The sequence below is a fragment of the Carassius auratus genome, chromosome 50 (assembly GCF_003368295.1).
Source record: "Carassius auratus strain Wakin chromosome 50, ASM336829v1, whole genome shotgun sequence".
In the NCBI taxonomy this organism is placed as follows: domain Eukaryota; kingdom Metazoa; phylum Chordata; class Actinopteri; order Cypriniformes; family Cyprinidae; genus Carassius; species Carassius auratus.
In genome coordinates, this window is record NC_039292.1 from 13496347 (window position 1) to 13568435 (window position 72089).

The following is a 72089-nucleotide window of genomic DNA, read 5'->3' on the forward strand; positions in this document are numbered from 1 at the left end:
TAGCCATGAAGAAGAAGCTCGAAGCAGCAGGGGAGGTAGATGGAGGAATATACCCTTGGGCCAGCGCCATGGCCTCCATGGCCTTCTCCTCGGGAACGGATAGGGGGTATATCCTTCCCTTTGGCACTGGTTCACCCGGCCAGTGTGGAGGCAGCTTGGAGGCCCACTTAGGGCAGAAGACTTCGCTGAAGGGGCGTAGCAATGAGGAATGGTGATGGATTGATTCTCGACAGTGGTCTCAATAGATGTGGAGTAGACTGGAAGTGGTTCAGGGGATCGTTTGACTGGAATTGGACAACCGGAGATGCATGATTGAAAACAGGCTTCGCCCCACTTCAGGATTTCGCCCGTTTTCCAGGAAATCACGGGGTTGTGCTGCTCCAGCCACGGGCACCCTAGGATAACATCAGCGGTGGATTCCTCCAGAACCAGCTGATGGATCTCCTCATGATATAGAAGTCCTGTTTGGAGGGAGATGGGACCCACACAATGACGTATATATTTCCTGCTTAGCAGCCTGCCGGTGATTGTGTGGATGGCGTGGCTGTAGTAGGGAGTTTGAGCTGACGGCAGAGGGTGCCAGAGATGAAGTTGCCGGCTGACCCAGAATCGAGGGGGGCGGAAACTGGAAGAGACATATCAGCGGCAGTAAGTGTCACAACAGTGGTGAGTGCTTTCATTTGGTATCTTGAAGGGAGAATGGCACTCACCATGGGACGAGGAGGACGGATGGGGCACACTGCTATAGTATGCCCCGGAGCTGCACAGTAGAGGCACAGATTCTGGGCCAGCCGTCTTTGACGCTCCGCCATAGTGAGGCGGTAGGAATCAACAATCATAGGTTCGCTGGCTGGTTCTGGGGAGCTGACGTTATCTGGTCGGCAGAGTGGAGTGGAGGAATGTGCCTGGTCCTGGTGCTCGTCTAAGCACGACTGCATACGAGTGGCGAAGCGGATGGACAGCTGGATGAATCACTCGAGGCCGATGGTATCCTCTTATGCAGCGAGATGCAACCGCACTCGGGGTTCCAGTCCTTGATGATAGGTCATCAGCAAAGCCTGTTCGTTCCATCCACTGGAGGCAGCCAGAGTCCAGAACTGCAAGGCATATTCATTGACAGACATTTTTCTGTGTTTCAAATTGTACAGCTTCTCACCAATAGAAGAATTCCAAGCAGGTCTGCCGAAAACTTCACGGAAAAGGTCGAAGAAGCTAGAATAAGACTGGATAACTGGGTTATTTTGACAAAGACTGGGTATGTGTGTGTGGCTTTTGTAGTGCAGCGTTGGCGAGTGGGTGATGAGGAACAGGTGGATGTCATCTAGTACTCCGGTGAGGGTGTGCGCTGTGATTGTGTGGAGGCAGAACCTGGCGTGTTTGTAACAGTTTTAAATTGCTATGCATTAAATTTAAAAAAATTAAATTTTTTTTTTTGATAGATAATTTTTATAAATAAACTGAAAGGAAATAATAGTAAGTTTTAACTAATAAGGAAGTTTGTTTCTTGAATATTCATATTCAATTTTAATTGATATATCATGTGTATGATAATCAAATGACAGATTGTTTGTATTGATACAATCTGCTAAGTATTTGTGTGTGTGTGTGTCTGTGTGTGCATATATATAACTATATATGCAAATCTTGGATGATAATACGAAATACTATAATCTTTAATTGATTTTTAATTGAATACAGCAGCTGATCTCTGGTATCAATGACCGTTGGACTTGAAAAGTCAGGTGTCAAATAAACTGTCCATGGGGACGTCATAAGTCTTAATTTAGACTCAGGTTTCCCCTTTATTTTAAGAACTATGTAAAAGTACTTGTCCTGAATTTGCTGATTAGCTCAGATGCCTTGTTACTGATATTTAATGGTTAATTTCCATCCAATCCAGGGTGAGAACACACTAAACCGCCGACATGTCAGAATAAGTATTCTGATTCTGATTGTGGGTTTTTATTGGTTTAGAAAAATGTTCAACATACTGTAATACCCTATAGACTTTATGCTGAGTTGTGTTTGTTTTGATGAGAATAGTTTGAGTTATCCAGCATTTAGCACAGTGTCACATGATGAACTTGTTTTCAGAAACAGAAAAAAGATGACCTCCAGCTGTATCCATCATCTGAAGGTAACACATAGTGTGACTGTAAATTCATAAATTACAGATTTTAAGCTGTAATACCTGAATAATATGAGTATATTTAAAAATGCTTTGAAAAGTATATTGTTTATCCATCTGTGTCGTCAGAGCCTGGTGCTCTCCATTGCCTTCAATCTACTGGATGCTGAAGTAAAGCAGCTTGCTGTTGATATGGAGGCTCACGTGAATGAACTTGAGGCTTAAGATGTGTTGTGGTTATTCTCCCATCTTAAAATTTCTCTGCCAAACATCTTTCTGTCCTGGGGACCTCCCGTTCCAATAAAAACATTTTTCCTGGACTGTTTTGTACATTGTCCTTGTGTTGAATGGCATGGCATTAAATATTAGTGTATACATATGTATTTGCATTTTTGAGAGTTAAAGCACTCCTGAACAGCTAATAATATTACCACATACACCAGTGATCCTCAGGTCTGGCTCACTAAATCCACTTTCCTGCAGAGTTTAGCTCCAACCCTACTCAAACAAACCTACCTGTGATTTTCTAATGATCCTTAAGACATTGCTTTGCAATTTTTTGGAGTGTTTGAGTAGGGTTAGAGCTAAACTCTGCAGGAAAGTGGATCTTTTAAGCCAGAATTGAGGATCACTGTCATACACTAACACTTGGGGCCCCTATATTAATGATCTAAATATAGGTGCACTCAGGGTGTGTCCAAATTCACTTTTGCTATTTTAGCGATGGAAAAATGGTTGGCGCGCCCGGGCGCATGGTCTAAACGGGTTGTCCCTATTCTCTTAATGAGTAATGGTTTTTTTTGGGCCTCACTTGCCCCTTCATAAGATGGGACCACAGGATGACCCTGAAGCATTCCTGGAGTTGTTTTGAAAAATTAGCTGAAGCGTGTGGCTGGCCCCGTGACCAATGTCCAGTTCGTCTGATCCCCCTGCTCTCGGGCGCAACAACTGCCGGTAGCGAACCTCCTGGTCTTCGACGACCTGAAGAGGTCCATCATTCTGCGGGTCGGCAGGACCCCAGAACAACATCGTCATCGGTTCCATTCCCTGAGCCTGGGGGAATCCGGTCGGCCCTTCGCGATGGCCCAGCAGCTCCGGGATTCCTGCCGCAAATGGCTACTGGCCGAGGTAAGTGACGTGGAACACATCATCAACCTTGTGGTGCTGGAACAGTTCATCGCTCTTCTTTGAAGAAGACCACCGAGTGGGTCCAGTGCCACCATCCCATGTCGCTGGACTCGGCCATCCATCTCGCAGAGGACCACATGGTGGCATGCCCAGGGGTCGGCAAACCCCTACCATCAGTCTCTCTCTCTCCCTCTCTCCCCTCTCCTTCTCTCTCTCGACCTGTCCCTCTCCCTAGGTCCCGTCCACCCGGTTCTCCTGGTGTCCCGCCAGGGGGACGGAGCTGATGGCTGCCGGAGGGGACAACGCTTCTCTTTCTCCGCTCTCTCCATGCCAATTTTCTAATTCTCGCCACTGGGGCAGCGGGGAGGTCTGGGGAGGTGGGGACGATGATCTGGGTCCCGGGAGGTCCCACAGGCCACCCCCGGTCAGGCAGGCGAATACCAAATACCCGTGAGTATCAAGGGGGGTACATATCCGGCCTTGGTGGATTCAGGATGTAACCAAACCTCAATTCATTAAAGCCTGATTCAACCGGGGGCATTGGATACAAGCCGGGTTGTACGGTTAAGGTGCGGTGCGGCATCCGATAATTCTGGAAACGTATTGGCCCACGTTTACTGTTTTCGAATGAGCCGCTTTTCCATGCGGCTCATTCTAATCCTATGGCAGGTTATTTGGGACAGGCAGCCACACTGAATTGCCTCATGACCCGTTTCTTTTGGCCGGGCATTTACGACAATGTGCGCAGTCGGTGCGCTTCTTGTCCTGAATGCCAGTTGGTAAATCCCCCGGCCGCCCCAAAAGCGCCATTGTGCCCCATTCCCTTAATGCAGGTCTCCTTCGAGAGAATTGGTATGGACCTCATCGGGCCATTAGAGCGATCTGCACGGGGACATCACTTCAGCAACATGATATCCTGAAGCAGTGGCCCTCCGCAACATTTCCACTAAGATTGTTGCGGATGCCCTGTTTCGTCTAATCTCCCGGGTGGGGGTTCCGAAAGAAATCATCACCAATCAGGGCACGGCGTTTATGTCACGTATGACACGCGAACTGTATGAATTATTGGCTGCAAACTAGCGTCTATCACCCACAGACCGACGGCCTGGTTGAACAATTTAATCGCACACTTAAATCAATGATCCGTAAGTTCATTCAAGAAGATGCCAAGAATTGGGATAAGTGGTTAGAGCCCTTGTTATTCGATGTGCGGGGGTTTTCCCCCTTTGAGCTTCTCGACATTGGACTTAACGAAGGGATATTGGCAGACCCCCTGTCTCCATTATCCAAAGAAAAGACAGCTTTCATAACGCCGTTTGGATTACACCAGTTTGTTACCCTTCCATTTGGGTTGTTCGGGCCACCGGCTACCTTTCAGTGCCTCATGGATAAGATTCTGCGGCCCCATGCTGCATACGCGGCTGCCTACTTAGATGATATCATTATATTTAGTAGTGATTGGCAGCAGCATATGCAGCATCTGAGGGCTGTCCTGAGATAGCTGAGGGGGGCTGGACTCACGGCCAACCCAAAGAAGTGTGCGATTGGGAGTGTGGAAGTAAGGTATCTGGGCTTCCACTTGGGGCATGGACAGGTGTGTCCCCAAATTGACAAGATAGTCACTGTTGCGACCTGCCCACGTCCCAAGACCAAAAGGAGGTAAGACAGTGCTTGGGGCTGGTGGGATATTATAGACGATTTGTTCCTAATTATTCGGACCTCACCAGCCCCTTGACTGACCTTACTAAAAAGGAGGCACCAGATACGGTCCAGTGGACAGAGTCATGTCAGCAGGCCTTTGCCCAGGTAAAGGCTGCTCTGTGTGGCGGGCTCACACTCCTGGTTTTTCTCTCCCTTTTCTGTTGCAGACAGATGCGTCGGACAGGGGGTTGGGTGCAGTCCTGTCGCAGGAGATAGCCGGGTTACAATTAGCCGGAAGCTCTCAAAGAGAGAGGCTAAGTACAGCACCATCGAGAAAGAGTGTCTTGCCATCAGATGGGCCATCCTCACCATCCGCTTTTATCTCCTGGGACGGGACCGCATGAAGGATACCAATGCACGGATCACTCATTAGTACCTGGCTATACAGACTTTTAAGTTCAAGGTGATCCACAGTCCGGGTGTTCAAATGGCTGTGGCCCGGCCTGAGTCAGACGGTGGGGGTATGTGGCGCAGGGGGGGGGGGGGGGTGTAGTTGGTGGCTTAGCGAAGTCTGCAGCGGGAGAGAGAATCAGGAGACGAACAGTGAGTGAGTGGTTTGGACGCAAAGAGAGAGAAGGACTGCTGACATGCACCTGAAACGGAAGGAGTTACCCAGAAGTATTTTGCAATAGTGTGTATCGATGTAAAAGTCACCATTTCTAACAAGTCTCTTATTCTCACAAAGGCTGTATTTATTTTATTCAATAAACAGAAAAAAATAATAATTTTGTGAAATATTATTTGAATTTGAAATAACGGTTTTCTGATGTAATGTAATATGTAATATGTATAAATGTAATTCGTTATTATTTGTATTTGAAATAAGTTTTATTTTGTAATTTAATGTATAATATATAAATGTAATTTATTCCTGTGATGCAAAGCTGAATTTTCAGCATCATTACTCCAGTCTTTAGTGTCACATGATCCTTCAGAAATCCTTATGATATGCTGATTTGCTGCTCAAGAAACATTTCTGATTATTAGCAGAGTTGGAAATAGTTGTGCTGCTTCATATTTTAGTGGAATCTGTGATACGTTTTTTTCAGGATTCTTTGATGAATATTTATTTAAAATAGGAAGCTTTGAAATGTGTTAATATAGCAATTTTATCTGCAAAAAGTTTACATTTAATGAAAGAACCTCAAACGCAAAAAGAAAAGGAAGATTTAAATTACTGTATTACATTATTATAACAACTTACATTGAAGTAGTCCCCTGATACAGTAATAGTGTCATGTGGAAATACCATGGTACTTTTTTATGAAATGTTAATAAGTGATTCCAGTACCATAGTCATGTACCATTTCATTTACATAGTCCCATTGGAAAATACCATGGTAACACCATAGTACCATGCCCCCCAAAATAAAACATGGTAATTGCATGGCATATTATGATTTTTTTTTTCTCAGTTAATTTCACTTTGCTAAACATTAGTGAAAATACTCTAATTAAGGATGTAAAAACCTGATGGCTGAAACAGCTGGTTATTAATATGCAAATCACATTCTTACTAAACATACTTTGCTACCATGTTACTGATAGTATCGAATGGCAAAACCATGGAATTTACATACTATTACCTTGAGATGAAATTGAACTACCATGGTACAGTTAAAAATGTCCAAGAACATTATGAACATGTTATTATGCTTGATTCTATAACTGATTAAAAACATATGAAATCTATGCTGTATGTATACAATAATCTGTCTTGTTTTAGTATTATTAATGGGTTCATTATTGCGAATGTCAGTTTTTTGGGTTCCTTTGTAAAACATGAGACTTTTCAATGAGAACTTCTGGCAAATATTTAGATAAAAAAAAAAATAATAATAAACTATCCATCTCAGTCATCCCAGCTGTTCCTACTACTTACAAATAACTGACCATTTCATTTTTTCACAAAGTTAACACAGGAACCCCCAGCACCCTTTTCACCTCAGGACCCTAAACCAGTTCAGGCTTGCACTTTCACACCCATCCCACCCATCAGCTCCTCTTTCAGAACCCAGGGCTCTCATCGCCTCCATGTACGGTCAAGCTGGTCTGGATTTAATAGCTTGTGTGGTCATGTGCTTAGGGACCCTCTTAGATTCCTCCAAGGAGCTCAAGTGTTGAACTGCGAGGAGCTGGTTTGCTAAGAATATCTCTGACCCCACTGCACCAAATGCAAGAAGATGCCAAACTATGCTGAGGGCACCTCATTTCCTCAGGCACTCAAACAGACACCCTGAAACCTAAAACAAACCTTATAACATTTAGAAGATTGAATTTCAGTTTTTAAAAAAAACTTTTAAGTACATATTGTTTTCATCATTTTTTTCACCCGTCTCTGTATATTACATCGGAATCAATTGCAAATGGTAAAAGTTTTCTATATGGCTAATGGGGTCCTTGCTGTGACAAATTATTATGTCAGTAATTTCATGAACCATATGCGCTCTCTGGCATTTCTCAGTCACATGAACTTATGATAAACTGTTGTTTTTAACTGGCACATGTATCCATATGAGAACAGGTAAGTAATAACTACAGCAACAGTTTTATGATAATGACAGTCTGGTGACCTATTTCCACCAAATGAGAAGTCGAATGCGAAAAGAAAGTCAAAATGTTGTGATAAAGTCATAATTATGACATGGAAAGTTAAAATTGTGACTTTTATCTCATAATTTTCTTTTTGTGCTAATTGCTATATTTACATTTTTGACATATCTCATAATTTCGACTTATCTCATTATTGACTAAGCATGTCATAAATTTGACATTTTACAAGTTTATGACTGGATTGACATTTCAAACTTGTCTTTTCGTCTCATAATTATAATTTTTTTTAATTACAATTACAATTTTATTTTTTTAAGACTTAGTTTTGACAACCTAATTTTAACTTGTATTCCATAATTATAACTATCTCATAATTTAAACTTTTTATGTCATAATTATGATTTATCAAAGCACTTTCAGAAAAAAAAGCTTATGCTTGTGCAAGTGGCAGACGACATACAGCGAGTGCTTTTTATAAACAGAGCGATACTGTTCTGTTACACAGTTATTGCTCTTGGTGTGAACAACATCAACAGGACAGGAATGTGCCTGGGTCTCATCTAGTGTTTGTGTATTTGGCCATTAGAGGGCAGATTAAGTCATAGATTTGTGTGTTTTCTTTATAACATACTATAGGAGACATACAAGATTAGTACAAATGAGGAACAGAAAGGAGACTGGCCACAATAGTAACTTCATTTCTTCTTAATGTGATGATATAATTATAATACTAATTATGTAGTATACAAAATGTTATTTCTTTTGAACATTTTATTTTTAGGTTGTTGGAAAATAGTTAACATGAATGCTGATATCCTCTCTAATAGGTAACAATATTAAGTATTAATTATATACATTAAAAAAAAAACATTAAAATGCATGAACACTATCAAGGTGTTTTTTTTTTTTTTTTTTAGATATGAATTTACAGACAGCTTCAAAACATTTTATATATAGATAAGAAAACAAATACATTTTCTCATTCTCAGAGAAAAGAATTAAGTCACAGGACATTTTTAAATCATTTCATTTTAAGTCCTAAGATGAAAATACAAGTCATTATTCAACATTTCATTGCTTAAAGTGGTTGGGTTCAGTTAGTGTATTTCCGACTGGACAAGCAAACAGGGAAAAATAGGAACCTTTTTAGCAACTTACATTTTTAAAAGCACAAGAGCATAAAAATTCATGTTTGAGGCATAAATATAACTCATGTTTTAGATAAAGAAGTAAATAGGGGAACCTATGCTTGCCACCTTGCTATACCAAGAACTAAAAGATGTATGTTTCTCATCAAACTTCCTGGATTTGACAGTGAATATACCAGCCTCATGACCTAACATGCTCTGATCTCCTCTTATAACAGAGTCCATCGAGCCAAATATGGTTGTTTTTATTCTTTCACCAAAATTCTGGCTTTTTGAAATGCCAATTCTCTTACCCAGGTTTATCCTTGGCCTTGGTCAGCAAGCAAATATACGCTATGTCGTAAACATCCACTGACGTCTACCCCATTTACACCCAATCACCCACTTGTTAGAAAATGAACCACATGGCATGTGTTTACCCTATTAGAAGAAAAGTATCACCTCTGAGCTATTATCTCAGCAGGTCGGTATGTGCTGCATGCTGTTCCTATTCCCAAAACACAGCGGGGTTAACAACCTCTGGAAACTCAATTCCTCATGGTGAGGACAGATTATTGGGGCATTAGTCTGCTGTAGGGCTTTACATTGAGGAAGTACTAGAAACAGAGAAAATGCAATGGACTGTGATTGTTAATTAAAACTGGTACAAGAATCACATCAGAATTGCTGTTTGGCATTGCTGTTGCACTTCTGAGTGTTATAGTGTTATATCCTGAATTTGACTCACTATGGATAACTGAATCATATTAATAACCAATAAAGATTATAATCGACTACGAATTTCATAATTGATTAGTAAAATGTGTTATTTTTGCACAAAAAAGCACTTTACGGTTGTTAAAGAATTATTATTATTATTTTATTTTTTTAAGAGAGCTCTTAAAGAGCACAACACAAGTTTTTCAAACATGCTTTACATAAAACCGTCAAGTAAACTCATAAACATATAATTTAACCTGGTTTAAATTGGTGCTTTAACAGATGCATATGCAGTTAAATGCATTTATGCAGAGATGTTTCCCCAGTGCATAACAGTGTGGATCATGCTCTAAATATATGAAAAATTCACATTAGCATTTACATTTAGCATATTGCTCGTCTGGATTCCTAACAGCAGTCGTTAGAAGTGCCACAATTCAGATTACAGTACACTACTGTTTTTGCTAAAACTATTTCAGTTGAATTTTATATATTTATTATTTTATATATATTAAAAAGAGCTAATTGCAAGTTTATTTATTACAATTTGGCCTTCTCATCTCATAATTTTAAGTTTATATTATCTATAATATATAATATATAGAATAGAATTCTATCTTTCCATGGTTTTCTTTGTTATCCTGTTTATTTTGGTAATTTAAACTTGAACTAAGCTGTAATTGTATTTCTAAAGCAATTTAGAGCAATTGTATTTTGTATGTAACTTGTTTTTATTTAACGAATTTAAAGGTAGTGTATCTATCTTCTAATTTATTCTTCATGGTGAGAATATGGCTTGACAAAAAGTTGCGTTATTCTTGGAGTCTCTAATGAGATTGCAGCTCAACGTGATGGCATGGCCTCTGGTTTTCACTCCATTTTAAAAGGCTATAAAATTGTCCTGCAGCTTTGTCCAAACAAGCTGGAATTTATGGAAAAACAGAGAGCAATTCTATGGAATTTGTCACGATATTGGCCCACAAAATCTGAACATAAAGTCCATGATGTATATTAGAAAGGAGGGATGGTGAAACGGTAGTGTGGTGTGCAGTTTCAGTATATTTTGTAAATATATATCTTCATAAAAACATGCTTGTATGGGTATAGGACATCTCTGGTGTTTGCATTTCATGAATCTATAAAGACTGGCAACAAAAATAGCTGTTTTTATTGTGCTTTAACAAGAGATTATAATAAACAGGTAACTACTCAGACCTGTTTTACAATTCTTTATCATCTATGGTAAAATTATAGGTACTGTGAATCAAAATTATGGTGGTTAAACAGTATTTAGTAACAGTTATTTAGTTTTTCTGTTGCATCACTGCGTAAATCTCCAATCTCGATATTTTGACATTTAGTTCTGTTGATGTCATTTTGTGAGTTGGTGTCTGAATGTTTAAAAGATTTTAACCTTCTCATATATATATATATATATATATATATATATATATATATAGAAAACAATAATTGTAATCATAAAGTAATAAAAGATAATGTAATCATCAGTCCCATATGATTTCAGTAAACTCGAAATTAACCATTGAGTTCCTACCAGAGGCACTCAATATCTCAGAAAACCAAATCCCCAATTTTGTCAATTAATTCATAATTCAAACCTTTTTGAATTATGTATTAATTTCTCTAAAATTCATTGCGTATCATGACAGTGACATTTGTAGACTGAAGCTTTTTTATTGCCAACTTTTATTATTATTTATAAGAGGATCTTTTTGGAATCTTGCCTCTCAGCTATTGCCTCTATACTATAAAGTTTTAAGAATCATTATATTTTGCTTGAATTGCTTACAAGTAATGAAATAAGTGTTTATTATTATTTTTATTTTTGGCCTTATAACTACAAGCTATAACCTTGATCAATGTCATGACTAGTTTCTTTCAAGGTATGTAAATAAAAATATGTTTATTAAAAAATTAGTTATTTCATGTATCAAACATTTTTATGTCAAAATATATTTCTTAAACATGGACAAAACTGCATTAACAAAAAATAAAAACAGTTGTCTCTAGTCAAACAACTTCGACAGGAATGAACACTTCACAGGGCAGTATCTCAAATCTCTCTGACCTTAGAATTTATTGCATGACCAGGACCTGTGAGCAATGGAAAGAGTAATATAGTCTTCTGAGTCATTTTTTACCCTGAAGACCTCAATTCTTGTCCCATCAGGGCAGAGAATGTTTTTCTCTTGCTCTTAGGCTCCTATAAAATCCATTTGTCAAACTCCAGGGGGTTTGTAATTAGCTTCTCTTAAAGTAATGTCCATCCAGACACTCTACCATAAAGAGCTGATTGATAGCGTCCTGCTGAAATGGTTGTTTTTCACAAACGTTCTTCCATCTCAGTACAATCTTTACCCTAATGTTTTTCTTTTTCATCTGTAAGTGAAAGCATAATGGATGAACAGACACAGCCAAGATTAGTGGTAAACAACTGGCCAGTCCATATATTTTAATGGGTGTCCCCCAGGGTTATGTTTTGGACCCTATCGTATTCTGTCCACAAGTCCAAATGTAAAGTACATGGAGCAACATATTGGTACATAGTTGTTTTTAATGTTAAAAGTAAAAATTATAGAATTAAAAAATTCAATATATTGTTTGTTTTCGTTTTTATTGAAGTATTTTTATATCTGCCCATGCAAAACTAACAGTCACAAGGGTGTTTTTGGTGACTATCAAGGTTTTTCTGAAATGTTTGAGATGGTTGCTAGGGTAATGTTAAGGGTATTCTGAGTGGTTGCTAGGTAGTTACTTATTAATCTATGTAAAATACTAGTTTATGTGTGTTTTTCTGTATTTGAGAGGACAGGACTGTGTAAGTGGGAGACAACAGGAATTTGGGTAGTGGCTTGAAACTCTTGCTGTGTGTGTGCGTTTGTATGAGGGAGTGCAGGACTCTGCATTCCCATGGTGAGTCATATGTCAGTGCATAGTCCTGTGAGATGACAGGGTTTGTTTCGTGTGATCATTAGCATTTTCTTTTACTCTGTGAGTTGAGGCGAGCAAAAAGAGAAAGGGCGAGCGATAAATAGCCTGTCAGTATTTTCTCTAACATTAATTTAAACCCACACCAGATTAAAACTCTATGATGCTCCATTACAATTATTCAAAGGTGCTATTTTGTGTGACACCTATTTTTAAATAGGTGTCACATTTGTTGACAAATTGTTGTGCACTGTACGCTCACTCAAGGATGGTTTGTGGTTTAGACTCAAATCCACAATTAAGACATTTTAACTCAAAAGGACAAGTCTGAATTAGGAGAGAAGTTCACAGAGATCAATCAGTTCAAAACAATTCTAAACAAATATGTGGATTTTAATGTAAGAGGACACCAGAGGATAGACTTTTTCACTGGAGGAAGCGTTATAATGGATTATGGTTTATTGGTTGGTGTATTGATTATGGTATATTTTGGACAGTTTAAAGTTAAAAAGCCTTAATAAAAGATGCATTTCCAACAAACATGTAGCTTTTTGTTTCACAAGATGTTAATTGATAATTGTGATGTTTTTAGCAGCTGTTTGGACACTCATTCTGACGGCACCCATTCACTGCAGAGGATCCACTGGTGAGCAAGTGATGGAAAGCTAAATTTCTCCAAATCTGTTCCAGGGAAACAAGTTCATCTACATTAGATGGCCTGAGAGTGAGTACATTTTCAGCAAATATTCATTTTCGGATGAAGTTTTACTATTTTTGAAGTATCCATGTATCACAAATTCAAATTTTTTTTATAGAACATCTCTGTAGACGAGAGATTGATATTAAGAAGCAGTACTGTAGGTTGGGTTCAAAAATAGTTCAAAAATAGGCAAAATCTGAATTGCTGTAACTCACAATAGTGGTGTTTCATTCCTGAATGTACAGTTTTAGAATTTAACAAATTGATTGGATGAATAATTCAATGACTCACTCATACAGTCACACTTACAGATGTCTCACTCATAAGACAGTCACTTGTCGTCACCTGGCATAATGATAACCTGGCACCTGTAAACATGTAGAAAGAATCGCTTCATCACAAACGCACAGACAATGTGAGAACTGGAACTCACTATTGTATAATAAAAAGTAGATGCCGTCTCTATTACAATACCTAATTTCATGCTTGCAAAATAAGTTTGTCATCAAATATCAAACATACTCAAGCCCCTTTCACACTGCACGTCAGACCCGGCATATTGCTGGAACATTGCCGGGTCACCTTCTGTGTGAAAGCAACCACGTCCCGGGATTGATTCCGGCACTGAACACGGGTCGGGGACCTAGTAACATTGCGGGGTTCAACCCTAGATGAGCACTGTGTGAACAAAAGCCAGATCTAATGCCGTGTCGAAGTGATGACACGCGACTCTTTAACCGGCTGTTTTGAAGGAAGAACAACGTTCGCAACTAAAAAATATGTGCAAACTGTAATGAAGCAGAGATCTGTTAGTTCCTCACTTTCCGCGCTGACGGCGAGATCGTTCGCTTGCTTCAGTGAAAGTATAACGTACCTTACGTTTTCGACTCGTACATTACGCACATCACGCGCTGACGTCACGTGTCATTACGGGATCTTTACAGGTTGTTTGTGAAAGCACGCACATATCCCGGGTAATCATTGGCAGTGGGAATGTGCACAATCTAGCGACCCGGGAAAAATTGCCGGAACACTTTACCCCTGTATTTGCCGGAATGGCAGTGTGAAAGGGGCTTTAGTGTAACTTTCCACCTCACTAATTCAACTGAGGGATGCAAATGACATGATTTCGCCCCTACAACTTTACTATTGGCATGTGAGCTTCTTTCATCAAACAGTGATTTCATGTTTCACACGGCATGACTCATATTTGTGAGTCTGTGAGTTGAACTGTCATTAGCACAGCTGTGCAGGTGTGAGACATTATTGACATGTTTAGCAAGATTTTGGCCGATTTCCTGGAACCCGTCATAATTTTTTACGATCATCCTGTCTGTTTGCTTCTGTTGATGTCACTACTTTCAGTATGTATGCAAAAACAGTATTTAATACTCGCATCAAAAACAACAACTTCAGAGTTACAGTAAGTTCTAACGGTCTCAGATGTTTGTCATCTTAAGTATCAATTTGCTCTCCTTTTAATCTCATTACTGTCAAAGAGAAACAATCTAGATGTTATGTGATCCTTTCTTTCCAGTGAAGAGATATCAATCTCACAACGTGAAAAGAAAGGCATTCTTTTGAAAGCATGCCATGATTAGAGCACTAATGGAGATCTGTTAGTGTCGAGTGCAAGTTCTGTCTTATGTGCTGTGACTTTGACTCGCGATCACATCAGTATCAGATGATTCACCCACAGAAACTGTCATGGTCTAGACTGCAGAGTTTCCCAACCGGTTTTTGTCATGTGTACTGACACGACCCCAGTAGTTAACAACTCCTTCATGCGTGCTGCATAAAACCAAACAGGTGTTCCTCAGTCCCAATTCAGTGTTGTTATTGTTAACTAAAACTAGAACTAAATTTAACTAGAACTACAACTAAATGAAAATGAAATGACAAACAAACAATAAATGAACAAGAAAACAGTTTGATTAAAAGCATTGGTTAGTTGAAATATTAAAACTAAAACAGAAATTTAAAAAAGACAAAAGCTAATAATTAAAACTAGTATTTGTTAATCTGAAATAACTATATACAAATAATAATTGACAAGCGAAACAAAAAAACAATAAAAAAGATAAATACTTGAATTTCTAAAACTTAAACCAAACGAAAGATACACATATTGAAATAAGTCATGAAAATGACAAAAGCAAAAAAAAAAAGAAAAGAAAAAATTTAGATAAAATTAGATAAAAAAAACCTTTAACATATTTTTAAAAGAAACAAATATACTAAAATTAATTAAACTAAAATATATCAAAGACTAATATTAAAAAATAATAATACAAATGACAAAAAAACTTAAGAAAAAACAACAACATTTTAACTAAAATTAAAATGAAAACCAAACATAAAAATAAGATAATCCAAAATATTTATAAAAACAAAAAATAAAAATAGTATATAAATAATACTGAAATTACTGGTACCTTTGATTCATATCATATATAATATATTTGCTACCATTAATATTTTTAACTTTCCATTACTATGACTCTGTCACAGTCTTGGACTTTCTGTTCCTTTTGTGTTATCCCTATTTGGTCAAGTTCCGGTCCTCGTTTTGTTAATTAATCTCCACATGTTTCCATTCCCCTCATTACTTTCCTTGTTTAAAAACCCCGTCTGTTCAGTTCCTTTTCGTCTGCTATTAAGGTTTGAGGTTATGTTAATGGTTGACGATTTGTGTTGGATGTGCCCTTTTTCCCTCCCATGATAATTAAAACAACTCTTCAGATAAATATTCTTCCTCATGCGCTTTATTTACACACCAGCTCATATGACAGACTCACTTTTAATACTAAAATGTTACAATGAATCACTGTGAATGTTTAAAACAATTTGCTAGATAGATGGATATTTCCTTTTGGTGGGGGGGGGGTTAAACTATTCATTTTCTATTACCAGCACAATCCTACAAGGCAACTCAATCTGAAACAGAAAGTCAAACCGAGGCTTCAGGACTTGAGTTCTTCCTGATGTCTCTCTCTGTGTGGGCCGCTGGGCCAGTGTTCAAGCCAGGGCTGGACTTGTTAAACAAGGCTCAGTAAAGAGCTGAGGACTGCAGTGCTGAGTGCCAGTATTGTCTGGAGAGAGAGCGAAACGGTCTTCAGGGCTCAGTGCTGTGTAGTTTACCATAGTAACCGGGTTAACAAGACTGTGGCTTCGGTGGATTGAGACAGCCTGTGTTTATGTGTGTGAATGTGCCTGTGTGCAGTGAGAAATGAGATCAGAGGCGGTGGAAACATGTTGATAGGTAAATCTGCTTTGAGAAAATGAGAAACAAGCAGATTAGCTGCAATTGATATTGATTTATGTGCTGTGACTGGTCACCATTTCTCATCATTTGTAGATCATTAACTAATATTACATGTAATCACTCATGAAAAAATTATCCCTGTGTGAAACTCTAAACTGTAATTACATGCTTCCTAAAATGTGGGCATTTTATATATATATATATATATATATATATATATATATATATATATATATATATATATATATATATATATATATATATATATATATATTTGTAATATTTTTGAAAGAAATCTCTTCTGCTCACCAAGGTTGCATTTATTTGATCATAATACAGTAAAAACTGAAATATTGCGAAATATTATTACAATTTTAAATAGCTGTTTTCGATTTGCATACATATTCAAATGTAATTTATTCCTGTGATATAAAGCTGAATTTTGTCACATGGTCCTTCGGAAATCATTCTAAAATGCTGATTTGATGCTCAAGAACCATTTCTTATTATTATCAATGCTGAAAACAAACCGCTTAATATTTTATATAACAGAAACCAGATTTGATTTGATGAAAACAAATTTCTAACGAATGGCAATCATTTGAAACACCATTTATTTGTAACGCCATAAAAGTCTTCCTCACACAATAAACACATTCATTTATATAAAAAAATTAAAATAATTATAATAATAATCTTCCTGACCTCAAACTACAGTAGTGTAATTGTCATAATCAAGAATAATAAATACTGTAAGTATATGAGGGAAAACACAAAAATGTGTTTGTCAGCATGTCTGAGAGCTTTGTTACCAATGTAAACACGGTCAAAGAAAGACTGAGTTCTGGGTTTGGGACGGGGGTCTTGTGGGGGGCTGAATTCATAGCATGGGGTGGGGGGTATCAACTTACATTTTCCCCTGGGACGGCCACATGACCCTGGAAAAGAGGGAAAAGGAGGGGGAAGAGAAGTTCGGTTATGGTCTGAGCTCTCTCAATGAGAACCACATGCAGGAAAGAGAAGGGAGGAGAGAAGGAGGGGACAGAGTGTGACTAAAGCCAGTCTCTGAAACCAGACCGAGTGCCGCGTGGATCTCTCCTCAAAAGCTGAGCGTCCGAGGAAAGAGCGTCAGCGTCTGTGAGGGAGTCTTTGGGAATCAAATTCCACGGAATACAAAACTTCCAAGAATTCCAAATAAACCTGGGAGAAGAAAGAACGATGTCAAGTGCACTCGTGAGACGAAGCTCCAGTAAGCAAGGCTTGCAGAACCTCCTGAGGTGAGGACTTTGCATCAGATAATTTAAGGCTTACAGATGGGATCTCAGGTGTGATGATGGCCATATGTCATTTCTAATCTCAGTTTTATAGCTAATGATACAACATGGATTGGTTCTTGTTTGAAATGAAGGGGATTCATTTAATATGTAATGCACTATATGATGTTACAGCTTGTATTTCAATGCCATATTGGGTGTTTTATAATAGTTTTAAGAACCTTTCTTTCTTTGTTATGGGAAGACAGGATTTGTATTTTATTTTATTTTATGTAACAGCATACCTGTGTACACGCATGTTAACATTTACATTCTTGATAGACATTTTTTAACAAGATAATTTTAAAATGTCCACATTGGTTATTGTTACTGTTTAACAAATACCTAACAAAACGTTGTAAATTTGATCAATTTGAGATCTTAAATATATATACAGTGTTCCTGTACCTCAATTGGTAGAGCATTGCGTTATCAAGCACAAGGTTGTGGGTTCAATTCCCCAGGAATAAATGATAGGTAAAAAATGATAGCCTGAATGCACTGTAAGTCGCTTTGGATAAAAGCATATGCTAAATGCATACATTTATTTTTTATGTATGTATGTATGCATACACACACACACACACACACACACACACACAGAAATTAACTCATAGCACATTTTACTTAATCTTAGCAATTCATGCCGCCTGTTGTCTTTATAGAGAAATGTATGCTGTTTAATGAGATTTGTATAAGCTGGAATGCTGTCAGGCTTCCAGATGAGAGTTAACTGTTTCTTCCAGAGGTGCTGTGGGTTTGTGGATGGATGATGGGACAGAAGAAGGGAGGAAGGGAGTAGGGAAGGGTTGGAATTAAACAAGAACCTGTTGACATTGATTGTGACAGTAATATGAGTGCTCATCTGTGAAGGTGCTGCAAACCAACTCTAATTTAGGTGGAAAACTGTAGGTGTGTTTACTGTGAATAATGAATCTGCCCTTTAGCTATCTACTAATTCAAACACCGAAAACTACCCAACTGCGTTTTCCCACAAAAAGAGCTCAGCTAAAATAATCCAGTTCAACTAAAAATGAAACTACAGTCATTTGTTTATCCCTCATGTCTTTAACAACACCTATGACTGTGTTTTTCCCTTGGAACACAAACGGAGTGGTTTAATGAGTATATGATGACAGAGATTTGATTTTAAGTAGTATAAACCGGCAAATGAACAACTATGCATAAGGCAAAAGAGTTCTGTACGGACAGGATTTGAGCTGGATCAGGTGTGCTTTGTCAAACACAAATGAGTAGCATTAATGGCAGACAGGATTTGTTTTCCCAAGACTTTTTTTTTTTTTTAAGAGCTGCCAAAACCAGCCTTTTCACACACTCCGCAAGCTGCTTTATCTATTAACGGCTTACATTCATCAGAACTGTTGTGCGGTGAGTTGAGACACGTACCGGATACGTCAGTTTCAAAGCTGTGTATGCAATATTTTGTATCCACTTGTCACAGTATTTTGAAAACCATTACAGTGCTCCTATAAATTGTATAGTATACACTGTATGCTAATCTGCCACTTACCGCAAAATCATTCTACCAACTATTTAACACATTAAAGGTTTTTTTTTTCAAAGTTGTAAGTAAAACGAAATTATTGGAGCAAATTTTAAAAGACAATACTATACCAGTCTTTCTAATTCAAAATATCTGTTTGTATTTGATGTACTACTAGTAGCTTCTGTGTAACTGTTTGTGAAATTGAATTGCTTATGGAAACTTGATTCCAACACATGATATAAAAAAAGGTAACTGTGACTTTTTCGCTTATAATTGACACTTGTTTTCCTTACAGTTGTTAGTTTACATTTCAGATAGTCAGAACTGCATGATATAATGGTATAAAGACAGATTTGTGAGTAATACATTTGCATTTGGAAGAAACAAAAAAAGAAAGAAAATGAGCTATTACCTTTATTCCATGGTGGAAACAAACAAAAAAAAATCTAAATTGAAACAAACAAACAAAACAAAACAAAACAAAACAAAACAAAAAAGCAAAACAAAACAAAACAAAACAAAACAAAACAAAACAAAACAAAACAAAACACAGAATTGTGAAATGTAAACTCTGAATTCTGAGGGAAAAAATCAGATCATTGCAAGATAAAATTCAAAATTCTAAGTTTACATCTCACAATTCTGAAAAGAAAAGTTGAGAGATCTAAACTAGAAAAATCAGAAAAGCTATAAAATAAAATCTCGCAATTGCACTTTTATTTCTAAGTATTTTCGAACCATTGTTTTTAACTTGATCAAAACATCTCTTTCTCATTGTGGTCTAAGCTATGACCCCCGATCCATGGACTTTACGCGAGCTGCTATTCTATTTACCATACTCTGATAAGAGCTGCTGGAATGCAGGGGGTTTAGCCGTTGACTGAAAGGGGGAATAAACTTTACCATCCCTCTGGCAGTGTGCTTTTCTGAAGGATTCGAAGGTTTTTGGCAGCAGGGTAGAATAAACACTGAGGGCACTGTGTTGTGTTTAGTTAAGCATTACAAGAGTCTTTAGAGAAGAATAGAGGGGGGTTGGGGTAAGATGCGCCACTGGAGATATTCTATATAGACAATGAGAAACAAGGTAAAATTAGGTTGAGTAATGTATATATCAGGATGTCGATTAGCTGAAATAATAAGAAAGTGTCTATTCCTGGGCCGAAAAAAATGAAAACAATTTACCAATGTTTAATCACATTCAAGTCTTTTTTGCATGTATGAAGCACTTTTTTATACTCTAACAAATTATAATATTCAAAATATTGTTGTGAAACATTTTGCAATTGTATTTGCAATAGAAAAAAAAAATACTGTTTAAAGGTATTATTTACTGCATATGGAGGCAAAGCTTATGATCATGCTATTTTTGGAAATGTAGTTTATGGCTAATATTCAATAATTTAAATAATTTTACATTTTAACATCAACATGAGTGAAACATTTTTAAAACTGGATAACTTTGCTTTGACATCCAAAAAAACATTTGTAAAAAAAGACATGCTCCCAATGACTCTATAATGGACTAATATTGTAATCTTACAAAATCGGTACTTTTTTCCGCTACACTGAAGAGGTGGCACATCTTACCCCACTCTCCCCCATAATCTAAATATATTAACTTTCTGTAGATTTTCAACTTTCTGTAGATTTTCAATTATTGTATGCAGTCACTTATAAATCTGTTCTCATTTTTTTGTAGTTTGCTAAGAAATAAATCATTTTAAGAGCTCTCCCATTAAATTGTATAATTACAGATATTTCAGTTCTCATGATTCATAATGCCGCACTTTCCACAGCTTAGATCAGTGCTTTGAAATGTCGTCAGCCGTTCAGGGAACAGTGGGAAACATTAGTGAGGTTTGCAGTGATGTGACCACACACTGACAGCAGGAAGACACTAACATGCCTGGGAAAATAACTCTCCTTTGCTCTTGAAATGTGTCGTTAAGATGACATCATCGGAGTCAATAAACCTCACAGCTGCACTTCAATGCAGATGCAAAATTAAAGAGAAGCAAATAACAGCATCCATCATTTAGATCTAAAAGAGCAGGATTTGCTTCCCTGTAAACAAACTCAAAACAAGGACTTGCTTCCCTGTAAACGAGAACAAAAGTGAACATTTAGATGGTTTCAATTAAGAACAACCATTTTTTTCAGTCATACAAAGACTATCAGGAAAAGAGTAAGTTAAGAACAAGGTGGTACAGCAAGAACTTCCCTGACAGCACACGTACATCTCAGAGATGTCTATTTGACGTCTGCATTTACATCTACAAGACGTATTTTTCACAGTGTTTGCTCATCTGCAATACGTCTATAGGACATTTCCTTTAATAGATGTCAAATAGATGTCTGTAAGATGTCTTTAAGATGTTTATGATTTAGAATGTATGTAAAACTGACATCTGAAAGACGTTTATCAGACGTTTGTAGACAGCAGATGCTTTCCAGATCAAGAGATCTTTAACAGACATCTTGCAGACGTTCGTGTGCTATCTGGGTTTTTACTCTTAACATTTTAGTCTGAAACGCACATCACAGAGGCGACTATTTTACATATCTTTTAGAGTGTTTGCTCATCTGCAACACAGCTATCCCTGATAGCACACATACATCTCAGAGACGTCTATTTGATGTCTGCATTTACATCTACAAGACGTATTTTTTACAGTGTTTGCTCATCTGCAACACAGCTATAGGACGCATCCTATCAGATGTCAAATAGATGTTTAGAAGATGTCTGTAAGATGTTTATGATTTAGAATGTGTGTAAAACTGACATCATAAAGACGTCTATCAGATGTTTGCACACAGCAGATACTTTGCAGATTAAGCGATCTTTAACAGACATCTTGCAGACGTATGTGTGCTATCTGGGTCGTCTTGGATTAAATGAAAGACTTGCAGTTTCTTTGTCACTGTCGGCTAAACAAAAAAATAAAATAAAATAAAAACCGAACTCTCTGGCTTCATCATATATCAGACAACGGTCATTTACTGAGCAATTCCACTTTAATTATTAAGGTTCAGAGCTGGAAAGGGAAACTCAATTCAGAGGTCAACTTCCATGTGACTAATTTAAGACTGACCCATCTAGCTCAGCCGGTTCTCTGCAAGACCAGACTTGGCTTGGGTGAATTAGGGCAGGCAACAATGACGAAAAACATTTCCCAATCCATCAAGCCCTCCAAATCCTTTCAGCCTCAGGGCACCAGGCTGTGCAAGTTTAGTCAACACATTGTCAGGGGAGGTGAAACATGCTGAATATAAGCCAGGCTCTTGTTTTCTTTTCCCCTCTCACACTTTATTGTTTCCATTTAGTTCGGTAATGGGTCTGAGAAACATTTTGCCAGTCTGTGTTGACAATACGCTCACCGTGACTGAAAATCTGTTTTCACTCTTATAACTCTTGGAAGATGGTGTTTCCAGACGTGGAGGGAAAAGAAAAGCAGGCTACATAAACAGACTGATAGTGGCAAATAAATCAGACATTGAATGACATCACCGGCAGGACTGACATCATTCAGGTGGCTTCTGCCAAAAACTGAAGTAATCCTGTCTGGGTGATTAACAGCCGATAATAATCAGAGGCACGGGAACTGTGTGTGGCACATCAGATCTTGTCAGAAGCCCTTCTGTATGGTTTCAGATGTGGTTTGGTCTTTATTCTGTAGTCGGGTTATGAGTAAAAACTGGTTTGTACCCCAGTAACTGCAGCCATTTTTGTTTTTATGTTGATGAATGAGTGCTGATCTGTCAATATGTCAATATGACTAGCTGTAGAGTCATCGTAGCAACCCGTGACCTCTGGCCTAAAATTATTCTGAGGGTCATTGGTGACTTGTGTTCACCTTTAATTGACCCAGAATCTAAAGGAAGCAAAAACGATTCACTCACCCCCATGTCCTTCCAAACCTGTGGGAAGTTCTAGCTACTAGAGAGTACAAGAGAAGCTATGTTGGGGTCCAAACGACATTGGAGCCCATTGGATGGACATAAAAACCACTGAGCTTTTTTAGAGTATCTTCTTTTGTGGTCCACAGAAGAAAGAAAGTCACACAGGTTTGGAATGCGAGTAAAGACCTGGCATTAGGAAATAAAGCTTAAAGTGGCATTTGAAATCAGTTTGTTTGGCCAATTTTTCCCAGCGTAGAAGACATAAAAAGCATGTGTGTTTTGAAGCTAGATAAACACATAGATGCTTCAGCGTCTTGAGTGTGAGTTTGCAGGGTCGAAGATGTTCCTCTGACTCGGAATCGCCAAGCAAGGGACTCAACAAACTATTGCTGGAGATTTCTTAAAGAGGTCTATATATCACAGTCAACAGCACTCTTCTGGGCTCAGGGTCATTCATCATTTGACCACGGCTCTCACGTAGGTCAAGAAAGAAAAATGATTGTGTTCAGATGTAACAAGGGGCTTGCTTTTGCTTCTCTTGCTGCAGAGTGACGGCCCAGCGAAGCATTGAAGATGCTGAGGAGATCGAGAGGGAAAGGCGACGTAGGGCCCGGGAGGCCTTCTGCAAACAACAAAGCCTGTCTGGATCTGCCGGTTCCCCTCAGGACAGTGTGAGCCCACCTGGGACCGGCCTGTAAGTGCGAACGCTGTTCTATTCTTCACACTTCACCTGGTTTTAGCTAGGTGTATTTGTTTTTTTTGTTTGTTTTTTTTGCTATTGTGCTATTGTGCCAAACTACTTAATATGGTTTATTTTCAAGAATATCAATTGTTTATGTTAATTAATGATCGCGGGGCAATTTTATCATCCTGACAGATAAGACATTTTTAAATAGAAAATTAAATCAGAAATGGAAAACATGGTCAAATATATAAATACACTTGTAACTTTACACATGAATCACATTTGTAATGCATTTTTGATCACATTAAGAGATCTGGCCAAAAAAAATTTATATCACTAGATCGACCCTGTTACACGTCTTTAAAGTTGGGCTTTAGCAACTTCCAGCTAAACCTACAAGAGCATATTTACAGTGGCACAGCTGTTCTCTCATCATTACCTAACCTCTGAAGAATTTGCAGCAGAAATGCCTTTGGAATAAGGTTTATGTCATATCCCACACCACAGAGCTTTGCTTTTAATCAGAGAAACATTATAGACCTCACATCCCATGTAATGTGTGAAGTTAAACAGCTCACTGAGTCATCCTGTTTAAAGCAGAAGGTCATCTAGGGCCACTTTGTAATTCTCCTTGTTCAGAGATGATTCAATGGCTCACTCTTGGATTAGAGACACATGAATCATTTTCAAGACTTTCTGAATGGGTTTAACATGGAAAGAGGTTTTTAGTAATGTCCGTTTAGGAGTTTTCAAACTAGGCTCTTGTATGCAGTGTAGTCAGATTTTTAACTGGGCTTCTGAATGGCAATGACTGATTGTTGATGTCCAGTGCTTATGCTTTGCTGAAAATCTGCTTAATAATCTTGTGGAATGTGCTGTGCATTCCTTTCCGTCAGCTCCTGTGCAGATAAAATAGATTTTAATTTCAAGACAAGAACGGCCTCTTTTGTCACTGTATGAGCTTGAGTGCAGGTGTGTGTGTGTGTTTAAACCTTTTATGAACTCTTTGAACAATCCCTTACACGAATTTACCCTTGTAACAATAGTTCGTTTCCAATTAAGTCATTTATATGGATTAGTGATGAAGTGATTTTAATCTCATTGAAACCAAACTACGATATCACTATACAGTAAGGGTACATGAATAGTCATCTACTAATGCCTAAATCAATACTTAATTCATCATAAACTAGTGATTATTAAAGGCGTTAACTAATGAAGAGCTAACCTTAACTATGACTGAAGTGGATTCACGCATGAATAACAGCGGCCAACACTACGTTAGTACACGTTTGATAGTTAATACATTAATTGACATTTATGGGTGAACTAAATCAAACAGCCTCTTTAAGAAGGTATAAGAAATACTCTGACTTTGAAATGAATTGAAATCATTTCAAATCACAATTTGAGCTTTTGACATCGTCAGCATTTAATCATTACTGGGTGGCGAAGGATTAGTTGATCCTCCTCATCAAGCGTAGATAATACCTAATACACTAAAACTGTTCTTGTCTGTTTTGTGTTGCCATTTAAACTCACACTACAGTGACTTATATAAAAAACAGGCAACATCGTTTATTAGTGCATTTAGTATTTTCTATGTTTCATTTATTAATGTATATGTAGTTAAAGGGTTAGTTTACCCAAAAATGAAAATTAGTCTGCGTTTTACTCAACTCCGAGGCATCCTTGGTGTATATGATTTTCGTGTTTCAGACAAATCCAGTCGGAGTTATATTAAAATTTGTTCAAGCTCAATCATTGCAGTCAGCGGGTGTTGCATTGATTCAGTCCAAAAGAAGTGAAAAAAAATTGCCCATCCATAAAAAAAATGTCTTACATGGTTCCGGGGGGTGGGGGCGGGACTGTATAAGACACTTTTTTGTAAGAAAAATATCAATATTCAAAATGTAATAATCACTTTAATCTCTCTTATACGGTGAATTAAGTATTAATTCAAGCATTAGGCATTAGTACAACATTATTCATGTTCCCTGGTTGTAAAGTGAATGCTACTGGGCTAGTTTCGATTAGCAATTGGCTTGGTTTTGTTGTTCTGCAGACCTGGCAACCCTGAAACCAAGATATTTGTGTTTGATCTTAAACATTCATTTAAAAACAACAACTACAACTAATAGTAGTAGTAATAATACTAATAATGGACGTTTTTTTTATATTATCATTTCTGTGAATTAGAACAATTTTGGTGAATTTACACTGGCAAATATTACGAAGCCCTGCACACGAAAAAATATACTGTTCATACACTGTTCATACTTATTATAGTTCATTTCATCATTTTAGGAAATTGTGGCCTCATTGTACAAAAATGAAGAAACAAATGAGGATACAAATTCTAATTTATGGCCATTATAAATGACAGCTGTGAAAATTTGCTGAACAATGATGAAGGAGACACTTTATTGTGGTTTTATTTGTGGAGTTATCTAGTTAAAATATTTAGTTTGATGGTTTTTATATTTTTTAGCTATGAAAGTGAACTCAAACCCAGCTGCCCTATTGCTGTGGATGAGGATGAAGGTTTCAGCGACTGGACCCAGAAGCTGGAACGGAGAACACGGTCCAGAATGGACGAGAACGGCAGTGGAGAAGAGCCACAACAGGAGGAGAAAGACGTGAAGGCAAGATCTAGACAAAGTGAGAAAAGCAGCTTCGCCACTTCCATACAGTATCCGCAAACACAGGACAGAGCCGAAGAGGAGAGAAGACCAGAGGAGAAGAGGAGCGCTGAGAGACGAACACAGATCAGCGAGAGGGTGAGCACTCAGAGACCAGAGGAATGGCGTGATGACATGAGAGACGGCAAACCCAGACAACAGGAAATCAACCCACCGATGGAGAACAAGGTGCCAGGAGAATCGTTACAATATTAGCAATAAAGAACATCATATCATAAACGTTACCATGTCTAAATCAATGCCATCACTCACAGATAAAAGAGGAGAAGAAGGAGGTGAAGGTGTCATACACGTCTAAAGTCTTCCTACAGCAAGACAGAACACCTGACGGCGATGCAGAGGAAATGACATCACATCTGGTCAAAACCAATCGATCACCCAGGTAACTTTGTTTCACACCCGGAGGGTTCTGGGTAAATCTTATTTACATTAAATAGTGTTTTGCATACAAAAGAATACATTTCAGGACAAATAATCACACTTTTTCCATAATTCCTATTATTGTATATATATATATATATATATATATATATATATATATATATATAGATGAATAGAAAGTTCAAAGGAACATAACTTATAGAGAGTCGAAATCTTTTGTAATATTGTTATGAAATGTCTTTAATGAACCTTTTGATCAATTAAATGCATCATTGTTCAATAAAAGTACAAAACATTATAAAAAATAGTAATAATAATAATATGATATTATTCCCTATTTTTAGAGTACAGCCTGTTTAATTGTGAGAGTCAAAGAAAGGGAAAATTATGGATTGACAAAATAATTGTATTGGTGACAGCTATTATTTATGTTTTTTTTTATTAGTAAAGATGGTTTGTAGAAAGCTTGACAACATTTTAAGTTGACTTTAGGGGAAACGTAGATGTAGAATTTGGTCCTGTTAAATTTAAAGGCTTATGTCATAAATGTTGTAGACGTGACCTAATATTGTTGCTGCCAAAAAGGTTGTGCCAGGAAGTTTCTGAAAGGGCTGTTAAGGGAGTTAGTTAATATCTAATCTCATAAAACCAGATTTTTAACTAAACCTGTAAGCTCTGGCCCGTTTTACAGCTTATTCTGGCCAAGAACTATCTACTTTTACAGAAAAAAACTGAATTATTATAACCTCTGCTAACCAAAAATAGCAGTAATGTACGACTGTCTGAACCTAATTTTTCCTAACCATGTTTTCCTGTTCTCCACTCTACTCCAGCAGGACTGTAGATATAAATCAAGCCTTTGAGACTAAGAAAGACATGCACGCTGGTCTGGAGACCGAGCTGAAGCTGGAGAAGATCAGACCTAGCCATCAGGAGAAGGAGAGCCGGGAGATGGAGCAGCGTCCTGCCGAGGCTGAGCTGGAGGAACTCAAGAAGAAGAGAGAGGAACAACGCAAGGCTCGCCAAGAGGAGGAGCTGAGAAGAGAGGACAAGCAACAGAAGAAACCAACCAAGAAAGAGGTGGCTTGGCTGATTTCTATCTTTCTAACACTCTGTTTTAGTCGCAATGTTAAACGGTCTAGGTTTCTTCCAACTGTAGAACATTATTTAAGGTTTCAATTGAATTATAACTACAGGAGGACAAGAGACAGATGAAGGAAGACATTGAGAGGAAGAGGATGGAAGCGGTGGAGAAGAGGACGATGAATCTCAACATCACTTCTACAGATGGTGACGACCCATTTAACCCTCTAAATGCCATAAGTCCAGCATTCAAGGTAACTATACATATCTGTATTAATATTCTCAACCTTTCTCTACAGAAAAGTACAATGGCAGTGGTATAGTGATTCATATGCAGTGATTTTAATGGCACCTGTAATTAATCTCTGTAATTACATTTATAATTACACTGTTGATCCATGCCTTCCACCTTAACCCACCCTTAAACCTCCCCATACCACCAAACCTGTCCCTACCTATATTTTTTGATGTGGTTACATAGTAGTTAAGGCCACTTAATATAAAGTGTGATTAAATTCTGTTCTTTTTATTTTCTCAGAATACAAGCTCCGTTTTATTTTGTAAGTTGCTTGTGTTTGTTGTGCTGTGATCATACCCCGAACGTTTGCAGTGTAATATTTGAGTCAAGTGACACGCATGCATATTTCTATGTTGATCTCTGTATAAGGATTGCCTGGAATATTCCAGGTTCAGAACAAATTAATAATTAAGTAAAATAATTATGATCAACATTTCCGTAAAAGTAAAATTTAATTTGATAATTGACAGCTTGTCATTAGAACCTCACTCTGGAACTTGGAATATTCCTTAAAATGGGTTTAAATTATTTTTAGGGCATCTTTCTTTTCTTTTTTACTCATTTAGTTTAACTAACAAAACTGCTTGACGAGTGTAATTTGTTTAATTGCTGCATTTGGTTTACAGTGTGTAAAAACAGCTATGCATTTCCTGTAGAATTTATTCTATTTTTCAATTTGTTGAAGACATTTCACCACTTCTTCGACAACTGATGAGTCGAATTTCTTCAATAAATGGAAAGCCATTTTCAATGGCTTGCAATAAATTCTGCATGACATTCTGCAATGCTTGAACATTTGCATAGACACATTCATTAACAAACTTTCTGAAAACGGGATCATGCATACAGAAGTTGGACAAAAAACGAAAACACCATAATGCTAGATTTCATAACCACTGGTGCTTGTTAAGGCACAAAAACAAACAAACCCCTAACCCTAACTGGAGCCTAGAGTATCGGAGAGATTTGTGGCATGGGCAACCACCAAGAACCCAACCAAAACACCCTGCCAACTACATAGCACTATGGTGCCGAGGTTTGCATGGGCAAAAAGTCCTGCAGACTCTTTAATCCATCTCTAGTCAAATCATACCAACATAAATAAGAGTAAAATATAGTATAAAGCTAGGTATTTCTGTTATAGTGTCCATTCCTTGTGTTTATCCAATTTTATGGTATACTATACTCTCTACCCAAAAGATGAAATTGGCTCTGATAATGGCTTAATACAACAATATGTTAAGAAAGCACTCATGCATTAACCATGTATTAACGGCATCAGACTTATAATTTCTCATAAAGCTTCTCATAAATCTGAAATGGCTAATACCAAAATAAGTTTTGGTTAAATATTGGAATTAATTTATTTAAACTCTCAGTCACCAAATTCCTATCCACCTTTTCCAAACAAAAGCATGTCCTCACCTATAGACCAGTGTAGTAGTCTTGTACAATATCAAGTGAGGATTTGCAGTCTGTGTTTTGGGGACCCTGAGTTTTCCAATGCTTGTCTGTATATTTACGCAATAAACAGAAATGATTGACAGTTGAAAGTACGTTCTCAGCAAGCAGAGGTTAAAAAGCCACAAAGGGTTGCTTTTGTGAGCCTGAAACAGGAGCTTGTTATAACATGTACTCTGTTAGTCTGAGGAAGTGAGAAGAGACTGAATCAAACTAGTGTGGATTTCTCTCATTATTACAGTTCCTCATGGAATTTATGTTTCACACTTGTACTCATTCATTTGGCCTCATTTTTTTTTTTTTTATTCGGGAAATTTATCAAAATTATAGGTTGACCCAACGCTATCTCACGGCCAATTCGTACGAATTTGTACGACCTCACTCGTGCGAATTTGTACGACCTCACTCGTACGATTTTATACGATTTGTCTAAACCCCAGTGACGGTTAGGTTTAGGGGCAGGGTTAGGTGTAGGTTATTCGTACAAATTCATTGAATTGTGCAACTCATAAAATACATACGATTTGGCAACAATCGAATGAATTTGTACGAGTGTGGTCGTACGAATTCGTAGAAATAAGCCACCTTGTGAAAAATGAATTGCCGTGAGATCGGGTTGGTTGACCTCTTCTGGAGAATCTAGAGCCCCTTTCACACTGCCATTCCGGCAAATACACAGGTAAAGTGTTCCTGTAATTGTTCCCTGGTCGCTAGATTTGGCACATTCACACTGCCATTGATGACCCGGTATATGTGCTTGCTTTCACACACAACCCTTGAAGATCCCGTAACGACACGTGACGTCAGCGCGTGACATGTAATGTACGAGTCGACAACGATTGGCACGTTATACTTTCACTGAAGCAAACAAACGATCTCGGCGTCAGAGCGGAAAGTGAGGAACTAACTGATCTCTGCTTCATTACAGTTTGCACATATGTTTTCGTCGCGAATGTTGATCTTCCTTCAAAACAGCCGGTAAAAGAGTCGCGCGATAACGCGCGTCATCACTTCGACACGGCATTAGATCTGGCTTTTGTTCACACAGCGCTCGTCCCGGATCGACGTGGTTGCTTTCACACAGAAGGCGACCAGGCAATGTTACGGCAGTGTGAAAGGGGTATAGAGATAATACGTTTTTGGTTCATGCTAAAATTTTAATTCTGATAACTCTCTGTCTTTTTCAAACTCTGCTTGTAAACTTTCTAACGTTTTTATTTGCATTTGTATTTTTATCCAGATCACTGAGAGAACAGAATCCTTGAATCGATCTTTAAAGAAGAGGTGAGTTTATTCATCAAAATAAAAATAGTATTAAGCCTAAACTAATTTGACTAACCAAAGACTAAATTGACATTTTTGGCCTCAGTGACTTTGCTATATTTGGCAGATTCTTGACAAAAACTTAAAAGTATGTTGGCAAAATGACTGTTGTTTAAAAGTAAATATTGACATAGGTGCCATAGGTCAATGTAATACTTTGTTAGTCCATCGCCTTGTCAGTAATGATTTATGGTTCAGCTAACTTTAACCAGACGTGGCGTGTACTCTTTAACCTGATTATATTGTGATAGACTGAAAAATTACTTATCACCATATACACAAAACTAGCTCAGGACACTATGGTTTACCAACAGCTCGCCCCAGTGCAGACCTGCAAATGCCGCATTAAAAACTACTGTCAGGATTGACTCAAAACAGTGAAAAATTAGTGTCTATATTTTATATTTTTGATTTACATTTTGATCTAGTATGTATATTTGATTTTATTTCAACTTAAGATTTAAATGTATTACCAACAGACTAGGTTTGGTTAACAATAATAGCATTGGAATAATAATAATTATTATTATTTTTGCAAACAGTAACAGTTTTAAGAAGACCCAGAGACCTGTTCTCCTGCCCAAGATCGATGACAAACTGGAACAATACACGCATGCAGTCGAGGTTCGGTTCACAGCCTTATATCTTGCTATATGTTATTCTTCTATGTATTGATATATATATTAATCCGTAGTCAGATGTGTAGCCTACAGTAAATTCTCATTTTAGTATCTAATGCCTGGTTTAAAGAAGAATCTCTTAGTCAAACCATAATTTAGGCAAATCAGGCCTGTTTCTGGCAGCATTTACACAAATGGATCAGATGGTCTATAGTTAGAGTGATGAAATCTCTTTCTGGGACAGTCTATTGTTACATTTGCAGGATTTCTTTAGAAACAAGTTATCACTCTCTGAGCCTAACTGTCCTAATATGCTGCAGATCTCCTCTAAAGAAGCAAAGATGACCAAGTCAGCATTAGTGGACATGCCTAATGTCTCTGCTCCGGTGGCCTCCAAAAAAAGCCTGTTTGAAGTGGGAGAGGCCTGGAGTCAAAACAGCCCGAAAGGAACACCTCTGAAGGTCTGAAATCAGAGATGTGACTCACAACCTGTCATCAGTCATTTACCTTCATGTTGTTTAAAAAAAAAAAAAGTCTGACGCACATGATCAACCTCCACCAGGAAGCTGTTGTGCAGGAATTCTTGGGAAATGTTCTCCAAATCAGTCATAACTGCATGAACTTTGTTTCACCGTCCCCGTAACACGTGAAACAAAAACTGAAAGATTTGTAATTAAATGTCGCTATATGTGCTGTTCTGCATGTGTTCTCATTTATAAATGGTTTCATATGTTTTTAGGATACGGACTGTGTGAAAGTGGGTGTAGCAAACCTGATCAACCATTGGGTGAAAGGAAGTCCAGAAGGCGGGAACAGACACTTCCTCTCCACACCGTCTGTAAGTTTATTAATGAACCTGGGTTTGTTTCAGTGGTAACCAATGGACTGGGGAGAGATTCTATATATGTGTATATATATATATATATATATATATATATATATATATATATATATATATATATATTAGTGCTGTCAAAATTAGCGCGTTAACGCATTCGATTAATTTGAAATATTTAACGCGTTAAAAAAAAATAACGCAATTAACGCGGTTGCAGTTTTTTTTTTATTTCCAGTTGTGGCCTATGTGTGTTCAACGTGCAAAGAAATATGGATAAGACCAAGGAAGGACTTTTAGACGGAAAGTTTCAGTATAAAACTCTGCCGGATTACTCTTCAATCTGCCACAAGAAACATTACTCTTCATTCAGTCTGCCACAAGAAACAGCAACATTAAAATCATGAACTCAAATGTCATTGTTTAAAAAAAAAACAATGACTGTAACAGTGCGTAAATCAGACCTTTCTGTAACGCTAACGTTAATAAGCTTAAACGAATATAAGGAAATAATTGTGTAGCGGAGTATTTTTTGTACACAGTGCCGCGAACTGTCAATCACTCCTGTGCGCGCGCATCACTGTCCTCCTCGCAGCTGCAGCAACTTGCGCTCTCTCTCTTCATCAAGCTTTAAAACAAAAAGGGGACAAAAAGATCATATTGTCTTTGTGCATAGGCTATAGATTAATTAGATAAATGAATATCTAAATTTGTGCCTTGCCGTCTACTGGATTTTTTTAGAACTTAGAAAAAAGATGCTGCAGCCAATGAACAGCCAGCGGGGGCTGCAGGACGACTCAACCTCCGCAGACAGTTTTTAATGTTTATCAGACAATAAATACTCAAGATTTTGCTTTAGTATAACTCACAACGAGTTTCACACACCTTCTCCTGCCACGTTGAGTTGTTGACACTTAACAGTGGGAAAAGCGACACATGCGCTATTCACTTGTATAACTTAAGGGTGAATGGGTAATGTAGTTTCTGCTCTGGGTGGGATGAATTAGGAAGCTTGCATTGTGAAGGGCGCTCTGAAAATCGGCAGTGCAGGTAAAAGATTAAAACCTATATTAAAACAGATGTCCAGATGAGCGTACCGGTACGCTACAAGCACGTTCTGGGCGCACGGAGAGGTGGCGGTACGCTCAAGAGCTATATTTGGAAGTGGCAGTACTGAGTGCATACCAGCCCACTTAAAGCACTGGCAATGACTATACTTTGGAATTTTTTTGCAGTCCACTTAGAATTCAACATGGAAATCATTTTTGTTTTTTATTGGCATTGATTGTTTTGAAATTCAAATGGTACTTACATGCCTGTGCTTTTATTTCTGTAATAAATATGGCTTTCAAGCCAACAGTTAATTTGGAGGATATTGATGGTTTATTGCAGGTATGTTGTTTACATGAGAAAATCTGTGTTACAAGTTAAACAAAAATTCCAATAAACAATCATATTTTGAATTTAAATAGTTTCTTTGTCTTGAGTTTACATTAATTATTTACATTTTACATTTACATATCCAAAAAGTTTCAGTCTTTTAATTGCGATTAATCGCGATTAATCGCGATTAATTTAAAAAAATTGTGCGATTAATTAGTTAATTTTTTTTAATCGATTGACAGCACTAATATATATATATATATATATATATATATATATATATATATATATATATATATATATATATATATGTATATATAAAGATATATATATATATATATATATATATATATATATATATATATATATATATATATATATATATATATATATATATATATATATATACATTCACTGGCCTCTTTATCGGGTACGCCTTGCTAGTAACAGGTTGGACCCCCTTTTGCCTTCAGAACTGCCTTAATTCTTGGCGGCAGTGATTCAACAAGGTGTTGATTCACCAAAAGAATCAATAAGAATGCATTGAGTTGATTAGCAATGTGTTAGCAAGTTATATATATACATATATATATATATATATATATATACTTTTTTTTTTTGTTGAAAGACTGAGATAGCTGTTTCTATGTAGAACAACGAATATATACCATAAAATAAAAAATATATACATTAATGTGGCCCCTTCTGGCAGAACGAGCTACTGCATCATTCTGAGCTATTTCACTTATTTTCCCTCATTTTCACAAAAAAAAGTTCATCAATCTCCTTGTCCTTTAAACTGCAATGTTCTTTGCTGTAGTTATGTGGTTTATAGTGTTGGCGGTTAAGGTCTCAAGAACAAACATTAAAGATCATTACATCCAGAATTTATGGACATTGTTTCTATCAAACATAAAAGCTTTTGAAGAAAAAAAAAGGCTTATCTTGGAATTAATTAAGTGAGTGAAGCTAGATTAGAATTGTGTAATATCACTTTAAGTCTACCATGATGATTACTTTTTTCTCTGGAAAACAAAAGGCATAATTCTGAAGAAAGTTGACAAATATACCATAAAAAGTATTTAATACAACTCATCGGCTCTTGTCCATGGAAAATCTTAACATCACCCATACTGTAGCTTGCCTAATTAATTAAAGTTTATGAGAACTAGCCATGCCCAAATTGTGCATAATTAAGATTTTTTGTAACTTTTGACAATGAGTCTGTAAATCCGGTTCACAATATCGATCTTAATGATTCAAAGAATCAGATCGATCTAGTTCTTGAGTTCAACGACTCAATGATCAAATCAGTGAATAATGACTTCAATTTCAGGTCAACTATTCCATGTGCAACAGCAGATCTAGCAGAATAAAGTCATTCTCAACGATGCTTTCCAATTTTCATTTCCAGGATGTTAAACCTGGAGATGTTCTGCAGAAAAAGAACATGTGGGAAATTATTGGAGAAGGTTCTTCAGCCGAGAGGTCAGGACTGGGAGGAAAGGTAAATATTCAGATAAGAAAGTTACTGAACCTAAAAATGATAAATAAACATTGAAAATGAATCTCTCAATGAATGCATGCTATTTCTTCTACTCATCTTTTATATTTTTAGGCCTCCTCCTTGGGAAAGCAATACAAGTTTGTTGTGACAGGCCATGGAAAATACGAGAAGATTTGATGTTGAGCATTAAAGTGTCTTCCCGAATGGAAAATCAAGTGAGATGCTTTCTTCTATTTTACATAACATATACCTAATTTAAAGCTAACAAAACAGTTTACATGGACAGAAGCATGGTAAAAGAGCTTAAAAACATGATTATGTAAATAAAAATGCCCTCCCTCCCCCCAAAAAAAACACAATGGGAACTTGAACACAGTCATGAAGCCTTTTTACAGACTAGGTAATGTTATCTAATAAAACTAGCTACCAGGCTAGTACTAAGCTAGCTATAAAGCAAGCTAGCTAAGATTAGCTTAAAAATGTTGAATGTTGTAGCATAAAAAAACACTTTCACGAACATAACATTACCTGAAATAAGAATATGCATGAGTTGACAACCAGCATTCACTGTTATTTATTTGATCTCAACAAAGCAACCATTTACTGTATATTTAAGGTTTGGCCTTTTAAGGCTTCATCAGTGAAAACTCTTTGTCAACACTGAGCTCCAAGTAGGGCAGCAGAGCAGAGAGTGCCATGTCTTGCTTTCGGTACTAATAAGGCTAAGTACAAATTTCCAAAACTTGGCATACTTACTGTATATCTCGTAATTCTTCCCCATTTTACCAATTCCACTGGCACACCCGTCTAAAACTCACACTCAATTGTCCCTACACCTTCAAAAACATGCAATGGAAATTTGTCCCTCAACACCATGTTATCTTGTATAATACCATATCCTCACTAATACTTTTTACACCCCATTAAGCACCGTAGAATACTGGCTATAGAAAAATATTGCTAAGAAAAAAGTGTGGTGTATATTATTGTTATAATGTAAAAAAATTTATAAAGTGAGGTAACTTCAAACTGTAGATGCCTAAATCCTATATTTTACATTTTCATCCCCAAAAACACTCGTTTTGATTTTGTCTCATGTGGCAGGCTGGAGTGATAATACTTATTTTTTTTTTATAAATTATTGAAATTATCTTTTTCTTTTTTCTTTTTCTTTTCTTTTTTTTATGAAAGTGTTCAAATATGTAAGTAATATCAAAATATTACCATATTTAACATGCTTATGAAAAAGGTTGAGATAAGTTTTGAAAGTCTTAAGCAATAAAGTGAAACCAATTCTTTATTCAATATTCTAATTAGCTTAAATGGCTAATGCCAGATGACAAGTGGGCAATACAGATAAGATATTGTACATTTGACAGATTTTTTTTTTTTTTTTAGTTCACTTGCCAATTGACCTGTTATAAAATTATAAAAATATATGTAAAGAATTGGACTGGATAATAAACAGAACTCTACCTTCGCAATGAAAGCTAACAATATCCTTGCCCATTATTTATATGTTATTCAGTTAGTCGTCAGTGGTTTATGAAATACTGAAGCCTTTGGCTGTTCTATTAAAGTCTTTTTGCTCTTCATCTTTATTTTTGCGGCCTATGAGTCCCATTTCAAAAACTGTTGCAATCTTTGTTGCTGGTCGCGAAGCTGCCTCTTTTAGTCGCCTGGCATCAAACCGCGGGCTGTACAGGAGAATTGGCAAACGATGAGCAAATGTAGGAATCTCTTCTGTCTTTTTCTGTTCTGCCTCCATCTTCTTTTGCTCTTCAGTTTTATTGGCTTCGATTTGTTGCATTATATTCTCTTTGGTGGAGAACATTTGGAAGAGGACAGCATCCCACATTTTTGCTGCCCTTGGGGAATCTTTACTATCCTGGCTCCCACTAGACTTAGCTTCGGCTTCAGACTTATTTTGCATTTCACTTACATTTTGATCAGTGCTGGCAGGGATGTCTTTCTTCGATGCAGACTCCGCCTCTGGAAACTTGGGCTCCTCTACTTCAACCACCATGTGTTTCTTAAGGCGAGACCAGCCACTGAGTTTTGACTTCATTCCTTTTGGTTTCTGCATCACCTTCAAGAGAGGCTCTGCAGTTAGGGAGGAGCCTTCCTCACCCTCCTCCTTCTTCTCCACTGCAGACCTGATATCCTGTTGGGGACTAGATTTTGCTTTCACGCTGTCAACCTTTTCAGGTTCAGTGTCCTTTGTTTTAAGGTCCTTTTGGTTTTCTTCCAGTGGTTTAACCCCATCCGTAACCTCTCCGTTATCAGGAGTTTTTTCAGAAGAAGCGGCTTCCAGCTTCTGCTTCTTAATTCTCTCTAACAAAGACATTTTTGCCTCTGTTGGCTTCTCTGGTACTTCGGTTGTTTTGGCATTGACTTTACCTTCTGAGACCTTTGGAAGTGCTGGCTTTCCCGCATCTTGATCAGATAATGGCACAGGCTTACTTTCAAGTTTTGGAGTTTCCTTCACAGTTGGAGGGATTGGCATCATTTGGCAAAGTCTGGGAGATCCATAGGTTGGAGTTCTGACTCTTGGTGTCACAGTACTTATTGGCTCTACTTTTGCTTCTGATGGTGGTGTATCAGCTACAGATACCACAATAGTTGGAATTTTAACATCAAGAATTTTTGCTTTTAATTCCGGAATAGTTGGCTTGGGAATGTCCCTTACAGTGTTTGCTTCTGGCTCAGATGCTTCCTTTGGAAGCTCTGGAGGTGGAGCCACTACAGCAGTTTCCTCTTTAACAACACCAGCCTGAGGTGGCTGGATTTCAACCTGCTCGTTAGGCTTTACCCCAGACTTGTCTTTTGTTACAGTCACATTTTCATCATATTGAGGTACTATTGGTTCCTGTTTTGGAAGATGAGTTACCTTTACACTTGGGAGTGCAGCTGATGTAGAAATGCTAAAAGTGGATGTGTAACTCTTTATTCCTCCATGGGAAACATATTCAGCAGGGGTCAATCCATAATATATTGGTTTGGATTTAGGTGCTGTTGGTGTTTTGGGTCTTTGACCTGCAAATGGAGGGACTCTAGATAAAGGTTTCTGGTACCCAACTGGAGATAAACCATGCTGTGCAGGTTCAGTCTTGGGTGTTGTTGGAGTTTCAGGGTTTGGCTTTTCATTTGCATTTAGAATTGAGCTCTCCTTGGGTTTTTGGGTCTTTGGCTTTGTTGACTCAAGTTTTGACAGGTTTTCTGTGGCCTTATCCAGCTTTTCTTGAAAGGGTTCAGTTGATTTAACATCTATCCCCCCATTTTCAAATATTTTTGAATGACTAGTATAATCCACATGGTTTGAGATTTTCTGCATTTCATCTTGTGGTCCAGTCAAACTTGAGGTTGGCGTTCTGGATCTTCTGCCCTCCATGTGCACAGGAGATACAGCAAATAAAAGCGGATTTGGTCTTGAAATCTCAATCACAGATACTCTAACACGTGAAACGTGATCTGAGGGTGTCTTGGGACGTCCTGAATGTGTTTTTATTGAAGTAAAGTCATATGTTGGTGTTTTTACTTTTGTTGATATTGTAACCCCCTTTGTCTCGAGTGTTGGAGTTGCACCCCGTTTTGTCTCAGGCAGCATTGCATTTTTCTTAGTCTCTGAAGTTGGAGTACCGACCCTTTTTATTTCAGAAGATGGAATTGTCTCTTTCTTGACCTCAGAAGTTGGAGTTGGGCTTTTCTTAATTTCTGAAATTGGAGTTGCAATCCTCTTGACTTCAGATGTCGTTGTTGTAACCCTTGTGATCTCTCTAGTTGGTGTTCTGTCTCTTCTTATTTCAGATGTTGGTGTCACTATCCTTCTAACCTCGAATGTTGGTGTAGGGGCTCTCAATAAATCTGCAGTAGGTGTTCTTGACCTTGTTGGTGATGCATGAGGCGTTCTCAAACCTACTGATTTTGCTGTGTAATTGGCGATTTGAGGAACTACAAAAAATGGTTTGGCTGTTCTAGAGACATTCAGAATGGTCGGCTGAGGGCTTGATTTAGAGGTTACATGAGTGGTAAGATTTGAGCTGACATTCAATCTTTGTGAGGTTTGTAGGATAGTGACTGATGTAATAGCATGTGTATCACGTTCTGGAACTGTTGAGGCTGTGTATGTAAATGCTGGAGACAGGTGTTGGGGAGCCGCATATGGTTGTGGTGAAAACCTTGCCGTCTTGCCGTAAGTGAATCCTCTGTGATGAGGATAAGGAGATGATACATGCTGATACAGTGGTCGGACGCTGAAGCGTGGGTGTACTGCGCCAATGTAGAAAGGTGTCTCTGGAGTCTTGGGAGGTGTTGAGTGATCACTGTGCTCCAGGTCAGGGCTCGCTTCATTTACTGGAGAGAGGCTTGAGCGGAAACTGACCGATGGTTGTGAGGCCTGGGCTGCAGCTTTTTTCTTTGCCGTCTTCTTGAGTAGTTTCTGGAGCCGGACGTTCTCTTTCCCAGGTTTGGGAAGCAAAGGTGGGGGGTACTGCTGGGAAAGCAGGCCTGCCTGAGCAGTATTGCCAATATTGACAGCCATTAAATCTTCAGCCCCTGAAACAAATAAATGACAGATATTGTGTACTTTAAACACAACCATAATGAATAATGATAGTTCTGGCTAATAACGGTAAAGAGGTAAAAAAACATTCCAAAATTAGTCATTGTAAAATAAATCAGCCAAAAAGCATTATTCACAAATATTTTTGTTTTCTCTTTTTCAGGTGAATTTTCCAGTGACCGCTTGTGAGGAATTTAATTCAGCAATATCATCTTTCCCGATTCACCAAGAACACATATACATTAACGTATAGGTCGTACAATATTTCAGTCAACTTTTCAATACATAAGGAAGAAACTACATTGTATGTGCTTTTATGTTTTTATTCTTTTTTATGATTTTTCCATTTTTGACTGTTGTAATGGCGTGACTTTGGAACGTTTCCCTACAATCTATGCACCTGTTGCATATACAATGTAAAAAGAAACTTGATCTGACCAATTGCAAAAGGATACAAAGTAATCTTTTATTTTATTTTTCCTCAGTATTTTTTGCAGTATTCGGGCTGAAATTAGGCTATACACACTTCTAACAATGTATGAGTATGACCTGAATGTGAATGTCAAATAGTGATGATGTTTTGTCAAATGTTTTTTATATTGATTATCTATGCTATTTTTAAACTAGGACACATTGTTACATTTATATAGACTTATAAGAATAAGAATAATCCAAAAACATATTCCAAATTCCTGCAGCTGATTCTTACGCATTTAAGGTTTTATTTTATTACAAATACGACATTGATTTTCTTACTTCTCTGCTCTTATTCATAATGCATAACTTACTAAACTTTTTGGATTTCAAGAAAACACTGGAATTTCTCAATTTATCATATTTAATTTTAATCTAAACATGTTTTTTTAGTTTCAAGCGTTTTGCTACCCAATGGTATTGAGAATGGTTCAAACAAGAATATCATTTGTAGGCCATCACAGCTTTTATTTTCAATAAATTTGATATTTTGTATGATTCTTAATTTTGATTTCGGCTGCTTATTCTCAGTGTAAAATGGAAATATCAGAATGTTTTTCACTTGATAGGATGTCTCGGCTATGACATGTTCCCATGCAGTAAAATTCCACAACACATCTAGCATAGCTCCTTGGCCTAATTTTAGGGTCAAAGCAAATGAGCAAGTCATCTGATCCATATCACAGAGTGTGGTGCCACTTTCCACCCTCACCGTAAACCAACGCCAAGAGATCTGGGGGCAGTCATTGCTTTAGCCATAGGTGGGGCAGCTACATTAAATTACATAATAAATCACTGAAAATTTACTACCAATCAAATTCAGTGGTTTCTGTTGACGCACAACCTAAGATCATATATCACAGAGTTGCTTTTAAGTTTTTCAGATTGTACTGATGCATACTGTATTGATATATTTACTAAACTACCTTAAAATGTTACAATAATAATTATCTTTATGACTGGACTATTCATAAATGGTATTCATGAAACACTCATGGACATTTCCTGGCTCATTTATACAATAAAAAAATAAGTAAAGATTATGAATTAGAGGTTTTATAAGCCTTTTTGAAAAAGCATAAATATAAGAATACATCTCACTAAATGTAACTATATATGTGCTTAGAATACATAAGACAATATTTACAAAAATGCCATTTTCTTATGTTAGGGATATTTAGATATTAGCCTGCAAAATACAAAAACTGACTACAAATTAAATCCAGTCGAATTAGCTACTGAGGATAATGACTTATTTTGTGTCTGTATAACACAAATGTGGGTCAACTGTAGAAGAAGCCTCTAGCTCAGAGTGACACAAAGAACCATATGAGAGGAGGTCATCCTTTTAAGGCCCCGGTAGGCTGGGCAGTTTGGAGAATTTCCAAGATGCAAGTTTAAAAGCGGAAAGAATAGCAAATCAGTAAAATCATGCACAGCTTAATTGCTTCTTAGCAACCATCTTGTGAAAAAAAAGAATCATTGTACATGTAAAAATATGTGCTCTGGGGCGAAATGTACACTTATATACATGTGCTTAAAAAAAAGATAACTTACCAAGAGATGTTTGTAACAGAAGACTGTTGAACACACTTCAGACAAGGTCCCCTGTAAATATAAACATGCATGATTTATAATACATGTCCTTGAACATAAGCAACTGCATATTAAAACAAAAAAGACCTCAAATATGGTGACATTGAAACAAATATTGATATTATTCATTTCAGTTTAATAGTTATATTACAATCCCTGTTGCATAAATCTGCTGAAGCCTTTTAACAAAAGACAGACATGGCATGCACTTCCACACTGCATTCATATAATAATTAAATTTATGCATTTAGCAGACGCTTTTATCCAAAGTGACCTACAGTGCATTCAGGCTATCAATTTGTACCTATCATGTGTTCCCGGGGAATCGAACCCCCAACCTTGCACTTGATAGCGCAATGCTCTACCAATTGAGCTAATAATAACCGGAAGACAAAAATATCAAATTTCAAGCCATTTTTTGGTGGTTTTATACCTGCTTGTCTGCTGTTCAGGGGTGTCCGATGGCTGCCTGCTTGTCCCAGCTTGGACTGTCAGAACGGGAGACTCATGTTGAGTTCAACTATTCCCTTTCCTTCAAATGGAAGGCACAGGCTCCATAGCAGTCCAAAAATAAAACCCTGAGTCCGTTACTCAGAATGCATGGCGAGTGGTGACGGTATAGAGGGAACCGTCAGCGAAGCGGGGGATCCAGGTCACCTTAGATATCATCAACTGCCCCCCCTCCCCCATGATACCTGATGCACACCCTCATCTACACAATCTATAAGCAAACGCCCCCCACAGTTAAGAAGAAGTAGTAGTTATTTTGGAGCTCTGTTGCGGTCCAGCTTTTTAAAGTAGTCCACTGTATTGTTGCTTGCAAAGACACTTTCTCCAAATACACCAAACAGGATATAAAACAAAAACAAAATATTTTTTTCTTATTTTATGTTGATTGCCATTGTTGCAGCTGAACTCTGAATATAGCAGTAGAGTAAATGAGCACTGAAACTTAATCCTGAGAACTGGCTAAATATTTATGGAAGCCTTAGACAAGAAATAATGGCTGGAATAAAAAGCCATCTGATCGGATTACAACAAAGAGCTCATGTGTTTACTTTACAAACATCAATCTTCCAGGCATTTATGATGAAGCTGATATTTACATTTTTTACATTATAAAATAGGAAAGCATTATGTTACTGGTGAAATTCACCAATCTACCGTTTGTAAAGTGGTGTAAGAGGTTTAACCAGCTCCTAATTTATGTAAATATATTATTTGCATATTTTATTATACTGTTTATTTTAATTAATAATTGTGTATTGTAATTGCCAGGATGGAAATAGCTACAATTGGTATATCAATGAATGTACATAAACAACAAAGAATAGAGTTTCAGAGCTACTAGGTTGCATCTAATTATTGAATGCCATTTAAATTCAATTACATAAATGTATTGCTATATTAGTGTAACTTCCCTGGACTCATTATGTTGCGTTTTCATTCCTCAAGTTCTCTGTGTGACCTAGTTTCTGTGTCGTTTTAATTGTGTCATTATGTTCTGGTGTGTCTTGTCAATTGCTTTCTTTAACATTCATCTTATAACTTGCATTCTGTTCAGTGTTTGGTTTCATATCACTGAGGAGTTCCTAACACAACATAAGAGAACTTGGGAGTGAGCCCTGGGGAACACCTCACAACTCAGTCTGGAGCATCAATCCATTATGTTGAAAATAACACCACAAGGCGAGCTGATCACACTCACAATCATCTCATTCAGAAAATGTGTTCATTGTGCTTGCATAGCACAGCAAATATAGCAACAGTGTCTCAATTCACTCTTCCAAATGTATGCCTCTATTACATTTCCTCAAACCCTCGTCCATCTCCTTATTCAGTACCTGGGCCAAGATCTGGACCTTCCCTTCTTTACTCTTCATTATGGAATCTCCACCAATGGGAGATTTTCACAGATTCAGTTTCACTGTAACAGAAAGACTTTTTCATATACATACTTATACTATATCCATATATATATATATATATATATATATATATATATATAAACCTTGAGCTGGGACTTGGAAACTGGATCCTGAACAATGTTTGGGACTATTAAGTGCAGCTGTCTTGTCAAAGTCAAATTCTTTTTGACCTGAAATTGCTCACATCCATTTCCTGATTATTATACTCCGAAGTTAACGGCTGATTGACTTTATATTTAAAATAATCAAATCATCCAACAGTTTTTTTTTGTAAAATCTAAGTCCTGCAATAGAGAAATTATTAATAGTTCTAAAATTTAAAGAAAATTAAAAAAATAAATAAAATAAAACATTTTGTCCACTTAAGAAGACTTCTTTTGATCTTTTCAACTCTCTTGAAAAGGCCATGAATCTCCCATGCAAAGTGGAAAACAAACTTTCACATACATCTAAGTATGAGCAAGAGCATTTTTTTCATTTCTCACGTCACCCAGTTCACATGGCAACTAATAATATGATTTGGTCAATGCCTATCTAAAATCACCTCATACATATTGTGAGAAAATGTAAAGTGAAAAACAGGCTACTATAAACAAATGTAATTGTTGCCTTAAAAAGTAATATATATTCTGGTATACAGTCAACATAACTTTGGAGATAGTATTTGCACCCTACATTCCTGATCCTCATTGACAGTCTTGCAAAAAGTTATTTTTGGTCAACTAAAACTTGAAAAAAAAACAAAAAAACAGGGTAGGTACACTAAATATGAAACTAAAAATGACACAGGACAAAGACAGCTGACAAAATTCATGCTAGAAAGTGGGATTTGATGACTCCTACAGGAGGAGAGGCGAAGGAAAGAGAAGGAAGATGTCTAGATGAAGTTAGCTCTGTCTATGGGCTCCAACTTCAGCAGCCACCTGCAGAAGGTCAGCTCTACTTAAACCATTTCAAATGAACTGTGGCAAGAAACAAACAGAGAGAGAATAAGAAAAAGATCCTGGCTGAGAAACGCAAAGCACTCAACGTGGACAAACTGATTTGAGCTGCACTCCAAACTGCTGAAGTGGCCATTTAAACTGTCTTGCTTACTTATATCTTGTGGACTTCAGGGACAAAGCACAGGAGCTGTCTGAATGGATAAAGACCCTGGAGCCTGAGAAATTTGAGCACATGGAGAGAGTATTTGATTCTTGAGGTTAATTTTAAGATTTTAATCTTCTTCAGATTACTATACTGCGCAAGAGAGTTGAGGAGCTCAGTAAATTGTAAATTGCAGGTTTTATGAATGACATAGCACCCCCTGCTGTGCATAACATGTAAGTGTCAGCTTGACAAGTGTGGTGTGAGAACACCAATGGGTTATTCATGCAAGTAACAAATTCGTTACACTGGAAACATGGTGTTACAAAGAAACAAGTCAATTTTGAAGTAGAAAAAATCGAATAGTGTTTTCCTGTAAAATGTACTCTGGAAATATTTATTTACTATTTGGAAAAATTACAGAGTAAAAATAATAGGCATCACAGCAACAACAATATTGTTCATGTTCATGATAAAATATTATTTAATTTATTAATAATAATTGACAACTATAATTATAATTATCTTACTGTACAATGGAAGCCTGAGGGGCAAGGCAGAGGTGGTTTATAAAAAAAAAAAAAGAAAAAAAAGTGAAGTATAAATAGTAAAACAAAAAACAACAAAAAAGTAATACAGTACATTTGTAATAGAATTACAAATAAAGGAATAGGAATATAGGAACAAATATCTACCAAAAATCATTCTGATACTGTGACAGTAATGGTGTGTGCACACTAAAAGCGTGTGTAGATTAGTCTACATACAAAGTCAATGCATAGAAGCGATTTTTCAACTTGAGTGGGAAGTTTGCATGCGTTGTCATGCAAGCCAATCAGCTAAGAGCTTACCGACATGTCTGGTTTGACACTTCCAGTTGTATCAGAAATTGGGAAAATGGAGGAGAGCAGGCACAACATTTTATTCGTGTGAGTGAAGTGGGATTTATACTTTCGCATGGTTGTGCTTCGCGAGCCTCTGCTGACTGCGCGCGCACCTTCCCAAATGGGATAAAGTCATCCCACGAGTAATCTAGAGTGAGTGACAAACCATCAAGTTCTGACAGGACCACTATCGTCAAAATGATAGATACATAGCATGATCTTTGGTTTGGTGTTATGGTTCTTCTGGGCAAAAACTCCCTGCCCCTCCATGAATGAGCACGGAGAGCAGCAATAATAACCCCCCAGGGTAAACAGAACAGGGCAGATATCATTAATGTACTTAATGATATTTAAGTGTATGACTTTATTAAGGACTCTGATTTGCAAGGAATATCAGAAAGCCCAGTCCTGACTGTGGCGAAAGGAGGAGCTAGGGATGGAGGAGGGTAATTCGCTCCTGAGCAAGTTGAAAAGTTGCTGAATACTACTGAATAGAGCTTAAATAGGAATGACGCGATAGGTGTTTTATTCCTATAGGTAGATGTGATCAGCTGAGAATCAACTGATGCAAGCTTAACTCACGTGACCTGCCAGAACTTACGCTAACGCTTAATGCTAGTTTGAACCACCTACAGTATGTGCATGCTAAGATGTGAAATGTGAATTCATACACTCAGGAATTTTTTTTATTTATTTTTTAACACAACAAATATACACATAGCCTAGATAGATAGATAGATAGATAGATAGATAGATAGATAGATAGATAGATAGATAGATAGATAGATAGATAGATAGATAGATAGATAGATAGATAGATAGATAGATAGATAGATAGATAGATAGATAGATAGATAGATAGATAGATGTAAATAAAAAGAATATTTGCTCACCTGTTCGCTCTTCAATCAAACTCCTGCACTGCAGCAAGAAGAGCACCGCCACTCATCGCAGAAAGTGAGTTCTTTGTGAATAAATGCAGGCCAAGACAACCACAATGATGATGGACAAGACACATCCCTCATTCAGTGCTGACCACACAGGACTTGTTGATCAACCCACTCTTCATCTTTTTTAACTGTAATTTAGTTCATTTTAAAGTCATGTACATAAAGTGTGACTTAGAGCTTTTGTCAGTAGCCTACTAAATTAATACACCAATAAAATCTTGGTTTTTAGATATTGTCATGCATTTTTTTAGGTTCACCAGTGGATAATCATGTTCCAGTTTCAATTATAAGATTAACCATATAACCATAAGATTTAAACATCATAAGTGATTAATTTTTTTAACCCTTTCTTTGCACATTTTATTCAATTTTCAACTCCTGTCAGTCACGCCGGTAAACTGTATCTTTCGAGTGACAGGCGAAAGGATACCAAGTGACTTACTTTAGTGAAAACTCGGCCTACAGGTGTCTGTAACCTGTCACGCGTCTCCAGAAATTCATCCGCATTCGTCAATAGTCCCAAAAAGTTCAGTTTTTAGGTCAAATTATTATTTTATTTTTTTCACTCAAGAATTAATATAAGGGTTTTATCAACATCGTGAGCTTCACATTAAATGAACAAGTCGAAAATACTTTGTGGTAACTGACAGTCACAGATCCTGTCAATAAGATTAACTTTTGATTAATAAATGTGGCAAAAAGTTCCTAGATCTGCCACATTTCTTACGAATGCATGAATTTATGCAATAATAGCCTTGCATATTGATGTGCACGTGGGTTTTAACAACATTGTGAGCTTATCATATTTTAAACATTAATCCGGACGTGATACACATGATAATGCACATATAGACGATCTGTTAGTTCTAAAAATATGTAAACATGACGCAAATGTATGTAGACCAGTGTTCTGTTATTTATGATGTATGAAGTTCAGTACACAAGATGGTGCTGTTTCTACATCATGTCTTCCAAAGCTTCCTTTTTTTAATACAATAAAAAAAAAAAAAAAATTACAATTACAATTGTAAAACAACGATAATACCTGACATATTTGAAGTTAAGTAATACATCTGTTGTTTAAAAAAAAATAGTAACACTTTATAATCTTAATTAACATCATAAACATTATCCTGTGTGGATTAAATTGGGACCTTATTATTATTATATAATAATAATAATAATAAATAAATCGATATTTGCATGCATTCATAAGCCTACATGAATAAAAGTTTATAGATTACATATACAGGCAAATAATGCTTTCCAAGCGTTAGATCGCGTTTAATAAGAAGCCATTTATTTTTAAACCCGTTTTATAAAACTGCTATAGTCCTCGAGCAGGGTAAATATTTCCTGTTATCCACTTTTATGTTTAGCTATACTCTTTACTTTTAGCTATTTTGATTATGATGGTCCACTAGACTAGAACCAATTAATTTGGTGAAGGTTAGAGAAAAACATTGAATTGTCCTAACAACAGTAAGTTGCCAAAATTCGTTGAAACTGGACAAAATCTAAATATTGTAACCGTTATTTATTTTTTATTTATTCATTTATTTAATTGTATTTTTTTATCTAATCGGGCAATTTGTCTTTGCCATGTGATTTTTATTTTTATTTTTCAAACATCTAATGGAATGAGTTATAGCATGATAGGCTATTACAATTAACAACAACAATAACCTCCACTTTGGACTTCGTTTTCCGTTTTAAATTAATATTCATATACCATTTTTTAATTCATGGAATAAAAAAAAATCAATTCAAATATTTGAGTATAAATAGTTATTTTTTTTATTAATCCGACATTCACTCGTTTAAGAAGTATAAATATAAAGTTTAACACAAGACACAACAAGCAAGTGTTTCAAACAGGCATCATTAAATACAACAATATGTTTGTTCGTTTCCGTCGCTTTAACAAAACACATCTTATTTACACATGTACAAAAGTGGTCCTACTTTTCGTATCTGGAGTACGATTCCCTCGTAAATAACTAGGAAATAAAAGCTGATGGTGACGGAAAACATATTCACAAAGAGGGGGAAAGAAAATATGGTCACATTTTCACGTGGATACAACAATATAAATAAGCGTAGTTAAGAAACTCACTTCTGTTGATCTGCCGAGCCATTTTCAGAATGGAATTCGTTTTCCACAGAAAGAAAGAAAGAAAGAAAGAAAGAAAGAAAGAAAGAAAGAAAGAAAGAAAGAAAGAAAGAAAGAAAGAAAGAAAGAAAGAAATATCACTCGTTCCTATAGTTTCCAGCAGTGGATCGGAATAGTCTTTCTTTTTAAGATCGGATATGCCATTCGTCTGTTGAATTATTCTCAATTCAGATTGTCCGTTTATATTTGTTTTGCTGCGGGTCTTTAAAGCACTTGATAGATGGGGTCCTGAGCCTGCTGTTGGGGGCAGTTGGTCGGGGACGGTGCGGGGGCCCCGGTCTCACTCAGGACAGACCCCTCCTGCGGAGAACACGGGCTCCCCTCGTGCCCCTCCGGTACCGACAGCACGGGGCACGCGGGGGTCTCTGTGGAGATGCGCTCCACGATGCTGGACAGACAATCCAAACTCGACACCACCGAGCTTTTAGTATTCCGTGCGTCAGCTGGAAAGTAATAAACAACGCATTTTAATTTTAACCCATAAAAATTATGAGTAACTTATATATAATAACGGAGTTACTCAGGGTTTAATTATTCTTAGGACAATGGCAGTTTTCGGCATGACCTACCATTCGGCGTGTCGCTGAAGTAAGAGCTGTCATAACTGTTCCGTCTTCTCTGACATGTGGGACCCATGAAATCCATCTGGAAAATACAAAACGAAAAGTTCAGACATTTAAAATGTATTTTAAGCAAAAGTAATTTAAATATTGGTTCATTTATTAATGCGACATTATAATTCAAGAAACTTACCAAATTATAATTTGGTATAATAATTATTATTTGCCCAAGTAAACCTAGTTTAAAAAGTTAAAAACATACAATTCATATAATGAATTGAAGGCCAAATAAATATACAATAAATAGTATAATTATTAAATAATATAATTACGAATCTCTAGCGGTAGGCTACATGGACTTCTCACCATGCCGTCAGAGCAGTTGGATCTCGGGCTGGACGCGTCGGAGTCTCCGCTGTAATGTTCCAGGACGGGGTAGTAGTTTTCCTCTTGCCCTCTGAGCAGCGCCTGCAGAGACTCGATGTAACTGATGGCGTTTCTCAGGATCTCCACTTTGGGCAGCCTCTGGTTGGGGTTGTTGGACGTGCACCTCTTGAGGGTCTCGAAAGCGTCGTTGACTTTGCTCAGTCTTCTCCTCTCCCTCATGGTGGCGGCTTTGCGGCGGTCAGCGTTGGTGGTTTTTCTCTTGCAGGCTTTGCATGCCCACAGCAGGCACCTGCCGGCCTGGTGATGCCCGCTGGGCGCCCTCACGTGCTCGTCCTCGAGATGATGCTCGTCGGGCTTGAGCAGGCTCACGTGGACGAGCCTGGGGTCCAGGTCTTCAAAGAAGTGCATGTCATTAGTGTTGAAGCAAGGGTCGTCGTAGAAATCATCAGCTGATGGGATGGGGAAAGAAATATCCGACAACTCCATCTTTATGTATTCGTTTAAAACTAAACGGATAGGCCTATAGCTACTTGAATGCTTCCCAAGATTGTAAAGATTTAGAAATATTAAGACAAATTCCGTTCAATCCTGAAACAACGTAAAACCGTACAAAATCGCAGATCCAGGAAAAGTTACTGCTTGTACCCTTCAGGTACTTGATGCTGGTGAGAGATCACGGCCTGTTTATATACAGCCCAGGCGGTCGGGGGGCGTGTCCTGCAGAAGACAGTTTGACCAATGAACGTGCGTTGAGAAAGTGGGCGTGGTTTGACGGCCTGGCAGTTCAGCTAATGACGGGGCCACAAAAATGTTAAAATGATCCATTCATTTAAAAATAATGATTTGCTCTTACTGCTTTGTTGTTGCTGATGCATGTTTATTGGATTAAAACCTTTTTCTGTTTATTTGTCATCAAGTCACAGATTTTAGCATACAATTTCATGAAACATTCGAGGAAGGACTTCTCTTCTATCTTTTCTAACGGAATCTTTCAACTAGGACCCATTGTTTTGTTTATTAATTACATAATGTAATTACATTACATTTGTTTATTAAGTACATAACTTTGTAAAATTTGGAAAGAAGACAAACATTGGTTCAATAATAGCCTAACAGTAACAGAAAATGCACTGTTAACATTATGTTTTATTTCCTGGTGCTCCATGCATAAATGTCCTAGTTATCAATCAAAAATCTCAAACGAACGCGAGTGATAAATAACTCAAAATATGGTTAACATACACTGAAATAGCCTACATGCTCGCGTATAGCAGTTAGGCTTAAAATATGGAATGTCATGGATGCTTATCAGTGTATGTTGCTCAAAACTGAGAAAAAAAACTACTCTGAATATTTTTGTCTTAGTTTAATAGCTATATATATATATATATATATATATATATATATATATATATATATATAGATCAGATTAGATTAGATTAGATCAGTTGTTTAACGAATCACTGGAGCACTGCTATACTCATATATGAAACATAGCCTACATCTGCTTTAATAATAAAACACACTCACACACTAGCACGCCATTGGCATGGTGCTTTTTTCCAAGGTGCGCTTTATTTACTTATTTATTACAGAAAAAGCAACTAGGCAAAGTTATTTCATTATCTAAAGTTCATGATCTGTTTATGTTGGACCATTTTACTCAAACGTTTCTTACACTGGCTGCAAGACGTACAACAGTTCAACAACAGGGGGCGTTAAAGAGCCAGCAGAGCTCAAAACTTCTTTTCCTTTTGAAAACCTCAAATATATATGTGTGTGTGTGTGTGTGTGAGAGAGAGAGAGAGAGAGAGAGAGAGAGAGTTAACATAACTTAAAATCTACAGTAACTCATAACATTTATACAATAACACAATCATATTTTACTGCAAAACAGGTATTTTTTATATTAAAAAGTAAAAAAATACACAATGGAATATACAATGTGGAGACATTTTATTAAAAGCAGTGCAGGATAATATAAATATATATATATAAAGGTAAAATATAATACAACAGAACAGAAGTAAAATATTTCATGTTCCAAAAATACAAATATATAATTTATTTTGCTCACAAAACAAAGATGTGCAAATTTAATATATATATTGATTATTATTTTTTTATTATTATCAAAAACATGGGATAAACAGATCAATGCAGTATTCAATATGTACATGTGAAGCACTAACAAATGAAAAAAAAAATACTAAGTTCAAATTAACTTCAAATTCATAAAGAATACATACATTTTACTGGAATGACATTAAACCAATGTCTACAACTGGAGTGACTTGTAACATACAAAACTGGCAAAACTGTGAACACATCTCTGCACTTTATTTTCCCTTTAGGACCATGTAATCTCTCTCAGTCCATCCTCCATCCAAGGACTTAAGACACTCACTGAAAAAAAAAAACAGCTGTAGGATTCCCTCTAAAACATCTTCAGGCTAGTACATACACAAATAATTACAAAGAAATGGCGAGTAACACATTGAAATAAACATGTAATTATTAAACAGAGATTAGATTATGAAGTTAAACGCACTCCAATAATATTTGCTTTATTTAATACTTTGAATAATCACTTTTTTCAGTGCATACATGGTTCTTAAACGATAGGAAAGAGGACGCCTAAGTGATTGTCAGTGTGTCTTGTAGGCGGTCGATGAGGTACTCCCCAAAGCCACCCGTGCGGTCACCGGTGCAGCCCACTCTGCGAGCGCTGGTCAAGAGGTCACCGATGAGTTTGACCTTTGGGACGAGGGGCTGAATGAACTGACTCTTGATTACGCTGGCGGTGTGTGGGTCTCCGTACTCATGCGCCAGCTGATTCAGCTCCACCATAACACCCATCTCCTCCTTCCACTGGGCAAGCACGAGCTCCAGAGCAGGGAGGACGGCACACACCTCTTCAGTGCCTGGCCTCTGTAAATGACACATATCGCACATTAAAAATAAAAGGAATCGGTTGCGCGTGTAGGTCAAATTTGAACTGAGCTACAATTAAGTGAGACGGTTGTTTCCGAGTCTGTCACCCAGCACGGATGAGCGGATAACAAGGTGTTCAAAATCGCTGCTGATGGACGCTCACCAGTCCCAGTCCGGATCGATTTTACACGAGTCATAAAATCAGGGAAGGGTGGAGAGTCAAAAAAAAAAAATTGAAAGGAGAAGATAGGACGCAGTGTAAAGTGACAGCAGTGGAATCCATCTGGAACTACAATTAATGCACCGTCCTTCCTCCTTCACATTAATCTCGCCGATTTTCCGGAACTCAAGGGAAACGTATACCCTAACAGGCATTAAAGGGGAGATCTCTGCAAAGCCCCCCGTCGCTCTCCTTTCTCTCTGCCCTCCATCCCCTTCAGAGCTGCTGCCCCATACAGACAGGATTCAAAGGGATAATTTCTGGAAAAAATAGGCTTATGGTCAATCAAATTTGAGTAAATGTGAGTTTAAATGAATGAGATGCCTTCCCTTTTCCATATCTAAAAAATAAAAGTTCAGGCCACTTTTCCAAGGCTTGTGCTGGTGCTCTGGTTAACTGGTTAGATGGGTGAGTTACTGTACCTGGATGTTCTTACTGCAGTGTTTTCCTCCCCGCTGGGTCAGATACTGCTGCATTGCCTCGGCCCGCTCTAGTTCCTTCACTGACTCCTGGTGAAAATACGCAGCCACTCTGGGTAAAGCCAGATCGCACTGCTCAAAGATCTTGGCCTGAAACAGAAAAGAAGACAGGTCTGATTGAGATTAAATTAACTGGGAAATTATTTTGCTAACATGATTCCTGTGTGGTTTCCTGTAAGAGAATAAAAGAGGTCGGTATGTTGTAGTTTTTAGTGTTTTTGATTTCTGTGGATTTATTTAAAACATTAAAAAAAAATAGAATTCCACATTAACCCCTTCTATTTCAGTCCTCAAATTTGCTAAAGACATATTTATTCTCTTTGGCCCTTTTCTTTTTTTTTCTTTTTTTAAGTTTTAGTTTACTTTTCAGATTTAACTATTTAGTTAGTGTTCTAGTTTAAATATGGAGAAAAAAAATAATTGTTTGATTTTTATTAAAATACTGTTGATATAGTGACATGATTTGGGGACAAAATTAATATTAAACATTATTACATAAAAAAATAACATTTTTTTTATTTTATTTTTTTTGTGTATACAAAAAAAAAAGTAATGTGATATGGAGCCATTTTTGCTGGCCTACTTTGGACATTCCAGTTGATATTTTGTGTCATTAAATCGATATTATGGTTGAAAAATGGTAAAAACGTTTTTCGAAATTTCACGAAAGTAATATCAATTCAAGAAGATAACATTTCTAAGGACTTTATTCAAGTACGTTTTTAAAAGGTTCCTCATGTTGACCATGTGTTATTGCGCAATGATGATGAAAGTTATGCAGTGATCAAATCCAGTGTTTTTTTGCATTAGGGCGTTTTCTCAAACAGGACGAGTACGACGAAGTGCAAGAGGTCTGCTAAAGATCGCTTCATCTGGAAAGCATCTGCTGTGTACAAACATCTGATAAGCTTCTGAAAAAAAAAAAAAACAAGTCTTACAGTAAATGCAGATGTTAAATATGTCTCCGTGATGTGCGTGTGCTATCGGGATGGGTTTGGCAATCTAACGCAGTAGATTAAAGCATTATGTGGGGTGCTATAGGTTATAATAACTTTGCATCATATTTACAGTAAGTTCTTACCAGCGCTTCCAGTCTGTAAGAGACCTCTATAAGCAAAGTGGACACTCCACACAGACTTTCCTCCACAACAGTCGGGAAGTTTTGCCTCGCCAGACTCCCAGCAGAAGAAATATGCGTTTTACAGAGAGGAAGGCACGTTTTTATTCGCTTTACTCTCGGTTCCGACATGTTTAAACTGTAACGGAAATCAACACCAAGCGTCAATACTGTAATTCCCTCTGCAATTTCACACTGTTCGTAAATCCTCACATGACTAGTAGCTTTGTGTCATACTAGTAAGAGTTTGTCGTATTTCCAGCTAATGATGAAATCGTGAGGAACTTTTCAAAGTCGACGGCTGCTGGATAAACGCAGATGCGGGAGGACGAAACGAGCAAACGTTTCCCGTTCGTTCTGTCAAGTTCATCCGGTATTATGTGGGTGGATGCATGAGGGGGCATCCTGCCATACGAACACCAGCCTATAATTTACTGATCTATTACAATAATGATACTAAATGATCCAGAATAAGTGGATCTACTTATACGATTATGACATGTTACATACATTATAAGTTATAAACACCTTAAAGATATTTTCTAAACGTCTTTTACATCTGATGGGAAACGTCCTATAGATGTATTGCAGATAAACAAACACTAAAACAATAGGCTACGTCTTGTAGATGTAAATGCAGATGTCATATAGATGTCTCTGTGTTGTATAGCCTATGTGCTTAAAGAAAAATATATTTTATGACAGTTCATGGCTAACACCTAAATGCACCTTTTAAAAGTGCACTTTGTAATAATGTAAAATTAAAAGCTTTTCTTTAAAGTGCATCTAAATTATTATGTTTTAATCTTTTGACATGCTCTAAAGTACACTTAGTACACATGTTTGTTTTTGTGAAAAGTGGGGACATCCCATAGGTGTAATGGTTTTTATACTGTACAAACTGTATATTATATGGCCCTACACCAACCCTACACCTAAACTTAACCTTTGTGCATTTTTTTAACTTTTTATTAGAAACTCATTCTGTATGATTTATAAGCGTTTTGAAAAATGGGGACATGGGTTATGTCCTCATAAGTCTCCTTGTAATACCTCTGTCATACCCATGTCATTATACAGAGTTGTGTCCTGATATGTCACAAAAACAAGAGCACAAACACACACACACACACACACACACAAACACACACACACACACTCACTGGCCATTTTATTTGGTACACCTTGCTAGTACCGTGTTGGATCCCCTTTTGCCTTCAGAAGTGCCTTAATTCTCCATGGCATAGATTCAACACGGTGTTGGAAATATTTCTCCGATATTTTTGTCCATATTGACATGATAGCATCACAGAGTTGATGCAGATTTGTCGGTTTCACATCCATGATGTAAACCTCCCATTCCACCACATCTCAAAGCGGCTCTAGTGGATTGAGATCTGGTCACTGTGGAGGCCATTTGTGTAAAGTGAACTCATTTTCATGTTCAAGAAACCAATCTGAGATGATTTGAGCTGTGTGACATGGTGCTTATCCTGCTGGAAGTAGCCATCAGAAGATGTGTACACTGTAGTCATAAAATCTCAGTATATCAGCAGTTTTTTTTTGTTTTTTTAAATGCTCAGAAGTCAAGTCTGTTACCAACAACCATTCCACGTTCAAAGTCACTTAAATTCCCTTTTCTTCCTCATTCAGATGCTCGGTTTGAACTTCAGCAAGTCATCTTCACAACAGCTAGATACCTAAATGCATTGAGTTGCTGCTATGTGATTGGCTGATTAGCAATTTTTGTTGCCAAGCAATTAAACGTGTAACAAATAAAGTGGCTGGTGAGTGTATATATATATATAGAGTTAGCCCAGAGGAATAACGCAGCAGTCCCATCCATTCTTTGTCAAGCCCGCCGTCCGTTCCTCACTCAAGCCCACCAGCCACGTCTCACTCAAGACTGCTGGCCGTTCCCAAGTCAGGCCCGCTGTTCGGGTTGTTGTCAAGCCCGCCAGCCGTTATGAAGTCAAGCTCACCGACCACCGCTCTCAAGCCCGCTGTGGACCCAAGCCCGCTGGCCACCCAATTCACCCATAACCAAGGGAAGAGGATGAGGAGAAAAATACTGTTTACAGCCCTCATCTCTTTACCCCAGTTTACTCCAGTTCCCGAGTTTAGCCCACGGAGGGCTCCCATTTCTGAATTAGGCCTGGAGAGGGTTGCGGTCCCTATGTCTAGTCCACGGAGAGCCTCGTAGCCCATAATCTTCCCCAAGTATTTTTGGGGTGGGTTGGATAGTAGGGTTCCTGCTGTAGAGACCGGGTCGGAGGCTGAGGCCCCTCCACCATGGCCCCCTGAACTGTTTGATCCACCATGGCCTCCTAGTTTGCCTGCTCCGCCATGGTGCCCTGACTGGGACTTCAGATATCCTTCCCCTTGGATGTTGTGTGGTGTGAGTACTCACCTTCCAGGAGGGGGAATAATATCAGACTCTGTTTCTGCCATGTGTTGTGTTTTCCTTCCCGACATGCTCCAGGTTATCCTTATGCCCTTATTTGGTCCTTTTTGTTCCCATTAGGTTCCCTGATTATGTCTTCATTTGTTCCCAGGTGTGTTTAGTTAATTATCCTCTAGTCTTGTGCATTTACAGTTTAAAGGGTTTTCTGTTTTGAGTTCTTTGTCTGGTATTGTTGATGTCAATCCCTCCTGCTACATCTGTTCTACTGGTTCCTTTGATGCCATTAAAAACTTCCTTGTTGATGTACTCCACGTTTCCTCGTTCCTTGCTCCGCGCTCTAGCACAGTAGGGACCATGACAGTAATCACTTCTCTAAAGTTTGGGAACACCATGAAATCTTTGCAATTTTTGAAAGAAACAATACCTTCATTCTCCAAGGACATATAAATGAGAGTAATGGCATTTAGAAATTATTTAATGATATAAATATGTATGAATATATTCTGTTGAGGTTTGAGAAATGGATGTCATTTCCTCAACATAACATCTCGAGGCCATGACATAAGGATGTCGTTACCTCGACAAAATGATCTCATGGCCACGACAAAACTATGTGAATCGACCAAGTCACCTTACGCGCACCTTGGGGTTCATCTCATCTCAGAGGTTTACTTCAATATATTGGTTTGTATACTCAATCAGAGTTAAGCCTGTTCACAAAAAGAGTGATGACTATAAAGATGACTACTGTATATTAGCATCCACATCAGTGCAAAATAATTATTTGTTTATTACAATCAGTTTTTATGTCGCCTGTCACTTTAAAAGCTTGAGCTCTTAAAATCAGGATGGTTTTCTGATTGGCTGTCAATGTTTTTTTCATCCATTGGCTGCCACTTTACTCACTACATTTTATTTGCCAGTCTCAGGTGTGGCTTTTTCTTTGAAACTCTGTCTAAAATCCAGCATTGAATATGCAATGAGTCATGCATGTATATATATGATAACGTGCTCCTTTTCTACACAAACCAAGGGATTCAGTTGTTCTTTGGGGTCTTTGCTGTGTCCCCCTGCCCTCATCCCTGGTAGACCCGTCTCTTGTTTCATCAGTGGCCCGTGTCATTGCGCCCTGCTCAGTGCAGATGACTGATGGACTGGGAGATCCCCGGGTGCCAGTTGGGTCTGGATGGAAGAAAGGGGAACACACAGTGTACGTCCAGCTTCGAGTCAGCAGGACCTGCAATCTTGACTTGGCCTCTGTACCTCTCAGACACATATATAATGACCTGAGCTGAACTTAAGTGTAACAAATTACAAACACACACACACACTCAGAGGAACAAGGCTAAATTTCAGTTTGAATTCGGAATAAAGGTTGCGAGTGTGACTCACATTTCAGGTCACAGCCTGTGGCTCTTGTACATCGTGGTGGGTATGTGTTGTGTGCCCTAAGATAACGATGCAACAGAGCTGTCATACATTTGGGCAGCTTGCTGTAGACCTCCTTCAAGGATACCACCTGCCTTTTGTCCATGTTTTGTCTTTGTCTGTGAGTTTCTTAGTGCAGCTGTCCAAAGACACTCAAGACTTTCTGTCTTGTTCCTGGTTTTGCTGGTCTTATTTCTCATCTCACCTGAAAAATTCCCTAAACAATCTTTAAATGTTTTTTTGGTTTTGACTACTCTTAATACACTTGTATAAATCCAGTGACAACAATATCTGACTTGATATAAGAAAACAAACAAAACAAAACATGAATCATTCTTGATCAATGATTCTTTCACATTTTAATAATTTGTTTTAGATTTAAGTCATGTTTACTGATAATATATATATATATATATATATATATATATATATATAGATAGATATATAGATATCCTATATTCACAGTCTCACTAAATCAGTTCCAATTCACCCCAAAATCAAAGGCAAATACAACATACATATGTTTTGAAAGAAGTCTCTTATGACGTCTTTCTCTTTTCTGCACTCTTTATTGATTATCTGCTGAAAACATAGTTCAAAATAACATTTTATTTGAAAAATAAATAGAATAGAAATAAATTAGAATTAGAATGCTAGAATAGAATAAGAGTAGAAACATATGACATTATAAATGTCCTATATATATATATATATATATATATATAGCATAACAAATAAAAAAAATAATTCTAGGCCCATTAAATTTTGTAGTGAGGCATTATTTGTAATGACAATTCATTCATATTTTCTAATTTTCTTCACATTTTCTTCACAATAATGCTTTTAACTTTTTATTATTCTCTACTATTTATTATTTATTATTCATTATTCTCTTGTGATAATAAGATTCTCATTACAATAATACATGTTTATTTATTTATTTTTTTAAATATATCTTTATCAAATACTACCTTCATTTGTAAATTCTTTTATTTCCAAATGCATGCCATAAATTGAAGAATAGGGGCTTCACTTTCTTAATGCTATATGCTGGATTAATTTTTATTATGTTATCAATTTCTTTCATATATTTTTTTTAGGTTAAACATGACTTGCTCTCTCTCTTTCTCTCTCTCTCTCTCTCTCTCTCTATATATATATATATATATATATATATTCTTTATGACATTTATCCTTTGCTTATATTTTCTCTACACTGTGTATTATCAATACTTATGATACAAATTTCATGTGATTACCCACCCGTGTTATAATATAGAATATGGACTTCCAACAACCATTTCAAGATGAAACATACATATTTCCATGCGTAGGCCTAAAAATGCTGCTCTGATGCTTGTTGGTGATGGGACGAGCGCTTCCCACACCTGCTTTGAGCTGTAAAGATGGTGAACTGCCCTGACATGACATTTTTACAACAACCCTGACTCTGTGTTTGGACAGGCCCAGCGCTAGATTACATTACCAACGAATTACACAATGGACAATGGGTGGACAGAGGGTTCTGTTCGACATGTGGGCTCGACCGTGTTGCAGCATTACGGGGATTATAGTCCCAAAAACAGATTTATGAATATGTCATCTAGGAGTCAGTCATAGTCGCTGTTTGTCTTGCTAACTTCAGCTCTGTAGGCTTAATGGGACCAGGCCTCTCTCTGCAGTGTCTGGTCTTGTTAAAGACCAGCAGTATTGTCTTTACTTATTGATAGTCTAGGGTGGCTCATGCTGGCTAGACATCTCCCCCTTCATGTTACCGAAACGCAGTAGAGGCTTAACTGTTTAATCCAAAGGGATATCATTTTCTGTCCAAGGAGAGGACGATTCACGCATCCTTTAATGAACGTTTGTGGAGCTAAATTGTTTTAAAGCTTCTCATGTAGGGCTTGTGATATTAATCATCTTATGTGCTGATCTGGTGCTCAAGAAATAATAATAATAATAATAATAATTATTATTATTATTATTATTATTATTAAAATCAATGCTGGAAACATTTCTTTCGTCTTAATATTTTTTGTCGTTTTGTAAAAAAAAAAAAACACTTTAATTCAGTGAGGATGCATTCAACTGAGCAAAAGTAACGGTAAAGACATTTCTAATGTTGCAAAAGTTACAAAAGTATATTTCACAATATTACTGTTTTTACTACATTTTTGATCAAGTAAATGCAGCACTGGTAAGCATAAGATAATTATTTTATATTATATATATATTTCTGTTTATTGAATAATGCATGTACTATACTGTTTATATATATATATATATATATATATATATATATATATATATATATATATATATATATATATATATATAGTATTTTTTATGTACCAAGCAATACTAGTTTTTTCTACCTATCCCAAATCCTCCCACAGTAATTACGAGATGTCCTCTCAGAAGTATTCCTCTTTTACATGTCTGTTAAGGGCTTTCCAGTTGGGCCATTATGCCAGCTATGTAAATCCATCCCCATTTATCACTTACAGTCTAAATTGTTAAAGGATATCGTCTCATATTTCTAATACATTCTTAAAAAACTCACCCAAGTGTTTTATTTCAGATTAATGAGGGTCTCTGCTCCTTTATAGTTTACCGTCTCATTTGTGGAACTATTTTTGTGGTTGTTGATCCTAGGCATCAAGGAGTGTGTGTGTAAACTCATACCACATCAGCGTCGGAATGTGGCCTTTTGCTTTTAATGCCCGTCTCTCATCGCACGACTCAAAATATAAGATGTAACTCCCACTCATTGGAGACTTAGGAATTTATCACAGCGCCCTGGCACTTGTTTTTAACAGAGAAGACACATTAACACCTTGGAAGTGATGTATATTTATAGGTTTATTTGGTATTGAAAATGCATAAGAGTGGGGGAACTAGCAACTGGCTATAGCATTCCTCGGAAACCACCCAAAACATTTTAATATTGTGTCTGCTAGTTTTGCACATTAACACACTAATACACTGAGAAAAAAGGTATACGTAAAAGCTGTCACTGTGGTGTTACCCTTTCAAAAGGTACTAATACGTACCATTTAGATACTAATCTGTACCTTTAAGTTACTAATATCGCTCTTTAAGGGGAGAATAAAACACAAAGGTGTATGTTTTGCAAAGGTGTGACTGCTTTTCGATCACCGAAGTTCATCCCGAAACATACTTTGCACATTTTATTATTCAAAGTGAGCTACGAATTGTCACTGTATGACGAGCTACACGAGGGGTCACTCTTCAGGTTGGACAGCTCTTGACTGAAGCCTACTCGCACAGCTGGTGAACACATCAATGGGCCTTAGCTTTTATCGGGCCAGCAGCTGTCTATAAACAATACTCAGTAACGTCACCCGCAGAACTCAGCCCAACTTGGCAGCTCACTAATTGCCATCTAAACATGGTGGAAAGAAGGGCAAAGAAAAATATAATGGTGGATCATAACACTCGAAAGATATTCCTTCGGTCGGAATGCTCTTTCATAGCTGGCATTTGATACCGTCCCTAAAGTCATCCCCATTGGAAAGACTCTGTTATGGGATCCTTTACGGCTGTGTAAGGAAGTTTTCGGGTGTGCGTCTCCAGCTTGTGACTGTCGTTTTAGTGCTAGTAAAGGTGTAGTTAAAAGCACTGTGAGTCAGATGCATGTCATATTGTTGACGACTAGTGTTCGTTTTGAGGATATGATATGGGTGCGAGTGAGGGGGTGTCCAGGGATAGTTGTTCTTGACACAGTGATTAGGTCGAAAGCGCTGTTGGAATGCTGGACCCTCATTAAAGAGACAAATATAGAGTAGTGCATTTCAGTGCTTGTAATGAAATCCTCCATGGTTATGTACTATGATTTACGATATGATAAATGGTGATGGTAGAATCGTAGGAGAGCTCAGGTCATCAGATGCCTGGTTGTTTTTTTAGCATTATTAGTTACAACGAAGCTAACTTTATATAAAAACCCCTGTCACATGCTACATTGTCATAGAATTCAGCAAAACTGTATGATTTGTTTGCTATTTGCTTATCTTATCGTACCCCTTATCTATCCTAGTGGTAACAACATTCACCTTTTAGTGGTAGATAACATACAAAAAAATGTCTCTGAGGGTACTGACCCAGTGACAAGCTGTTGTAAATCTAAAGGTACAATTTTAGGACCGTTTAGGTTTACTTTTTGGACCAAGCTGATTGATCCCATCTCTTTTAAGATGGGATTCTATCAATTCAGTTTAAGTCTACTGTATTTTATTGCCCATCAGGTGAAAACTGAACATACAATCACTTCGAAAATAATAGCATAGCTCTCCTCAACAAGACACATGATTGGAGGTATCACTCATATCTGTAGAGCATAAAGTAGAACAAGTTGCGGCCCAGAGTTTTATATCTAGTGTTAAGGATTTGCCTAAATCCCTAACCCTAAGCTAAATAACATTCAATTGACACCGTTTTTAAATGGTCAAATTTTGGCAGCCCTCACTGCACCAACTGAAACAGGAAAGTCAAAAGTACAGCTTGAGGTTAATTCCTCATCATACCAACAAATAAAAGGGTTGACTTCAATAACGAAGACTCATCAGTGACATCAGTGTTTGCATGTTAGCGGTGCTACATGAACATGCATGCCATTCATTTGGCTGTAAAGTTGCTCGAAGGATCCAGCTCTCTGACGTTGAGTAGAATGTGAGTCACGCTGAATGTTGTGGAGGCAAGAGTTGGCTCAGTCTGTAGGGAAATGTTTGGGAAGGTAGAGCTCTGGAACTGCTGCCCTGATCACAGGCTCGTGTTTCAGTAGAGATTCTGTGAATAGTGATAATGACGCTTGTACCATATGAAAGTCATCTTGGCCTCATAGCTGTTCCATTGACGTGTATTGTGCGGCTTTAAACTGCCCATTTTCAATTCATGAGTTTCACTATACCTTGTGTATTAGTGACCAGGTAGGCACTAGCTTAAAATGTGTTACGTCTTTTCAAAATTAAACTCTTCTCAATCTTATAGAAATTACTTAGTGGTTGTGCTATTAGTTAAAGTTGTTGCTCACTGATTTTGGAACAAACATTAAGTCGATACAGTTGAAGTGTACAGTATACTTCAACAAACGTTTTGCCTCTGGCAACAAGAATTTGACAGTGGCCAAAACTTGTTTCTTGTTTCCATAAGCCTCAAAAGTAGTTGGGCAACAGGGATGACACATGATAATAAAAGGGTTAAAGGTGTATGAAGTGTCATGGTGTGGATGTTTGTTTTTCAGATGGCCAGGGACTTGAATTAGATGTGGTGTGATGTGGAATTAGGTGAAGGGAATTAAGTAGGACTTTACATGGGGACTCAACTCTATGAGATACAGGACTGAAACTGAATACTTTGAGAGCTGGAGATGAGAATATTTAGAAATGTGGATTTGGAAAGGGGTCCATAGCTGCCCTACTTAATTCTCTCTCTCTCTCTCTCTCTTTCTCTCTCTCTCTCTCTCTCTGTCCGTGTTTGTCAGAATCCCTGGTGTTCTGTGCCCAATCTTTGGCACCCTTGTAAATGTGCTTTAAAGGGGAGCCCTATAAAACCAACACTAGTGGTCATCAAGGTACACCTTCAGTTTGGCCCACCCAGAGACAAGTTTTGCTGGGAACTGTCATAGGTTACTTTTTTGTTGTGTTCCTGTTCATCGAGATAAGATAAATGAGTCTAAGTCGTTGACTCAAGCATCATGTGCATCAGTGTTTGTCAGTGTGCATCAATTAAGCCCCTTTCACACTGCCATTCCGGCAAATACAGGAGTAAAGTGTTCCTGTAATTGTTCCCTGGTCGCTAGATTTGGCACTTTCACACTGCCAGTGATGACCCGGTATATGTGCGTACTTTCACACACAACCCTTGAAGATCCCGTAACGACACGTGACATCAGCGCGTGACGTGTAATGTACGAGTCGACAAAGCTTGGCACGTTATACTTTAACTGAAGCAAGCAAACGATCTCGGCGTCAGCACGGAAAGTGAGGAACTAACTGATCTCTGCTTCATTACAGTTTGCACATATGTTTTCGTCGCGAATGTTGATCTTCCTTCAAAACAGCCGGTAAAAAAGTCGCGCGATAACGCGCGTCATCACTTCGATACCGAATTAGATCTGGCTTTTGTTCACACAGCGCTCGTTCCGGATCGATTACCGCAATGTTACTATGTCCCCGACCCGGGTTCGATTCGGTAATCAATTCCGGGATGTGGTTGCTTTCACACAGAAGGCGACCAGGCAATGTTACGGGAATATTGCGGGTCCGACGTGCAGTGTGAAAGGGGCTTAACATTAGTGGCCTAGTCTCGGTTTCACTTATCTGGCAAGAGAGAACAACTTTATGATGTCCTCTGTAATGAGCTATGTCATTCATGCCAATCTTCACCACTAAACTGGACAAGACAAGAGGGACTTTGTTCCATATACACCATCATGATCACTCCAGATAATCCAGAATATTTTAATGAGAGTTATTTATATTTCAGGTTAGGCGTGGGGTTATTCCAAAGTGTGGGTGCGTGTGAAAAGGAGAGGGGGATTTTTGTGTGGACTTTTACAATAGTCTTAAACTCGTCCAAAACTCTGGCCAGATCACAAAGCATGCATGGGGAATATTATTATTTGTACGTTCACTCTTAATTTTTTTAAGCTTCATATATTCTTCCTGACATATTGAAAAGGTTCAGTAACACCTTTTACATGAACAAGAATATTCTGATATGAATCAGAATGTAGTCATAATCTGATTATGTAAAAATCATGTTAATGTACTGTTCTGCCAAACCCCAAATCAAGCCGAGATGGCTTAGAATAAGACAACTGGCGATGACAAATTCAGAATTTAGACCATTATGAAGCAGCCATTTTCAGAATATCCTTTATTGTAGAATATTCTGTTATGTCTTTGTGTTCAAATTCAAGTAATTGTTGGTTTCGGGAGACTTGCTGTTTTGAATCCACTGAGGAAACATCTTTCAGAAATTAACATACTGATGTGCAAACTCATACCAGTCTTATGGCATACATTTTAAAGTCACTTCGTCTTGGTATATTATTGTCAAGGACAAGATTGAGTATTAATCAATATGCATAAAATGCATTATAATACCCAGTTGTACTGAGAATCTCCAGTAAGAGAAAAGCAGGAAAAGAACAGTTCGAGCTTTCCATCTTTCGATTCTCTAGTAAGATTTTTCTAGCAGTGGTAACCCTCTGCTGGGGCCACTGTCTATCCTTCAACAGTCTGACCAAGATCACAGAACTTCAATATTTTCATAGTGTCCTCACTTTGATCTCCCTGTGTTTGCTTGCGTCCCATGGTGAGAGTTCTGGGGAACACACACAGAGACTCTGCCCCGCGACAACAGGACATTAAAACGTAAGCTCAGAGTTTGGGACCTGGATGGTGACGGGGTGACAGGTGTGAAAAGCAGCCTGAGGACACACAGACTTCTGCCAAATTTAGCTACTGGAGGCCAGGAATGAGGAGGTGATGGCCCAGAGTGATGTCTCTCTTGTAGTTAGGTGCCGTCACCACCACGGCTTTGTTGCTTTTGTCTTGGTGGTCCATTTTGCAACATTTTTTGTCACATGCAAATGGTGGAAGGTTTTAAGATGCATGGTGGCCCACATGTAGGCTTTAGGTGATGTAAGGAATGTGTCCTGCTACCAGTAGCAAGATTCACACCTTGGTGTGTCTTAACTGTTTGTCAGTGGAATGGAATGCAATGAATGGTGTCGAATGAGTCATTTACTGTATTTTTAAATGACAGTTTAACTTGGTCTTCACAAAAAAAAAAAAAAGGATTCTAAGAAATGCTTGTTCGGTTCTTTGAAAATCCAGAATCCTCCTCAAAGATGATTGGCACTTTTAGCCTTGAAGGCTAATTTATGTATTAACAGACTGATGCTAAATAGATGCCACATGCATATTGAGAAAGGATTGTGTGAAACAGAAGGTGCTTCTTGCTAATTATACTAATTTACAGTAATTAGTGAGGTGGGCATCTCTCTCCTCCCACTGACTGTCACGCATGGAAGGAAGAGAGTCTATTAAACCTGTCACCTACCGTTTGAGAGAGCTCAGATCAGGGTCTTTGATAACATTTGCTACAACCTCTTAACACTGGGTGTGTCCTTAAAGTGACAGTTGCTGTAGTGTTTGAATTTTAGTTAAATAATTTTCACACATAATAACACATTCATATGGAGCCCCACACATGGCATGTAGGAAAAAGGCAGGCTAAATCGTGTCCACGATTTACAGTACTATATCGTTCCCTTGATTTATAAACTGTACGCACGATGTACTAATTGGTTCCCTCAATTTGCTAAATCGTGCACATGATTTATAAATCTGGAGAACAAATTTGTAAATTGTGCGTACGATTTAGCAAATTGAGGGAACAATATTGTAATCGTGTACACCTTTTAGTACATTGAGGGAACGAATTAATAAATCACGTGCTTGTTTTATGACATCGAGGGAATGAATAAGTAAATTGTGTGCACGATTTATAAATTTTTTCTTGAATGGCATGTGTGGGGCTCCATACACTCTAAAAAAGATTTTATTTTATTTGTTTATTTATTTTATTGTTGACATGGCAAAATAACTCACATAAAGACACGCGTTGCTTTCAGTTATTTATACTTTTTTTCAAATAATGAGTTACATTCAGCTATTATAAAACGTTTTGCATTTGTTAAATATTTATAGTCTACTTTTCTATTTCCATCCGATTTTGTCCTTGTCCTTTATACTATCAGTGATATATGCATTGTATATACTTTGACACATTTTTAATTAGCAGTACATGAAGATTGCAAGCCTAATTTTCTCTCCATTCACAATCACCTAAACATGAACTTTTTAGGTTTTAATTCCCCAAGTTCCTGCTGTTACTCTCTCACTGTTCATGTGACTTAGTTACTGCTCAAATAATTGAATGCTAATCTGAAGCGTGGCTGGGACAAAAGCTCTGGAATGTGCTCGTGTGGACAGTTATGAATCCACCTTGGTGTTTATAGACAGTAAGATGCAGTTCCCCTCCTAATGCGAGGTGTCGGGACCCCGTAATACTGCTAGCTTAGGTTGAGCCAAGAGCACGAGGGTGATGCAGAGATTTAAACCTCTCGGGTTTGAGTAAATGATGATAGATTATTATTATTTATTTATTTTTTCTCAATGAACCGTCCCTTTAAATGTATTGGTCATATATTACAGGATGGCTTGAATTCGGTCTGTTTGGTATGCTGACATCTAAAAGCCCCCATGTCCAAAATGCTAGTTCTCCTCTGGCAAACTCTCGACTACACCATCCCCTCATAATTCTCTTTGTGTCAGTCCTGCCATTACTGAAGATTTTGGCGTGCTTGTGCAACATTATGGACCTTGTCCTATCAGCACTTGTGCTGTCTGCCAAATCTCCCCAACTGGCCTTGGTCAAATGGAGCAAAAGAGTCTGAAACCAAGGAGCTGAACTCTGGAGGCTCTACTGAGGTTCCAAGAGTTGAAATAAGAGCTTTTCTATTTTTCAAAACAAAAGTGCACAGACAATACGGGAATGGAAATTATGTGATCAACGTCCGGAGTAGAACATGCAATGGGTGGACATTGTTTAGGGGATTTTGAGTGCTTTGGCAAAACTATTTTGTATTTTCCAGCAGCACCATTTGGATTATGTAACGCTCCCATCATTTCTCATTAAATGCCATGCTGGGTGTCTCATCTGAGAGGTTTCCCGGTCAAATCCAGCCATTTCTATACCCCCCATATTTTTCTGTCCCTCCTTTGAAAGTCCAAGTAACCAAAACTTAGAAGATCGAAAAAGGTCATAAAGCAGCGGTATCCTGCAGATTTGTACTCCAACTAGCTCTAACACACTTGTTTGGAAGATCTACTGAGTCTGAAGATCTTGATTACTTTGCTTCAGGTTTGTTTAATTAGGGTTGGAGCTGAAATCTGCCGGACAGTGGCCCTCCAGGAGCAGGATTGGACTCCCTTGTCAGAAAGGCATCACACAAATGAACCATATGAACTGAACTGAGATTTGTGAAGAGATACTGTATGATTGCTTCATATGATGAACACATTTAAATTTGTGTTTTGTTGATTAACCAAAGATTCTATAGCGCTCTTTTCATTTCTCATTGAATTCCAAGCTGGGTGTCTCAGAGGGGCTCCCCAACCCAGTCCACACTTTCAGAACCCCTCTCCTTCCCAAACAAAGTTTTATTATCATTACTGGAGTGGTTTGAAAATGTAAACGCAATGGGTCGCATTCAGTTAGATCAAATGTCTGGCAGCACTGGGAATGTTTTTAAGTTCTTGTTTTTTATTGGTCATTTCATGCCCATGCCAGGTGCAGGTGTAGCCCTCCAGATCTGGATCCGTTCTCTAGTGCCAGGTCTCGTAACAAACCATGACCTTGTGTACCAAAGCAAAAAAGCAGCTCGCTGATTGTTTCCCGCACCGCAGGCTTTAAAGTACTGTGGAGTGTAATCCTGACTCCTACAGCCTTGCGAAACATTAAATGTTTCTTTAAGCGCCAGTGGCGCCGTCCATCCTGTTCTGCACTTAATGCGGGCACCACGCCAGCCTCAGGGTGGGGGGTCCGCACCGCTGGCACTGAACTCGGAAAATGGGAATGCATTCTGCCCAGGGAGGGTAGGAATGTCAACGAAGTGGCGATCGGGTCCAAACGATGAGAGATGTCGAGGGGCTGTGGTCATGCCCCTCCACCAACCCCTGTCCCAGTAGACCCGGTCACAAAGAGAAAAGCTTTGATGCCACGGAAGAGATACGGCTGTGTTCATATTTGTTTAGACAGAGACCCAAAGCTTGATCGGTAACACTTTAGAATAAGGTTAGTTAACTACTAAGTTAACTACTGTTAGTTAACTACTTTCGTTAACATGAACTAAGCAAGAACAATCCTTCTACAGCATTTATAAGTCTTAGTTCATGTTAATTTCAACATTTACTAATGCATTATTTCAATCAAAAGTTGTGCTTGTTAACATTAGTTAATGCACTGTGACTTACCATGAACTAACAATGAATAACTGTATTTTCATTAACTAACATTAACGAAGATGAATAAATACAGTAATAAATGTATTATTCATTGTTTGTTCATGTTAATTAATACATTAACTAACATTAAGTAATGGAACCTTATTCTAAAGTGTTACCGCTTGATCTACTTTAAAGGAATGCTTCACCCATAAATGAGAATGATTTGCTCATTGTTGAGTTAAATTGTAATTCTCATTATTATTATTTTTTATTACTACTTTTATGGTTCTTTTAGTTAATTTAATTAAGTTTAATAAAATCAGACATTTTATTTAAATGAAATTCCACATATAGGTTGGGAACAACATGAGAGAGTGAGTAAATAACTGAAACTGAATTCTTTATTAATTTTGTGTTCCATTATAAAGCTTTTATATTTGACACTTAAACTAATTGTCAAGGTGTAAAATCCAGTGTGTGATTTTCTCTTCGTTTCAGCAGAATGAAAACAGCACGAGTCCTCTGATCTGATTCATAATGTTTGGCTCAATGTGTCTCAGTGGCTTAAAGAGTTAACCGCTCTTGTGGGTTGGCATTGAAAAGCTCTGTGAGGTGTTGACAGTGGACGTTCTGCAAGGGTCCTTGCCATGCCCAATCCCATCCTCCACGCTGCATTCACACGGCCCATTTACATGTGATCACCTCCTGCCGTCCACTCTTACACTGAGCTCTTGAACGCAGAAAGCTCAGACCAATAAACTCTAAATTTACTTAATCTCTCACGGCAAAAAATTTAAATGCATGTCTATTTTTACATATAATACAAACAATATTATAATATATATATATGTTTACACACAAACACATACTTTAAGCACATAATTATTTCATGAATTTGTTGAAACATTACACTTAAAATGTCCAGAATCATAAGCAAGTTTAAGAGAGTTAATTAAGTTGAAACACAACCCTTTCTCGAGCTCAGGACTAAACAGGCTGAACCCTGTCTTTCTCACAGTCTCATACCGGATAACAATGGTGTGTAGTTAAACCCCAATGTGTTTTACAACTTTGGATTGCCCTGTCTGGCAGGATAAACACTGCTGGGTATCAGATTTAATATCGACCTGTATATCTGTATGCTTGGTGCTCCTAAAGAGCGTGGTAAAGTGCTTGTGCTTCATGTGAGCGAGTGTGAATAATCGCGTCACATCCAGGTGTATTTAATCTGGGTGGCAGACTGGGTTGTAAATTGGTTGGTCTGCACTTTGGGAGATTGTTGTGTTGCTGTAATCCATTTAAAAATCACAACCAAATATCCAGATGTGACATGTTTTGGCATTCAAGGTCTGTGGGAAACTTTTGACTGCATCCAAATTCTGATTCGCTCATCTTTTTGGTTTGGTTTCCAGTTTTAGAAGGTTCTTTTAAAGCTTTAGAAATATTCTACGCTCAATATTACATCTCTGAATGACGTAAAACACAGAAGTGACTTTGAATGCAATGTGATTTATTATATTTTTATATATTAAATATACTAATATGATACGATTACACTATTATAGTGATGTTTTTTTAAGGTGTTTAAGATTAGGTGAATATTCACTCACCTTCAGGCCATCCAAAATTCAAATGAGTTTGTTTCGTAATCAGAACAGATTTGATTAAACTTTCATTAAATCACTTGTTCATCAGTGAATTCTCTGCAGTGAATGGGTGCCGTCAGAATGAGAGTCCAAACAGCTGATAAAAACATCTCAATAATCCACACCACTCAAGTCCATCAGTTAATTTCTTGTGAAGCAAAAAGCTGTGTTTCTAAAAAACATCATTAAAATCATTAAAATGTTTTAACTTTAAATATTCACTTCTGGCCAATAACTCATAATCCATAACAACACTTCCTTTGGTGAAAAAGTCAATTTCCTGTTGTGTCTCACATAAAAATCCACCAATATCGTTGATTACAACAGTTTACGGCTGTTTTCTGCTTGTAAACAAAGCTTGATCTGTGCACATTTCTCTCCTGATTCAGGCAAGATGACTTTTTAACTGGATAAAACAATATTAGGAATAGAGCACTCATATTTTAGCTGGAAACAATGGGTTGAATTTGATTTATACAAACACACAGCTTTTCACTTCACAAGACATTTACTGATAGACTGGAGTGGTGTGGATTATTGAGATGTTTTTATCAGCTATTTGGACTCTCATTTTGACGGCACCCATTCACTGCAGAGGATCCACTGGTGAACGAGTGATGTAATGCCAAAGATACGTAAAAATAAATAAATAAATTGCATCACAATATGAAAGCCATTGACATTTGCCAGTGACATTTTTGGCAGTGAAAGGTTTGAGAGTAATTTTATATTTTACTGTTAATTATTTTAAATAATTTATTAACATCTTTAAAAATCATATTATCTTTATAAACCATATTAACAGCACAACAATGGAATTTGAATACAAAGAGTTAAAAAACTAACGTTGTATTATTAATGATAGCAGCACTTTGTCCATGTTAATATGCTGTCATATCAGCTTTAAATTTCCCCTGGTCTATTGTTGTTTAAATGAGCTGTCCCACTTTT

At 37.5% G+C, this 72089-nt stretch overlaps 4 protein-coding genes across 5 annotated transcripts; 1 reads left to right on the forward strand and 3 right to left on the reverse strand.

Annotated features, from left to right (window-relative positions):
* The first annotated feature begins 17299 nt into the window (after positions 1-17299).
* Positions 17300-40809, forward strand: lsp1a (lymphocyte specific protein 1 a). Of its 2 annotated transcripts, none has more exons than XM_026239321.1 (13): positions 17300-17548; positions 23539-23685; positions 26168-26546; positions 26633-26760; positions 27593-27839; positions 27956-28096; positions 30842-30885; positions 31467-31548; positions 31865-32005; positions 32284-32382; positions 35177-35269; positions 35381-35484; positions 39994-40809. In XM_026239321.1, the coding sequence occupies exons 1-12, from the start codon at positions 17490-17492 to the stop codon at positions 35444-35446; spliced, it is 1626 nt and encodes a 541-aa protein (XP_026095106.1). In that variant the 5' UTR covers positions 17300-17489; the 3' UTR covers positions 35447-35484; positions 39994-40809. The 2 variants fall into 2 exon arrangements, with proteins under 2 accessions (XP_026095106.1, XP_026095107.1); XM_026239322.1 differs by having other exon boundaries at positions 27596-27839.
* On the reverse strand, positions 36549-42542 carry prr33 (proline rich 33). Its single transcript, XM_026239320.1, has 3 exons — positions 42334-42542; positions 41862-41912; positions 36549-39823 (listed from the first exon to the last, which is right to left on the reverse strand). The coding sequence occupies exon 3, from the start codon at positions 39807-39809 to the stop codon at positions 36813-36815; it is 2997 nt and encodes a 998-aa protein (XP_026095105.1). The 5' UTR covers positions 39810-39823; positions 41862-41912; positions 42334-42542; the 3' UTR covers positions 36549-36812.
* Positions 42543-48521: 5979 nt separating this feature from the next.
* Positions 48522-50516, reverse strand: LOC113067086 (myoblast determination protein 1 homolog). The gene is made up of 3 exons (XM_026239323.1): positions 49848-50516; positions 49491-49566; positions 48522-49364 (listed from the first exon to the last, which is right to left on the reverse strand). Exons 1-3 carry the CDS (start codon positions 50352-50354, stop codon positions 49126-49128), a joined length of 822 nt encoding a protein of 273 aa, XP_026095108.1. The 5' UTR covers positions 50355-50516; the 3' UTR covers positions 48522-49125.
* A 1291-nt stretch (positions 50517-51807) lies between these two features.
* zgc:172145 (Ferritin light chain, oocyte isoform-like) lies at positions 51808-54984 on the reverse strand. Its single transcript, XM_026239324.1, has 3 exons — positions 54583-54984; positions 53445-53591; positions 51808-52799 (listed from the first exon to the last, which is right to left on the reverse strand). The coding sequence occupies exons 1-3, from the start codon at positions 54748-54750 to the stop codon at positions 52506-52508; spliced, it is 609 nt and encodes a 202-aa protein (XP_026095109.1). The 5' UTR covers positions 54751-54984; the 3' UTR covers positions 51808-52505.
* Between the last annotated feature and the right edge of the window lie 17105 nt (positions 54985-72089).

Excerpts from the sequence above, each read along its gene's own strand:
- LOC113067086 (XM_026239323.1), bottom strand. The coding sequence starts at position 50,354 with ATGGAGTTGTCGGATATTTCTTTCCCCATCCCATCAGCTGATGATTTC. Across the intron at positions 49,567-49,847 it reads CCAACTGCTCTGACGGCATG|ATGGATTTCATGGGTCCCAC; the intron begins GTGAGAAGTCCA and ends TGTATTTTCCAG. Across the intron at positions 49,365-49,490 it reads CTTCAGCGACACGCCGAATG|CTGACGCACGGAATACTAAA; the intron begins GTAGGTCATGCC and ends ATTACTTTCCAG.
- zgc:172145 (XM_026239324.1), bottom strand. The coding sequence starts at position 54,750 with ATGTCGGAACCGAGAGTAAAGCGAATAAAAACGTGCCTTCCTCTCTGT. Across the intron at positions 53,592-54,582 it reads CTTACAGACTGGAAGCGCTG|GCCAAGATCTTTGAGCAGTG; the intron begins GTAAGAACTTAC and ends TTTCTGTTTCAG. Across the intron at positions 52,800-53,444 it reads ACTGCAGTAAGAACATCCAG|AGGCCAGGCACTGAAGAGGT; the intron begins GTACAGTAACTC and ends TGTCATTTACAG.
- prr33 (XM_026239320.1), bottom strand. The coding sequence starts at position 39,809 with ATGGCTGTCAATATTGGCAATACTGCTCAGGCAGGCCTGCTTTCCCAG.
- lsp1a (XM_026239321.1), top strand. The coding sequence starts at position 17,490 with ATGTCAAGTGCACTCGTGAGACGAAGCTCCAGTAAGCAAGGCTTGCAG. Across the intron at positions 17,549-23,538 it reads GGCTTGCAGAACCTCCTGAG|AGTGACGGCCCAGCGAAGCA; the intron begins GTGAGGACTTTG and ends CTCTTGCTGCAG. Across the intron at positions 31,549-31,864 it reads AATACACGCATGCAGTCGAG|ATCTCCTCTAAAGAAGCAAA; the intron begins GTTCGGTTCACA and ends AATATGCTGCAG.